The sequence below is a fragment of the Nuphar pumila genome, chromosome 1 (genome assembly GCF_984573655.1).
Source record: "Nuphar pumila chromosome 1, dmNupPumi1.hap1.1, whole genome shotgun sequence".
In the NCBI taxonomy this organism is placed as follows: domain Eukaryota; kingdom Viridiplantae; phylum Streptophyta; class Magnoliopsida; order Nymphaeales; family Nymphaeaceae; genus Nuphar; species Nuphar pumila.
In genome coordinates, this window is record NC_143249.1 from 14537383 (window position 1) to 14603468 (window position 66086).

A 66086-nucleotide genomic window follows, 5' to 3' on the forward strand; every position below is an offset into this window, starting at 1 on the left:
GTCAATAAAACCCAACGTTTAGGAAGGTAAACTAATACTGCTATAGTTTCTTACATTTTTTAATATATTAACTGTAGACATATTTTTTGTATAAAGAATAAAGAGAGGTATAAAAGAGAAGATGAAACAATATAGAAAAATGTTGAAATATGTAAGCTTAATGGTCTCGGTATTTTATAAACATTAAGAAAAAGGGTTATCAAAAAACTCATCTGAAATATTGTGCTTACCAGAAAAACTCATTGTTAAGAATGTGCTTACCAGAAAACCCACCATCTATGAATGTGAAAAACTCAACGATGAAGTGTCATTGATAAATCATAAAAAAAAAGTAGTCAAAAAACCCTAAAATATGCGAAAATAGCCTTGAGGTGCATACAATCACTTTTTATACTCTTAAAGAGTCGCATTTATTCTAATAGAAAAATCATAAACATGAAAGAACATTACACATTTAGATATGCAACATTAGCATAGTTAGTGACATATTTGTGTCTCTTCGCATAATTAGATATGTTATCTTATTATAAAATATATAATTTTACTGCATTATTTGCAAAGTTATGACTAAAGGAGATTCACATAAGTTATATTTACACACTTCATGAGGATCACAAAAAATAAGGTGCAAATATATATTTAAGTGATGGTTAAAGAAAGGAGAAAGGAGGTTTACAACGGATATATGTAATTTTATTAAGGTATTTGCAAAGTTACGATCATAAGGAGGTACAAAAAACTTATTTTTGTGCATTTTGTGAAGGCCACAAAAATAAGTGCAAACATACATTTAAGTGATAGTTAAAGAAATGAGAAAGAAGGTTCGTACAGTATCCAACGACTTTGATATAAAATATGCGATTTTACTAAGGTATTTGCGATTTTACGATTAAGAGAGAAGACCACATAAATAACATATTTTTTTGTGCGCTTCTTAAGAATTGCAAAAAATATGTTAAGCTCCTTTTAAGTTGGAGTTTGCGATACTCGATGAGAGGAGCGATATATCACACGAACTTCATGAGTTTTGCACATACGAAAGGTAAAAGGGTCCTAATAAATTTAGCTATTTGTGATTTTGATCATTGGGCAATTTTTGTTAAATTGTGAGGTTTTCAAAGAAACACTTCATTTTTACCATACAATATAGTAATTTTTCGTTTGTTTTATACCTTTTCTCATGAAAGAGGCACTCTTTGGAATAGGAGGTGAAACAAATTTCCCATGAGAAATGTGTGGCTGGACCCGCATGATAAAAAACAAAGCATCTCTTATAAAAATGAGATCACACCTACCCCATGTGCATCCCTTTTGCGGGAAAGTAACTTCCTATGGATGAGTGTGCAACAATGTTACAGGGTTATCCCACTTTGGCTGCATGTCCTTGGTGACATGCCCGGAACATGCCAAGTGACAAATATCGCGAGATTTATGAAAATCTCATGATAATATCATGAGAAATTGCCTAAAAGTTTAAAATGATAATTTCTCTCGAGATTTTCAAAACATCACAAGATTTATGAAAAAACATAAATACCGCGATTTAAGCATGCTATTTATTTTTATTTTTATTTACAATTTAAACACAATAACAGAAATTGCCTGTGTTTTTATTTTAAATCATTTTTGTTAATATTTTCTTATAAAATTTATTTTTTATAATTTTAATTTATTTTTATTGCTGAGATTTTGCTGAAAAAGTGTGAGATTTATGAAAATTTTCAAATTCTCGCAAGTTAAAAAAACGATATTTTGCAGTTTTTTTTTAACTTTTGTCACGATGGCCATAACACGGTGATATGAATTGGACATGCTAATATTCCTTAATAATTTAAACCCATTTTGATCTTAAAAGGGTTACTGTAGTTGGAGCGGGCCTTAGGTGTCATATGGGCAATCGGGGTTCATTCCCGCGGGCCCACAAGCAGAAGCAAGCATAGCTGGGGATGAAAGGTACTTAGCCAGGATAATGACCAAGTCTCTAGTCCCGGCCGCGGTTTTCCCAGGATAAAAATTCAAACACGTTTTAGTAATATTTCAATAAAAATATATTTTATAAATAAAAATAAAAAATAGTTTTGTTATTAATTAAAAAATAAAAAAATCTATGTCCTTGTGTTCTATTTTCTTGGTAAATTTTCCAACTCATGCGCCAGGTCACGCCCCTGTATGTGTCATATAGGTGTATAACAAATGCATCTGAAACGCCAACTTAGGACATGAATGGAAGAGCCGCGATGGACACTTGTGAAAAACTGTGAAACTCTGAACTGAGTAAGTTTGACATATTTTCTCATTTGAGAAAGTGTTACAGTTTTGCAAACGTCTGATTCATTTTTTCACGACGAAATGACCCAAATGGACGTGATTTTCACGTGAGAAAATTTGCCAGTACAAGGTTTCTCCATTCACCCCGAGTAGAGCAACTGCATGTAAGATATGAGGTTCCCTTTGGCCACATGAGAGTATACCTAGCTACGGCCATGTGGCAAGCAGTGTTGTGAGAGGAGTACGCCTCAGTACCTGAAGCGTACGCCTCAGAGGCGAGGCGCACGCTCAAGGTACTGCGAGGACATGGCCATGAAATCTGAAGCTTACGCTTCAACGCCTCGCTTCATAACATGTTCAACGCCTCGCGCATTTAACAACCTTGGTGGCAAGAGACCCTTCATGGGTTTCGAACTTGTGACATCCCGTCAACTTAGCAACGTTCATAAGTCACCCTTTTTACGCGAATTCATTTCCATATCAAATTCATCAAGCTCATAGCCTCCTTGAGCATAACTTGTTACTAGAGGAAAATTACTTTTTTAAGAACGAACTCGAGCATCCAAACAACGTAAACAAGTCGAGCTAAGAATCAAAAGTTTTTTCTTTAAAAATTCAACACAGCATCAAATTTATGTATTATTTCTCTCTTTTGCCGTTTCTTATGCATATCTTGCATCTCTCAACGTCCTACAAATACATTCAAAACCTACTTTCCGCACTAGCACCGAGAAGAAAAGGGGTCTAATCCTTCCATGGATCGCTTTCAGCTCTCACCTCAGACGGCTCCACGACTTCTGCTTCTGAAGTTTCCGAAGGACCATCTTCAGTCTCAGCTTCAATGCTGGCTTCGGTTTCTTCCGAGTCTGATCTTCCCCATCTACCACCTAGCGCAATCGCCATCATCGCATATATCTTGTTACCTAATTCAGCAGGACTGTCAGGCTGCACAAGCATATTTACGATTAGAACCCACTAACATGATTTGAATCTTTAATGACCAACAATACAGAATGGTAAGATACGCTACCGTGAATCCACTTGAGATCAGAGCTGTATCGTACAAAAGACCAACAGCTCTCTTAGCTTCAGTGCTATCTGGGGCGTTCTTGCATGCAGCCTATCAATTCAACACAGATCAATAAACAAACTGCATTCTGAAGACATATGATGAAAGTATGACAAACTGCATTCTGTAAACAGAGGATGCTTTTTTGGTGTGCCAACAGGCATCCCAAACCAATAGATAGAAAATTCATCAATGTGATGAGCAGGAGGTCCTAAGCAGGTTTGCATATGCACCCACAACCAGAAATCTGGAACAAGATGATGCATTGCACTTTATCCCTTAGATTGGATATTGTGCATCAATACACGAACAAAGAAAGAGAGGCGCATTCTTCGATATTCACGCGTCAATATACAAACAAACATGTATATATATATAGATAGATAGATAGATAGATAGATAGAGAGAGAGAGAGAGAGAGAGAGAGAGAGAGAGAGAGAGAGAGAGAGCTCACATTCAAGTCCTTGATAATGGGATGGTCTGGATTAATTTCTAGTATTCTTCTTCCTCTCATGAACTCCAAGCTTGAGGTGTCTCCAAGGGTCTGTGCTCTCATGAGTCTTTAAAAGGGAAAAACAATTACACCTTATTGTGTCAATCACAAGGAGGAGCATTTCATGCAAAATAGTCAGCAGGTCTGATAATATACCTCTCCATGTTAGCAGACCATCCGAATTTCCCTGACACAAGAACACAAGGGGAAGAGCTCAGACGCTTTGAGATCTGAACCTTGGCCACATTATCTCCCAACTGTTGCTTAATCCAATCACACAAAAGGTTGAATTCTTGCTCAGTTTCCCTTTCCTTAACCTCATCCTCATCACCTGAGGAACAAGTTTATGTGAGTAATGACATAGTTGCCAGAACCTTACAATAAGCATAAATATCAGATAAATTTCATAGTTTAAGGAGAAAAAAATAGCTGAGGTTCTTTACCAAGCTCTAGATCTTCCTTGCTAATATCAACAAATTTCTTCTCCTTGTAGGTCTGTAGGTTCTGGATGGCAACCTCATCAATAGGCTCCACCAGATACAACACCTCAATATTTTTCTGTACAAGTTTCTCCAAGAAAGGAGCAGTTTTTGCACTTTTCAAGCTATCTGTTGCAATATAATAGATAGCGTTCTGATTCTCTATCATATTATCAATGTAATCATCCAAACTGATCAAATCCTCTTCGCTCTTTGAAGAGTAAAATCGCAGAAGTGGTGTGATGCGCTTATGGTTCCCGGAGTCCTCAATGCAACCGAGCTTAAGAAACTTTCCAAAATTCTCCCAGAATTTTTTGTAATCCTGCAAGGTAACAAGACTCTCAGAAGGCAAGTCATATTAGGTAGGCAATTCAAGGTTCCGTTGTGAACAAAATATACCTCCTTATTTTCACTCTCAGTTATATCCTGTATCATGTCAAAAGTCTTCCTGACTAATCGTTTTCGCATGATTCTGACCTATTAACAATAAAACAAGCAAAGATAAATAAAGCTCATCAAGAACTTATAAAAGAAACAACTATAGAAAAGGAGAAGCTTGATCATACAATTCGGCTTTCTTGAAGGATTTCACGGGAAACATTAAGAGGAAGGTCATTGGAATCCACCACACCCTTCACGAAGCTTAAATAGCGTGGAAACTGCAATTGGTAACAGTGAGGAGACTTGAGAGGATAATCATTATGCAAATAAATTTGGAAAACTGGTAATTACTCTTAAACGATAAGATAGACAAATGTAGAATGTGTTTTACTTAATCACACTAAATGACATCGCTAAAACATTCACATGCAATACCTACCAGCTCGCCATCAAAATCATCGGAAATGAATACACGCTTCACATACAGTCGTATGTTTTTCGTCTTAGGGTTCATCACATCCTCATTATTAAGAGGGGCCATACCAGGAATGTAGAGCACACTTCTGAACTCAACCTCACCCTGTTCAAATCGGCATCTTTAAATTATTATGCCACTCAAGTGAAGGTTCTACACTTGGAAGTGACTTCCAATGAGAAGTCACAAAACAGATGCAGCAAGCACGAAAGATACCTCTGTTGTGAAGTGGGTATACCCAAGGGGATCCAAAAATTCATTGAAAGTCTTCTTATAGAATTCATGATATTCATCTTTCTCAACTTCTTTTGGGCTGCGCATCTGGAAATGGTCAAACCAATAAGCTAATTAAAATATCAGAAGTGAGACATGAACTTACATAAAATCTCACAAGGCAGATGACCTTGCTTCCTAACATTCTTGAAGAAAATAAAAAGAAAGGACCAATCATTTAATATTCCAGAGAAGGCCACAAAAGATACCCATATCGGCTTTGTTTCATTTGCCAATTCCCAGTCCCAGTATTTCTCAGTTACAGTCTTCTTCTTTTTCTTCTTCTCTTCCTGAGATTCCAAAAATTGAATATTAAATCAATGTTTGACTCTATAAAAGTTAACTTACTATGATTGTACTCAGGTTATTACCTCAGGCTTTGGTTCCTCACCCTCTTTGGGCTGTTCCTCCTCTTCTACCTATACAAAGCATTTGCCCCAATAAGAAGATGCCCATAAGCAGTAAATAGACAATCTGGGAGAAAGTAAGCATCCTTATCTAGAAATTGACAACAAAAAGGAAAAAAATTTCACCAGTTAAGGATTTGTCCAGTGGCATTATAGCCTATTTGATCAACTGAAAAGTAGCGTCTATCTTATTTGGATACCCCATTCTATTCCTATCCCCTTATATACAAGTCATAATGGAGAACCATAAAGATGACCCGTATCTACAACTTTCTCAACATGACATGCAGTAACAGTCAACAAAGCTGCTACAATTTTGAATACTACATATCTACTGATCTACTGACAAACCGTTATCACATGGCAAATGCTATTTTCAACCAATAAGTCGTTATTGTCCTATTCAACCAATATATGAAATCCACAAAATTTGACACACGTAAGGTCATGAAACTACTTGCCTCTACAGTCCTTGATTTCTCTTGCCATGTATAAATCGGAAAGGAAACAAACTGCGAGTAATTCTTCACTAATCCCTGAATCCTAGTGGGTTCTGCGAACTCATATTTGTCATCTGCCTGCAAGATGAAACAAAAATGAAAAAAGAAACATTCAAATGAGTACCATACAGAGGCAGTAAAACAGCCATGAGATATATGGGACTTTTACCCTTAGATAGAGTGTGATTTCTGTCCCACGTTGTAGGAGCTTCTCAGGGTCCCTTTCCTCTCTTATGACATAGGAGTTGCTGTCAGCAACTGATTCCCACAGATATTGCTTATCTGAGTTAGGGCTTTTTGTTGACACAACCACCTAAAGAATTCAATTTAGATACAGTTAGACATCAAACAAAGCTGAATCCATTCTTCTGATTAGACACCAAGATACTAATTTCTAGCAGTCCAATTGTCAATCTGTAACTCAGGTTGCTGAACCCAGTAAGTTCGTAAGTACTAAAGAGCCTAAGGCAGCCAATCATATAAAATGACTGTTTACGTACTCATGGTCGTACTCATGGTACTTGATATAAGGTACCCTCAAAATTGGCATGCCAAGGTGACCTGAGTCACACCTGGTCCATTCATGTCCAAGGTTTTTAGACGTTCAATTACACACATAACAAGTATACATCAATCAGCATTTCTTGAATTTGTTCCTAGAAACCAAAACTTCATGCAGAAAAGGATCATAAGAAATGGATAAGTACCTTCTCTGCAACTAAGAAGGCTGAATAAAATCCAACACCAAATTGACCAATCAATCCATTGTCTGCCCCAAAATCCTTATTTTCCTTTATAACAAAAAGTTTTGCAATCAAATTTCATGAGATTTCCACCACCAGCATAAAAAGATTCCAACATAAACTGATGAAAATAATATAATATCAGCAAGAATAGCCATAAATATCAATGATTCAATACCTTAAGCGCTTTTAAGAATTTTGAAGTCCCACTTTGAGCAATGGTTCCAAGACAATCAATCAACTCTTCTCGAGTCATCCCAATGCCTGTATCTCTACATGTTCAAGAACCAAACATAATCTACCACTCTTCTTGCTTAAATATACAAGCTGAAGGCAAGAGAGTGTATTACCTGATAGTAATGGTTCCCTTCTCAGGGTCAGGCCTTATACGTATCTCCAGTTCCCCAGCATCTCCCAGAAGAGATGGTTCAGTTACGCTCAAAAACCTTAATTTGTCCAGTGCGTCACTGGCATTACTGAACCAAGGGGAAAAAAATGCAAATGTGTCAAAATATGCACTCAATTTATTGTAAACAAAGGCATGTATTAACAAGTTCTGAAGAGCTTGTGAGTATCCGTAATGAAGTTCATGCAGGGATAGAACAACAGGTACTCTAAGAAATTAAGGAAAATAAAATACAACATTCTGTTTAAAACGAACCAAAGAAGCTCACCAAATAAGTTACTGCACCTACCTCACGAGCTCTCGAAGAAATACTTCTTTATGACTGTACAGACTGTGGACTATCAAATCCAGCAAGCGACTGACCTGCAAATAACATGACACATAAGACATTAAAGAGCGTAATCAAGCAATTGAATCCATTATTGTATGGAATCAAAAGAAGAACGCTACCACTATCAGCTATCTGTGAAACCTATGAGACATCCAACAATGCAAAACAATGCAAAACAAGATGGAGATCCTCGAGTAAATAGCTAACCATGCACGATTGTGTAAGTGAAAATGCGCATGCACAAACACACGACAGAAAAAGACAATAAGCAAATAAAATTTATTATTTGAAATGAAATTAGTAAATGCACCATATTTCAAAAAACCAACAGGATATGTTGCGTGAACACCTCTCATCGCACTTGTGAGAAAGGATGACATGGTCCAAGTAGAAGGACCTAGGAAAAGAGGAAGACCACTGAAGACTTGGACGGAGGCAGTTAGATGTGACATGAAAGACTGTAAAGTGACAGAAGGTTTAGCTCTAGATAGTCAGGAATGGAGAAATAGGACTCGTAAAGCCGATACCATGCAGTTGGGATAAGGCTTGATGATGATGATAATGATGACTTGAAAAAACCAACGGAAATATTAACTACAGATTTCCAGAGAAACAATAAAGAAGAGAGCGTTGGGTTGAAAAAGGAATACCAGATGAATAGACAACCAGATGTGTAATTGTTATCATTTCAACAAGAGTGGAGAAAGAAGGCAGTAGATTAACCAAAACCATACGATACCAACCTTTTTTTTAAGAAATCTAAAAGCAACCAACAGCTAAGAGCACCAAGAAAATCGAAACAGAGTTTTTACATAAAACCCCAATAAAGACATAGCTCTATATCTGCCTCGAAAGCACAAAGGTAGAATGGGAAAAACAAAAAACACCGCCTAAAGCTTGCACACACAAAAAAACAAGTAAATCCCTCCTCCTATCAGAAATGAACATATTTAATAGCACCCACTTCAAAAGAACACATCCCCACTACTTCCAGACACCAACAGAGAATCAACCAAAGCAAATATGAGCCAAAAAATGATAATAAACAAAACCCACAAAAGAGAATTCCGTGACAAAAGAGATACCTCAGCTTGGTATTCAAAATTCTCCCCAGACGTCTCAGCCTCTTCCTTCTCCGCCACCGCTGCTTCACATCTGATGGGTCTCAGACCAAACCCAGTTTTTTTAATTCCCCATTGGAGACCAGAATTGCTAAGCCGGAAAACGCTGTTTGGGGGGCAAAAACTAGTCAAGTTGAGGAATCTCCTGCTCTTGGTTGATGAAAGAGAGGAAGAGAAGGGAGCAAAGGCTGCCGTAGGGGCACCCAAACTCCTGCTTAGAACAGGGGCCATAGACTCTTTGGAGGTCTGCCTTGGCAAGAGATAATAGCCGAGAAGAGATAGAGAGAAGGAAGAACGGAGGGTGGATTCCTCTGGCGATGGGTTTAAGGGAGGGTTTGGAGATGGGAGGATGGTTCTAGAAGATGGGGGGGGGGGTTGGATTGTGTTCGTTTGGTATGTTTTCTAAGGCTGAGATTGAGCCATCTCAGCAACAACCAATCCAAGTTTTTCTTTTTCCTTTCTTTTCTTAAAAATTATAAAAATCGGATTGGGTGAGAAATGCTCTTGCAATCTTGCCTTCTTCACTGATCTTTGATTTTCTTTTTTTTTGCTTTTTCTATTTTCTCTTAATTTAATAATTTTTTTTGCTTTTTCTATTTTCTCTTAGTTGCAGTCAAGTTTTCACAAAAACTACCCAAATTTCTTTTGAATTTCCCATTTGCCACTCACACTGCACTGTGTCTGACTGGTGAGTTCTGGATATTTGTCAATTGTTCATAGCAATTTGGGCGGTCCCTCACTTTGTAATTATCTAATTCTGATGGGATGTCTGTATCTTGGACTCTAGGGTTTTCTATTTTGTTCTTCTGTATTTCTCTATCAAGTCTGGTTCAACACGATGGGGGAAGCAATAGCCAAAGATGCACGGGCGACATGAACAATATCAAGGTAATGATATCATGATGCTTGTGACACAAGGGAACCAAATATTATTTTCTCAAAAAAAAAAAAAAACAGAACCATCGATTAGACCTCAGTCCGACGGCATATCATAGAAAATGGATCCTTCCAGGTATGCACAATGAGCCGGCTAGCTTGGGCTTAATCTGTTTATGCTCGTCTTGAACTCGTTTGAAACAAAATAAATGAGCCGAGTTTGAACAGGCAGTCCAGCTTGGTAAACACGATAAAGCTCAGTTCATATAGTTATATAAAAAAATAGATTTTTATATATGTAAATATTTTGTTAATAATATGGTTAAAAAAAGAGGTCTTACCTTAACAGGTAAGTCATGGTCATCTTCCAAAGTAGCATGAGTTCAAATCTCATTGTTATACTCTCTTTCAAGAAAGCAGTTTCCATAAATTTCACAAAGTTTAAAAGTGCATTTAAATTAAAGGTGTTCAGCCTGAGCCGATCTCTGGCAAAGATTGTTCAAACTAGGCTTGAGTTGAGCTTAAACAACCAGATTTTCTTCACGAGCCAAGCTGAGCCAACCCAAGCTTGGCTCGAACCCAGCTCGTGTTCCCCTAGTTGTTTAGATGAGAGAGGGCAAAGCCTAGTTTAGAGAAAACTAGGTTTTGCCATAAAACTTGGCTTGGTTTTTGGCATACCAGCAGGTTTTTAACTCGCTTAATTGCCTTTTTTTTTTTGGAGTCTGTAGCATAAAACTCCATCGATACCGTCCTGCCCATCAGACATAGCCTACAATGGCCGCACATTTAGAGGAGGACAAATTAAGTGATTTGACAAAACACCATTTTTTTTTTAGCAGTGTCCACCAGTATGAGTAGGGTGGCTATATCGGCTTCAAATTTTCTGTATAGGCACCTAACCTATAAAAGAAATTACGGATGTCCACCTGAGTGGTCAAATTTTTAATATGCCCACCTGACCTTTTGAAGAATTCCTCAAATAACCGCTTCCGTCAGTGACAAACGTTTTAAACGGCAATTTCTCGTTTTTCAAAAACTCGCGAGAAATTGAATTTTTTTCATAAATCTCTCATTCTTTTCGGCAAAATCTCGGAAATAAAAAATTAAATTAAAAAATATAAAATTGTTTTTTATAAGACATTATTAATAAAAAATATTTAAAAATAAAAGTACACATTTTTTTCATGATAAATATCCGTTTAAAACATAAATATAGCGTTTAAATCATGATATTTATGTTTTTTCATAAATCTCACGATATTTTGAAAATCTTGAGGGAAATTACCGTTTTAAACTTTCAGGCAATTTCTCACAATATTATTGCCAGATTTCCATAAATCTCGCGATATTTGTCACTATGGTCTTCAACCACGGGACTATTCTTAGCTCTTAACTCTTCTTGATTAAATATAAAAACTGACATGTTTGCAGTTTGTCTTTCTAGGTGTTATTAAATACCCCATGACTCTTTTTACTGATTCCAAGCACCCCCGTTCTAATAACGTTCACAAATCCATGCCCAATGGGCATCACCAAGTGACCAACATCGGGTACGTAAAGGTCCGATCCATCATTGGGTTTAAATTAGATCTTACCTACATTACAAAATCCAGATTATATATCTGAATCATGTTGAGTTCAGATCAAACGTAGTTATATTTGATGAATCTAAACAGGAGCCAGTCAAATAAAAGCTTGCCCCCAGACTTTATTTGTCTTAGCATTTCTAGCAAGAACAGATAATTATGACCTGATTTGGACCTAATAGAATAGCTTATTACCTAGTTTAAGCTTGATGAGACCTACACCACCCCATTTTACTTATTTCCATAAAAAATCAATATACGTGACTAGTTTTTAGTGGTTTTGGTATTATATCCGCATCACACACTCTACTATGCAATTTGAGTTAGAGCTGGCATCAAAACCGTACCCCATTTTTGAAATTTAACACAGATTAGATCACTAATGACACAAATGGGTTCAGCCTCGACTCAATTTAACATAGAGCGACCTGATTTGCTAGCAATACCATTAAGATGGAATGACACAACTTTACACAAACACAACCAATAACACAATTGGGTCCAAAATAATAATATGAATTTTGTTAGATGATGTCAAAAGGTCACAAACATCAAAAGCTAACTCAAAATGTACATGAAGAGTTTTTAGATCCATGTCAGGGTAAATACTAAAAAGTTAGAAGACCAATCAAGTACCGAAACAATAAACACCATGATTGTGGATCGGACCAACTGCTCCTCGCCCAAAACAACGGCCTCTTGAAAATCAGCAAGGAAACAGTCCATCGCCAGAACACTGGACTAATCATTAAGGCACCAATTTTGCTAAGTTTTGAGTAAACTCTGGCAATTGTTTTTCGACAGAGAAAGCCGGGGTTAGGGAGACCCCTGACTGGTCCTTAATAAAAGGATAAGGACAAAGCGACAAACACAAAAATTACAGGGAGGGGGGAGTCCAATCAGGACTTGTATCCGTCCAATGAGGATCCGAATTTGATACAGCAAGTCTTGCAAGGTATTAGGCTAGCCCATTCATAACCTTATTGGCATGCTTGACCAATACCCGAGGAAGCGACAGCAAGAGATCAATAACACAATCAATACCAGGAGGGTCGGGAGCGCCTCGTCCTTCCAGTTTCTTGTTTATCAGACTAACCTGATCCTTCCTAGAAGACTCTATCATTAAACCATGTTCTACTGTCATGCCTTGCAGCAGGAGAAGCCACACTGTCTAGTCCCTGTCATGAAGAGAAAACTAAGCTAAAAACCAGCCTGCCTTCAGAAATCTACCAGTATGGTCCCTTAAGCATATCCGACCCTCCATCGATCCCTGTACAGGCTGAAGATATTAAGTTTTAACCAATTCAGGGGTGGGGGTTGCCATACTCCAACATTGAGGAATTTCATTTTTCTCATGTATTCAATATGGGAGACCTTTTCGGTTGTTTTTGCTGCATGAAACAAAAGATCCTTCATATCCACGCCCGAAAATTCACCTTGGAAATTCCTATAAATATGTTGAACACAGTATCTGCATGCAAGAAAAATAAGTTAGAATAAATTATCAAGCATGTACAAAAATATACAAATACATGTGAATATGAAATAAAATCTTCAAAAAGCCTTATACCTTTGCAAGTAATTTGGAAGGACATGTGGAATGGCTTGTTGTAAGCTTTTCTGTCGATCACTCATAATAATCGTCTCATCAACAAGTTGGAGAGCTAATTTCAAAAGCAATGAAAACCACTCCCAATTTAGTCGAGTTTCAGAATCAACCACTGCATATGCTAGGGGAAATGATCCATGATTACCATCACAATCAACAGTAGCGAGTAACCAACCTTTGTATTTGCCTTTTAAGTGGCACCCATATATATATATATATATTTTCAAGCCATTCTTATATCCTTCAATGCATGCATTAAAACAAATAAAGATCTGCAGAAATTGCTCGGTTCAAAGATTTTCTGACCATGTTACTTATAACATTAATAGGATTAGCTTCACAAAGAGCACGACAATAACTTGGAACCATTTCAAATGACTTGTCATAATCTCCAAAAATCCGAGTTATGATCTTTAGTTTTGTTATCCATGCTTTCATATACTTGACTTTCACACCATAATGCTTTCTAGGTTCAAATACCATATGTTTGATCTTCAATCCATCATTAATCCTAAATTTTCTTCAAAATATTCAGCCATGAAATCTTCAGTTACCATACGATTATCCAGAACAGGATAACAATAGTGGGGTTTACAGAGCTTCTTTACTACACAATCATGTGTACCTGGAACTACTGATGCATGAACGCGCCATTTGCGTGTATAAGGTCTACCATCAATTTTACTACAAATGGCACTAACCCTTTTACGATCATTGTTAGCAAAGTCTAGGTTGCATCCTTTTTCGATAGCATACTGACACAATCGCTTTCTGAATTCCTCATTTAATGTGAACCTATATCCCACTACAAATTCTTTCACATTTCGATTCAAAATACTTACACATTTATCAATTTCATCATCAACATTTTTATGACCATCACACGAGTTAAATGATGAAGATGAGAATGAATGTAATGCAATTTCATCTCAATGCTCTGCCCCATTGTTTGTATAATTAGCAAAGAACCCTTCTGTAATTCTATCCATTTTTACAAAATATAAGATTCAGAAATTAATCAATTACATGGCACGAAACTTGTTAAAAATTTGAGTTATACAAAGCATTTAAAAGACCTTATAAATAATTACTGAAAGCATTTAAAATGGCGTGGTTAACCAACATCAAAATCCCTAATTTATTGACACGGGTTTCTGGCACGAACGTAAACCAAGACTAGTACCACCATCTACACAAAAAGGCATTTGCTTTGTTTGCAAGTGAAGCACAGCCAAACATAAGAGGGCCCACCAGCTCCACGCCCATTGAATAAGAGGGCAAGGTACCCTTGATGGGTATGGTAACCTCGATCAAGAGGGCAGTTTGTAATAACTCTGTACAAGGGCAAAGGTACCCTTGATGGCATTACCTTCAGGGTCCCCTTTAGGTTCTGTTCATCAGTGCAATGAACAGCACCTGCTAGCCATTAACCTTCGATTTGATAGGAAAACAGAGGACCCACATACATCATGGTCAATCCGACCATGGTGGACGTGTGTGTGTGTGCGCGAGAGAGAGAGAGAGAGAGAGAGAGAGAGAGAGAGAGAGAGAATCAAAACTTACATCTGCAACAGGTCATCACCTTTGTTCCATCCATAGGCCCGTCCCCAACGATGGAAGAACTTCACCAGCGGAGGAGCATCCCTGCCTTAGCAGATGCCCTAAACTAGGGGTGGCAATCGGGTCGTGTCGGCGGGTTGGCGGGTCAGCATACCTCAACACGAACCCGACCCGTTTATTAAACGGATGTGGCAAACACGAACCCGAACCATTTATTAAACGGGTAACCCGACACGACAAGGTTAGGGTAACCCGACACGACAAGGTTAACCCGTTTAATAAATGGGTTGGGTCAACACGACTCAATTACACGGGTTTCGGGTTGCGCCATTTATTAAACGGGTTGCGGGCTGACTTTCACATAGAAATCATCTCATTTCTTCTACTAAAAACCCCTCTAACGCCCATGACAAATCTAAGTGGCAGCATTATGCGAACCACTTGATCTTTCTGTGATCACATTGTCACCAGATCATTACTCGCAACAAAATTTATGAAATAAATTAGGAAAACAAAAGGAGAGAGAGAGAAACCCTAACTCATCATTTTCGTCACCATCGGTGCTCTGTCAAAGTTCAGGACTCGATGGTGGATGGGCCGAGGGTCCCGAGCGACGTTCTCTCTCTCCATTAGGTCCCAAACCCTCTTCCTTATCCTCCACTTCCATGCCTTTAGATCCTCGCCATCTACTGTTGTCTCCTCCGTCTCACGAGAAGAAACTTTCGCCATTGACCCCCGTGCCTTGATCGGAGTCGAGGCGCTCCGCCTCGAAGGAGGCCCCATCGAACTGTTCGACCCCGTCTTCGGTCGCCCCGCAGAGATGGATCAACCCCACCGGGCAGAGCCTCATCGAAAAATGATGCCCTCTGACCGGCTGATTCTTGCACGCCGCGGGGGTTCTCGCACTCGTTGGGATAACGCACGCGAGTCTTGCTCGATGCACATCCATCCCGCTTGGATTTCGATATATATATATATATATATATATATATATATATATATATATGGGTTGGCAGGTTGGCATACCCTTGACACGAACCCGACCCGTATAATAAACAGGTTAGGCAGGTTTACCCGTTTACAACATGAAACCGTTTAAGCCAAACTCGAACCCGGCTAAGAAGTGGGTTGGCGGGTCGTGTCAGGTTTTGCCACCCCTACCCTAAACCCTAAAACAAAAAGTTGGAAAAAATGAAATAAGAGGGTAATTACAAGGACTAGGGTAAATAGGTAATTTTATCCCAAAATTGATGTTTTCCATCTTTAATGCAAACTGAGAGCAACTGAAGCGTCAATCTGAGCAATTTTTTAAAAGGTGAGGCGGTCATATTAAAAGTTTGACCACTCAGGCAGTTATCCGAAATTTGCACACACGTAAATTCCCCAAATTTTATGGTCTCAATATATGTTGTGTTTCATCTAGAGTGGATAAATATTTGCTACTAATAAAGTAGCACAGTATTAAGTGGAAGTCACATTTTTTCATCTTTTTTTGATGCTTCTGCAGAAGGGATCCTACAAGATCACCATGGTCTGAATCATGTGATTGTGACCAAAAAGCAGGTTTCTCAAATGATTAAAAAAAATAAACAGCCTTATAATGTGCCAAAACCTGATAACTCAAAAAGTCTACTGTACGTCTGAGATATAAGATTTGAGGTCCGGTCTTAAACAAACTTTGGCTTCACTATTTCCACCTGCGGCGGTTCGGATGCTGCATCAGTCAAGAAAAAAACAAGGATAAGACCTCTGGCTGCACACATATAACTCTCAAATACGTGGTTAGATTGAGTTAATATAGCTTGCATCTATGACTTCTTGTCCTATAGTTCTATTAGATAAAAAACTCACTACTATCATTGCTCCAGAGCTTCTTTTTTTTTTTTCAGTAATAGATCAGACGGAAGGCAAAGATTTTTTTTTCTCAACTACTAATGACACGAGGAGGGGTTGCTAGCTACCATTGAATGGCGCAAGGACAAGAAAACATGCTGTACCAACATACTAACACCGGCAAGGTTGGACATGTGAGAAAAACACAAAGGAATGTGCATCTTTCACTTATGATCAGTCTGACCTAATGATCATCAAACTCAATTTGTTGTTCGTGGCTCAACTTGATAGTACTAGACTACGATTTGTTTTTGAAGTTCATATCAGTTAGGTCAGCTATAACCCAAAAGTCGCTTCAATTAGACCATAATGCGCCCTTTCTAACAAATACTAATAGTTTCCAAGGTTCTATGCAGTTGGATTTTCAGGTACAAGAGAAAACAATTATGCATAGAAAAATCCATTATGCTAGAAAAAAATAATTTGAAACTAATGCTAACATTTTTGTACACATTCAAATGAGATAATTGTGATAAGGATGGAGATCCTGCCAGCAGTGAAATCCTCAATCATAGGAGATCTCTTGAGCAAAAATCAAGAACAAGATATGAGAAAGAAATTGTATTACCTGTTCCAGAAAACTCTCTCTGCTATTGTATAAAGACCCATGTACCATTAAGCAGATGATACACCCATATCTTAAGCCCACCCAATACGGGTTCCGATATGATAATTATAAAATTGGTTGAAAGCATCTATCACCAACAAGTAAGCAAGATAGCTAGATTTCTCATCCTTAGAAGCCCTATCGGCATAAACAATTTGGTTCACATTGGGAGGCCACCAAGGGCATGTTTGGTTAGGTGCCATGCGATTTGGACTCTCATGAAAATGAGAGAATGATCTCATTGGGATAAGGTAATCTAAGAGTGGTGAGAAATGGACTCAAATTTGCCTTCACAAATGAGAGTTGCTTTCTCGTTTAAATGAGAATCAGAATCACACAAAGCCTCATGTGATGCTGATTCATATGATTCCAAATCATATTTGATATGGAATCTGATGCAGCGATGCCCAAGGAGGCAAGATAGATGCCCACCGAAAATCGGTGTGGCTTGTTTTTATTTTCAATAAGCTTTCAATAACAAATGGAAAGAACAATGAACAGTAAGTGGAAAAACAATGACAATAACTGGAAAGGGGAAAAGGAGTAAGCAATAACAAAAGGAATAAAGGTTGCTGTATTCTCAATCTTCTCTGTCTTTCACGCAACCCTAGAAGAGGGTTTTTAAAGCGGTCAATTGGATCTAGGTCTCGGGTTCAATACTAGACCCGAGATATCTTTCTGCTGCTATTGGGCTTGTGTCTTCTGTGCCTGCGCTTTTCTGAAATAGGTACGCAGGGGTGCCTGGGCCGAGTTTGAGTCACGTGGTACCAACCCAGTCGGGTCCTGCTCTGCATCATTCTCCCTTGGTTGGGAATAAGTTGGCTCTGACGACTTGTTGCCTCCACAGTAAGCATATAGATCAGACACGTTGAAAATAAGTGAAATGTATCAATCGTCGGGCAACTCAAAGAGGTAGACATTCATACCCAATTGTTGAAGAATCTTAAAAGGACCATACTTCTTAGGACTCAACTTGCTATAGGTACCTACAGAAAAATGCTCGGGAAGCAAGTAAACCCAAACTAACTGACAGACTTGAAATTGGACATCATGACGACTTTGATCTACGAAAGCTTTGTAGGCCTCATAACTTTCAACAAGTTTAGCTCGGACCTGTCTGTGCACATCACGCATATATTTGATGACATCAAATGCATTTGGGACTGGGTTTGGAATAACGAACACAGGGGCTAGGTCAACAACATGGGTAGGTGATCGACCACAAACCACTTGGAACAGAGATTTGCGTGTAGACCGGTTGATGAAGCTGTTATATGCGAACTCGGCTTGAGGCAATACGAGGTCCCAGGTTTTGATATTTTCCCACATGAGACTCCGTAACAGGTTTCCCAAGGTGCGGTTGACAACTTCTGTTTGGCTATATGTTTGAGGGTGATATGCACTGCTAAACTGGAGCTTGGTTTTCAGTAAGGCCCATAAACGATTTCCAAAAATGACTCATAAAATGGGTGTCACGATCTGAGGTGATCGTGTGAGGCAATCCATGAAAATGGGCAACGTCCTTGAAATAGTATGAGGCTACTAACGAGGCATCAGTGGTCCATTTACACGGGACAAAGAAAATCTGTCAACTACCACTAAGATGGAATCAAAACGGTGAAAGGTTCTGGGAAGACCCACAATAAAATCCATGGACACATGCTCTCAAGGTCGCTCAGGAATCGACAATGGAGTATACAAACCACTATTTTGATGATGACCCTTGGACACTTGACACACTCAACAACTCTGTACAAACTTGACAACATCTTTACGCATTTTGGGTCAAAAGTACTCTTCATCCAACAATGCGAACATCTTATCGTGTCCAAAATGCCCAGCTAGTCTCCCTTCATGCAACTCGGAAATCAATTATAGTCTAAGAGAGAAAGCAGGCGCACATAACTTATTACCCTGAAAAAGGTAACCGTTATGAATAGCAAATGTTGAGTCAGTTGTGCTATAAGGGGAGAGGCACCTTTCCCAGACCTGCTGAAAATCTAGGTCTGTCGGGTACAGCTTGAACCCAATGACCCGCACTGACATAGTCATCAGAAGGCTATTCTTCCTACTAAGGGCGTCAACCAAGTAGGTCAAAAGAAGTTAAGTGCTCGTCATGCCAAGTAGGTCAGCTTCTTGCAAGAGTACACCTTTATGATTCGCCATCAGTCTGGTACTCTAAAAAAGGTGGTTGAGAAGTGTGAAGCAGAGGCATCGAAGTCATTTTGTCAATGCACCCTCAAATGTTTTTTTCCAAAATGACTTCGATGCCTCTGTGTCTTTAGCTTTGGATCCTAATACGAGAAGTGTGAAGCAGGATTAAAAAGGTAGTACGAAGCGGGAAGTGGGATACTGTTGTGAAGTGATTATGCAAACACATGAAAAATAGAAAGGTAACACATCAAAGGCAATATGCGGGCTAAAACAAATAAAAAATGACATGAATGTACAAGTACAAAATCATATAAAACCAATATGTATGCTTGTTATAAAAAAATATTACTCTTAATATGAATAACATAAAGTTGAAAGAAGTGACAAAAAATGCAACAAAAATGTTAAGGAAACGAAAGAGAATGGATTTGAGAAACGAGCAGTAAGTGAACTTCTTACTAAAGAAAATCAACAAGACTACTTGAAATAAAAAACTATGTCAGTGTGTACATGGTGATATGTTAAAAAAGAACAATTGTGAAAGTGTGAATGATAATATATTATGTTTAACAAGTACGTTGGTGATGGCTATTAATAGAAATTGACCTTACAAAATAAAAAAATATAAGAGTTACACGATGGTAGAGTAAAAAGATAAACTGACCCGTGAGAAAAGAGACATTCATCATGCCATCTTCAACATGATGAAATGTAAAATTGTGAGTGACAAGATACAATGTTCAATTACGTATAATATCTACAACTCTAATAATAACACATGTGGCTATTGACCATACCTGAATTTTGTTGAGTGGTAATATATGAGGTTCATTTACCTATAGTTGTTCAATCTTTTAATAATATAATGCATGTGGGTTTTGAGGATGCCTGAATTTTGATGAGTGATCATCTCTAAAAAGACTAAATTGCCCCTATAAGACAAAACAATATAAATGCCTGCGTAATATCTTTGGCAATAATACGTATGGAAGTATGGGTGGCATGATATAATTTTTATTAACCAATTCCTTGATTGTGGCTAGCTTTAGAAAATAACTCGATGAAAAGGGAGAAATGACAAGTCTAAAAAAATGGTAAGGTTATTTTCTACTTACTGAAAATGACAAGATATAGGGGTAGTATCTGACCCCCCCCCCCAAAAAAAAAATAAAAAAATAAAAAAATAGATAAATAGCATTACATATTGGTGGAGTAAAAATACAAAACTACCCTTAAAATAAAAAAATATGTTGATGAATAATACATGGTCTTGTGTTCAATGTTTGAAAGCGTGAATGACAAGACATGATGGTCAACTAGTATTTTTGGTGATGGTTAGTGCAAGACAAAACCCTATGAAACGAGATAAATATCATGACCATACAATGGTATGGTAAAAAGATAGAAATGACCCTGTAGAAGAAAACAATATCAAGGTATATATTATGTTATATTGAGCATCAATAAGTGTGAGTGAATGACCAATAAGATACAATATTTATTTATCTATAGTGGTGCAACCTATAAAATACAATGCTTATGGGTTTCAAGGAAGTCTACATTTTATAGAGAGAACCCAGCATGCATTTGACATTAAACAAGTATTTTGACAATGGTGGGTATTAAAAGATAAGCTTAAAAAAATGGTAAGAAGCATAGCTCCACAATATTGGGATAAAAAAGAGAAAACAAAATCAAAGTTTACATGACGTCATCTTCTATAAGTATAAAACTATGAATGACAAGATGTGACGAGTATTTTGATAATGGCCAATGTTACAAAATAGCCATATGAAAAGAGAGAGAGAAAAGAATTACAAAATGGTGATTGCCCATGCTTGAATATTGATGTATGAAAAAAATAGTAGTATCTGACAATGGTGTGATAAAATCTTGAAACCACATTGTTAGATAAAGAAATGATGTGAAAAAGTATGAAAGAGAAATACTTGTTATTTTTTCAACATGATGTGATAATGGTGTGACAAGATATGATATTTTTCAACAAGTTACTTTGTTGATGGCTAGTATGAGAAAATAATTCTATAAAAAGAGAAATAACAAGTTTACATAATATTAAGTAAAAAGAGAAAATTATCATTATAAGACAACAATATCGAGGTATATGGAATGCCATCTTCAACAAGAACAAGTAAAAGTGTGAGTGTGAGTGGTAAAATATAATGTTCATTTACTTATAATGGTTCAACCTTTATCAATATTAAATGCATGTGGGATTTAACCATGCCTAAATTTTGACAATCAAATTAGGCATGTCTTTGACTGCCATTATCTCAACAAAATGAACAAATAAGCGTCATTTGATGCTCGTTCGATGAGATGGTCGTCAAGCATTACTGGGGGATGTTCGCCAACAGGTTTTGGGGACATTACCTCCATTGATAGACAACAACTGAATGCAGTCTGATTTAAAAGCAATTGCGACGGGCGAAATCTTCGTTCTCCACAGTAGAAAAGGTATATGAGCTTCTTCTTCTTGGCATTCATGATCTCCATCCCTCTCCTACAACCAAAAATCTCACTACCGGATTCTGTGCCACTCTTCCTTCTTTAGAGCTAAAGATTAAGACTTTGGGTAACACAAAATAACAAATGGGCATAGAGACAACGCCTGATGCTCACTTCTTAGGTGCTTTAAAGGGTTTTATAGGGAGAAAAATGATGACCCACCTGCGGTGCCTCGCTAAGAAAAGGAAGAATATGAAGTTTTCTATAGAGGCTTTGTGCTGCAAAACACAAATGTGATGATTCTGAATGACGTTCTTGTCCTCTTGGTGGTGTTAGGAAACAACTCAACACAATATCGATAGATCAAAGAAACAAAAATAGAAAGAAGAGGAAAAAAATCAACCGAGAACAAGGATTTTACGTGGTTTGGCAATAGTTGCCCTCGTCCACAGCTGCACTGAGATCCAATATTAAGATTGAGATACTCACCTTACAAAAGATGGACTTTACATACAAAGAGTCTAGGGCAACCTATATTTGGATAAAATTACAAAACTATCGCACGAAAATTAGGGATTTATATCAACGTAGAAATTAGGCTTCACACTCCTCCATCATGTGACATCTTCGCCACCAATTCCATTAAAAATGCAGCTTTTTTATGAAACTGTATAAATTTAAAAAACAAATGAAACTTCATATTTTGTTTTCTCAATATATCGCCCTAAAAACTCATTTTTTGAAGACGCTTAGAGAAATAAAAAGTATATATCTGAAGATATTTTTTATAAAGCCCAAGTATGGATCCAAAGTCGGCATGATATTATTTTAAATCCGCATGATCATATTAAAAACCAGCTTTTATGTAGCAGCCGCCTCCTAATCTTTTAAGAACAATACGCAAGTGATGATGCAATTGTTAGTCAAGGTAATATAAAAAAATGTCCTTTTGGTTAGGTTTCTAGCTAAAATAATCCCCCAGTTCCTGCTAAAACAATCCCAGGTTAAAGATTGCTTGCTTGTGCTTATAGCCACTAAATAAAGAGGCAGATTCAAACCTGATTTAGCTAGAATATCAGCACTATTTTGAAAAAAATCTTTTTTTTTAATGACGAGGAAGCCTCACCTAAGCAAGGAAAACCCCGGGTGGAGCCCCACGACCACCCTGCCTTAGGTGGCCCACCTATAAAGGCTACCTGTGCACCCACAGGGTTTGATCTAGGTGCCTTCATCTCAACACTCTCATAACCACCCTGCTGGCCACGAGGGTGACTCCCCCACGGTGGTACTATTTTGAAAGTATCATAATTCATCATTCAAACGCTGATATAATCTCAAAAAGGTGATACTTCTAAATATTTGAAAATATCATGCATTTATCATGGCACTAAATGTGATTTAGAACACCTTACTTAAAAAACACAATTTCTCAAATATTCTGAGAATTACCCTCGGCAAGTTTTTTACTGAGAACGGGATAATCCGTTTACTTTAATTCTAAGGTGGCAGTAAAAAGTGTATACTTTTCCAGCCGCTAGGTCTGGACTTTTCAATTTTGGGAACTTGGTAGACAATTCCGGATTTTATTCAGCACCAAAAACACTATACACCATTTCGTGTGAATTTAAAGCCCATTCGATGGGAGTTGACAATTTGTTTTGTTACTTGAACGTAGAAACTTCCTACATAAACCTGGAGCAATAAATGAATTTTTCCCAATCTTTGAACTCTTCTTATTTCACAAGCCAAACATGCAATTAAGGAAGTAATTAGTAAAAGCAAGTTTTCAAAATAACAGCAAACTCTTTGGCATCTGAATTAGTTTGGTTTGATATATATCTTCTTCCCTCAAATTTTGATTTTGATTGGTATTTAAAATATATCGATCTTTAGATCGGTACGTAGAAAATGTGATTAATAAATCTTCAAATATAATGTTTGAGATTTTGTTGTAAATTCCATCTTGAAACTGTCCATGGGTTTTTGGACTAATATAACATGGCCCAGTTGCATTTTTAAAAGTTTTCAAAACATAGGAGAACTTTGAATTATGTTAAAAAATTAGGTGTCAATTGCCATTCATGAGGCCCAACTAAGTTGCGTCCACGCATGAGGTTGGTTCATATATATATATATATATATATATTGCGGGGGTAAGCTGCGTACATCATTCCACATGTATGGTGACGAAAGAGGACTTCACCTCCTCCTTGCTCTATATAAGGGAAAGCCTGATGTTGCAGGATTGCAGAGAGATAAGTTGAGCTTGTGGGGAGAGAGAGAAAGACAAGGAAAGGAAAAATCTAGAGAGAGAAAATGTCTGGCTGCGGAGGAAACTGTGGGTGTGGCTCCAACTGCAACTGCGGTGGAGGGTAAAACTCTCTCTTCCTCCTTGGCATGGATCCCATCGTCTGACATATGCTGGGATCCATCCTATACTCGATCCTAGCCATTCAACCAATGTCTAAGATTAGTCCACATTCTCACCTGCATGTGGACTGATCCTAGCTTGCAGGTGCATCAGTTGGACAGCTAGGATCAACAGAGGATCCTCCATATCATATGTTAAAAAATAGGATCCTTTTTGCTCTCTTTTGGTTGATCCTGGTTTCCTTTTCCTCTTGCCGTTGGCTTTGGCTAGCACTTACGTGCTCGTCCCTTTTGCATGTAGTCTTAATTAAGTCCATATGAATCGAATTTACCTACCCAAACAAACCCTACCTCAGGGTTTTGTACGTCTTCTTGGTGCAACCTGGTGTCCATATTCCATTGCCTAGTAAAAGATGCCGCCAATTTTTTGAAAAATATCGTAATAAAGCCACAATATCTTCAAAGGGTGATATTATATAGAGAAAAATGCGATATTTTCAAAATATTGTTTGCTTTGAAATTTTTGTTTTATTGTGCAAAAAAATTGTTGACTGATTCTTGTTTTTTCATTAGAGTAGATTTATGAATTTAGTAAATAAATATAGAAATCAAATTAATTACGAGGTCTTATCAGCACTATCTGTAGTTATCTATTGGCAAGGAAAGATCTTGCAATAAATTGTTTTTGTTTTGGCAACTATACAGAGAAATCATTGTATATTTATGGTTAAGAAATATTATATAGATAAAATAGACTCGATATTTGAAAAATAAAAGTATAAGCAATAAGATAATATCTAAATATAATATAAATATGGAGATTTTTTGATTTGGTGTTATGATTTGCACACAAAAAAAAGTATATATATAAATTTTTGTTTAAGTTTTATTAGAATTTTATGAATGATTATATTTGAGATAAGATAACTAATTATATTTGAGATAAAGATAACTTGATTGGAACAATATTTGCTGGTTACAGATGCAAGATGTTTCCTGATATCACTTTCTCAGGAGAAAAGACTATTGAAATCACGGTTGCTGGAGTTGCTCCTCGAGTTGGGTATGCCTTCCTCTTCTACTGTTTTCAATTCAGGGAATACTGAATGCTGATTTTTCATGCTATTTTTTGATGTGATATAATTGGGAGTGCAGGCTCTTGGAAGGTGTTGAGATGAAAGGAGGGTATGGGACTGAAGGATGCAATTGTGGTGGCAACTGCAGCTGTGACCCTTGCACCTGCAAATGATACCACCGTGCAATCAAAGGGCAATGATATATATATATATATATATATATATATATATATATATATATATATGTGTGTGTGTGTGTGTGTGTGTGTGTGTGTGTGTGTGTGTGTGTGTGTGTGTTGTGTGTGTGTGTGACTACAAATGATGATGTGCCTTTTGGGACAATAATGGGCCATATATATGGTGCTTAATGCTATGGCCTAGTTTGCTTTTTTGTGCCTTGTTTGAAAGTTGGTGTGTTTGGATTGCCCTATGTATCATGTGAAGGTGCTCCCTCTATCTTCTATAGAGGTGGTCACTAATGTATCTTTAAATGACTTGGTTTGCTCTGCTGTTGTTACAAATCTTGAGAGTGGAATTAATTTTGTCAGAAACGTATCGAACTGTGAATCGATTGATCAGGAAATCTGCCGATTCCAATTCTGAACTGAATGAAGCTGAATCAGCTAATTTTTAACCAAAAGTTGACATGAATCAGGAAAATATTAAAATATTAAAAACCATTTTAAATTTTATTTAAAAATAAAACGAACCAGCTCAGCTCAGATGAAAAACTCTGTTAAAAATACTTTAATCTATGAAAGATATAAAGAAAAGTCCCTAATTAAGTTTCTTGTACTCTTTAGGAAAGCAAGTAAATGTAATATATATGTACAACTCGAGACAACTCAAAATTCATTTAAAGCCCCAAGCCGCATAAAGCAACTCGTATTTGTACTTAAATCTGCATGTAAATTAAAAAAAAAAGAACCCTCCACTCATTGTAACTTCATTTAAAACGACAATTTGAACCTCAAATTAAGTGCCAAAAATGTTGGAATAAAGATGCAATTGATTTTTTCGATCTTTAACGCCTGAACTAGAAGGAAGTTGGTAAAAGCAAGTTTTCAAAATAACATCAAACTCTTTGGCATCTGAATTAGTTTGGTTTGATATATATCTTCTTCCCTCAAATTTTGATTTTGATTGGTATTTAAAATATATTGATCTTTAGATTGTTACGTAGAAAATATGATTAATAAATATTCAAATATCATGTTTGAGATTTTGTTGTAAATTCTATCTTGAAACTGTACATGGGCTTTTGGACTAATATAACAAGGCCCAGGTGCATTTTTAAAAGTTTTCAAAACATAGGAGAACTTTGAATTACGTTAAAAAATGAGGTGTCAATTAAAAAATTGCCATTAAATAAAATCAAATCCCCCAACTAAGTTGCGTCCATACGTGACGTTGGTTCCTATATATATAACTGAACATATTAGGCCCTATTTCTCATTCTGCCCCATTCTGATAGATCTGAACCGTTAGATGTGTTTAGCATTATCGATTTAGTAAGGACTATTAAATCATATTTTTTTGATGAAAAATATGTTTTTATGAGCCAGAAAAAACTGGTGCCTTCATAGCCAATGATTTTGGATCACCGAAAAAACTTGTATACAGGTCAGATTCTGGTGATCCAAATGCTGGTTCCCACTAAACAAAACCTATAAATCACATCTACACTGTTAGACGTTCAAAAAAATAAACTATGATTTTTGAAGGGTCCTAACAATACCTAACGAATTAGAAGGGGACTAAGGAACACATTACTCAAATATATATATATATATATATATATATATATGTGTGTGTGTGTGTGTGTGTGTGTGTCCTTATTCATCATGTTCTAAGTTGTCTTACGATACATCATCTATTTATTTTTCATTTGCACAAGGAGTTTGAGTAATGATTAAATATGATTTTCTCAAACTCTTTTTGTATAAGTGGACGCGCAAAAGAATAAACTCTGATTTTTGAAGGGTCCTAACAAGACCTAATGAATAAGGGGACTAAGAGAAATATATATATATATATATATATATATATATATATATATATATATATATATATATATATATATATATATATATGTGTGTGTGTGTGTGTGTGTGTGTGTGTGTGTGTGTGTGTGTCCTTATTCGTCATGTTTTAAGTTGTCTTAGGATACATCATCTATCTATTTTTCATTTGCACAAAGAGTTTGAGTCAAGATTGAATATGATTTTCTCAAACTGTTTTTTTTGTTTGTAGTTTTGCCTTGATGATTTCTCTTCGTCATTTCTTAATCTTGTTAATAATATTTTTTCTATTCTCTCTCAAAAAATATATTTGTAAAATAATATAGGTTTTTAGATGAACTCTTATTAGAAAATGTAGGGATTTGAGTCATATATGTGAGAACTTCTCAATCTTGATCTTGATATCTTGAGGTCCTAAAATAAACACTTTTTCTACTTTGCTGGGTCATGCTAGATTCTGCGAGTTTACAATGGATTCTGCTGAATTGTCCTTGAGAAGTGCATGAGCTTTGGCTGGACCTCATGAGATTTGTTAAATCAACAAGATAAAAACCTCAATTCTTGAAAGTGGATTCATGATCACTAGATCATGTTCGAAATAATTGACAGTTCCCAACTTTCAAAATAAAAAGTTGAGGAGGTTTTAATTGCTACAGTTCAATTTTCTTTAGAAAGTGAATCGTGTGGTCTGGGAATGGTGAGAAAATAGTTTTCCACATTTCTACTCCATATTTTTTCATACGGAAATCACTTGTCTCATGTTTACGAGCACGATGAGAAGGCAAGAAGCTTCATTTTTTTTCCATTTCAAAGTGGTAAAATGTTGAGAATGTCAAATCAGCTGAAATGAGTTAAGGAGGGAGGGGCCTTAATCGCCCAGGCTTATTATGGAAAAAGTCAGCTGAATACGCTTCTATTATTATTTGTATAGATGCACTTTCCTCTATGCAAATGGAGTCAAGATAATATTTGAAAACATAAAAAAGATTATAAGTAGATTTTGTTGGTTAGATCCACCTTAAGAAAAGAGTGTACACTATATAGTATTCTGAAATAAATAAATAACTAAATAAGTAGACAAAGAAATAGATAAACAAATATTGCAAAATACAGAGTAAAATACATATTAGAATCCATTAATTTTCATAATTTGTGACATATTTTATCAACCAAACTCTGCAAATATGATCTACATACATTTTTTAGTAAAAAAAAAAGTGTTTTAATAATGTGATTGTGATGTGCATGTAGATTTTTTAAGATCTTCAAAGGTCACCCGCATCCAATGCACCAAAATATCTTGAAAGGAAAAAACATTTTTTATGTGAAGGAAACATTATTCAATGCATGACCCTTTTCAAATAAACTATTTTGAATGCATCTTTGAGATACGATTGAGAAGATGCAGCCTACACCAATGGTTTCATATATATATATATATATATATGATAACTAAAATATGTAAACCAGCAAAATATGTAAACAGGCATGCACCAAAGATTTTTAGAGTTTTTTTTATCTAAAATTTCATCATAAGGATGTGATCTAGATGCATGGTTTTATAAAAACAGATTCTTAGATCATCCAATAACAATGTATAAGAAGAATTCTTTTAAGGCTGATCTGATTACGATGATCCAATAGTCCAATAGTCGATTCCAAGCAAATGGACCACACCCAAAGCATCTCCAAAGCAAGTTAGATTTTCAAAAAACCTATAAAAATCTGGATTCATACTAGTTTGTGTGTTTTACTGGTTTATACATTTCAGTTTTCCTATATATATATATATATATATATATATATATATATATATATATATATATATATATATATATATATATATAGAGAGAGAGAGAGAGAGAGAGAGAGAGAGAGAGAGAGAGAGAGAGAGAGAGAGAGAGAGAGTGTGGCACATATTAAGCCCCATTTTTTGTTCAGCCCCATTCTGCCCTATAGATTTTAGGTGTTTTATGATAGATCTGAACCGTTAGATGTGTTAATCATGATCAATTTAGTGAGAATCGACTCTTTGATCATGCTTTTTCGACGAAAAAACATGATTCTATGAGCGGGAAAAAACTGGTACCTTCGTAGCCATTGATTTTGGATCACCGATAAAACGTGTATACTGGTCAGATTTCGGCGATCTAAAAGCTGGTTCCTACTAAACTAAACCTATTGATCACGGTGTTAGACAGGAGAAACAATACTTAAAACTTGATTTTTGAAAGGACCTAACGAAAAAGGGCTTAGAGGAGATGCGTGTGAGGGTGTGCATGTCAAATTACATGTAAATGCCTTGAAATTGTCTATACACCAATAATGACGGCATAACATTATTAAAAGAACAGCATGCCATTATTAAAAAATAAAACTGCATATATTGGTTGTTGCCCACAACGACTCATAATCTTTTAACAACACGCAGGTGATGATGCAATCGTTAGCCCGTTGCAAACTCTTAAGGTATGGATCTGACTTTGAAGTTGGGAAGTAGTTTTTTTTTTGAATGACGAGTAACCCTTGCCAAGAACCTCGCTGGCCACTTAACAAACCCACCCTTCAGCGAGGCAAACCCGTCTGGGTCCCACGACTACTCTGCCTTTCGTTCGGAAGCAAATATATGGTCACCAAAATAGCAATTTGTAAAATTTATGACAATAAAAATGCTGAAGTGAAAGAAATTTAAAGCAAATATATGGTCAGTCTTATTATAAAAAAATGGTTATTTTTTACTTGAACCTAGAGACTTCTTACGTAAGCCTGTCCTAGTAAATGCATTTTCCCCACCATTGTTGAGTGTTTGACTTCATTTTATCCAATAAGCCAAACATACAATGAAGGAAAATTAATAAATAAAATAGCTTTTTCAAAATAACGCCTAATCTTTTGGAATAAGAGCTATTGGGCTTTGATCTTATATCGTCTTCACTCGATTTTTTTATTTCAGATACCAACATGAGTCCCAAATAAGTTGTCCACCCACGAAGTTTTATATATATATATATATATATATATATATATATATATATATATATATATATATATAGGAAAATGGGTCGGTTTTAAACAGTGCTAAACCACATGCTAAATGGGTTTTTTGGGCTTCTCTAGTGTTTTTTATGGGGTTCCAGCCCCATAAATGCATTGGGCATGATCGATTTACTAAGAATCCACACAAGAATCATGCATTTTTGATGAAAAAAAAAATGATATTTAGAGCCTAAAAAATTTACAAAGATTTTGGACCATTGATTTTTCCAACTTTATAAAAACCCACCCACGTGTTGGAATCAAACACTTCAAGAACTGATCTCTCTAAAATCAATTACATGTATGGTAGAATTTAAAAATAAAATAAAAAAGCCCAAAGAACCCATTTAGCAAGCTGTTTAGCACCAAATGGGTTTAATACGGACCGAACTCTCTCTCTCTCTCTCTCTCTCTATATATATATATATATATATATATATATATATATATATATATATATTCATTTCAAAGTCAGAAGAGCCCCGATCGCTCTTCTGACTTTGGAATGAATTATATATATAGAGGACAGTAAGGTGGTGGAAAGATAAATAGTGACATGATACGGATCCTTCTAAGTCGTAGATGATGCCACGTGTGTGGTGGCGAATGACGACTTCACCTCCTCATCTCTCTGTATAAGGGAAAGCTTGATGGCGTACTAGGATGTAAGGGAGATAAGTGGAGCTTGTGGGAAGAGAAAGAAAGAGAAGGAAAAGAAAAATCCAGAAAGCGGGAAAAAAAAATGTCTTGCTGCGGAGGAAACTGTGGATGTGGCTCCGGCTGTAGCTGCGGTGGAAGGTAAATTAAACTCCCTCTCACTTTTGGTTGATACTGCTTTCCTTTTACTCTTGCCTTTGGCTTTGCCTAAAGTAGTGCTTGTTCCTTCTGTGTAACTTGTAGTGCTTGCTCCTTGTGTGTGTAACTTAAGTCCATAGGAACCGAATTGGGCCACCAAACAAACAAAACCGTGCCTCAACGTTTGACCTTCTTTGTTGGTGCAACTTTTGGTCCATATCATACTGGACATAGAGCTATGTTCCATTTTTATTGCAATCTTGCAGTGTTTTGAATTTTGATTGCTCAATATATATAATTCTATACATGTCAAAAAATGAGGAATACGGCCAATAGGCTGGTCTTAAGCCTGGTTTTGCCAAGCCTAATGGACTTCCCCTGGTCCGATATTCCAAACATAGACCTCTCATCTTGACATGCAGGGTTGCATGGTCATACATATATGAACATAGAGGCAAACAATAGGATGTGTTTGATTTCATGTTCAAAATTGGATGAACATGACAAAATACATGTTTTATATGTTTTGTAACAACTATATTATGTCCACCGTTTGTTTCAACTGGACAAGAAGTTGTGTTCCTTGTATCCGATGTTTGATTTGTGGGCAACTCGAACACATGGATAGTGGGTCAAATAACTATGAGATTGTACGACTCGATCCGCCCCACCGTATAAGTGTTTTAACATGTTTATTATGGATTTTAGCTTCAGATATGGATCTAAAAACTAAAAAAAGTTAAATTTTTTGGGTAATTTAAGAAAAAAAAATAATTGATATTTCATATATATAAATATTTTAATCGGTGTCATATTGGATCTACTTATGAAATTTTATCACACAATTATGAATTTTAGCCTAGAAAATGGATCTCAAACTCAATCCAAGTATGAAAAAATGATTAAATTTGGTATAATTTGAGAAAAAAATAAAAAATTTATATATTTTAAATACGAATGCAAGAACTATAAATAAATCATAAAACTCTAAAATGCAAAAAAAAATAAATCATAAATAAACTAAAAAACCTTAAACTAAAAGAAAAATAAACCATAAAATCAATGAAACCATAAATAAACTATACAAATAAATAAAAAAAGTCTGAATAAAAAAATCAAAGAAAAAAAACCCTAATCAAATACAAGAAAAGTCCTAATCAAATTAATTATAGGGAGCCATAATGAAAGATAATTTGTTCAAAATTTTAATTAAAGAAAATCAAAGAAAAACAATCCTAATCAAATACAAGAAAAAACCTAATCAAATTAACTATACGAAGCTCTAATTACGAAATTTGATTCAAAGCCCTAAACAAAGAAAAACAACCCTAATCAAATAAAAGAAAAGCTCTAATCAAATTAGATATCAAAAGCCCTAATTAAATATATTTGATTCAACACCCTAATCAAATAAAAGAAAAGCCATATTCAATTCAAAGCCCTAATCAAAGAAAATCAAAGAAAAATAATCCTAATCAAAGAAAAAAAAATCCTAATCAAATCAACCAAAAACCTTAATCAAACTAAATATAAGACCCTAATTAAAGAAATTTGATTCAAAGCTCTAAACAAAGAAAACCAAAGAAAAAGAACCCTAATCAAATTAGATATCAAAAGCACTAATTACATATATTTGATTCAAAGCCCTAATCAAATAAAAGAAAAGTCCTATTCAATTCAAATCCCTAATCAAAGAAAAATAATCCTAATCAAAGAAAATCAAAGAAAAAAATCCTCAACAAATCAACGAAAACCCCTAATTAAAGAAATTTGATTCAAAGCCTTAGTAAAAGAAATTTCTTATTAGCCCTCATCAAAGCCTTAATTAGAGGAGGAGGAGGAGGAGAAGAAGAAGAGAGAGAAGAAAGAAGAAAAGGGAGAGAGAGGAACAAAGAAGAAGAAGAAAGACAAAAAGGGAGAGAGAGAGAGAACCCACACTAGTTTTATTTTTAGCATTCCAGCTATTCAGTTCTCGTTATAACAGGGTGGTGGAACAGTGGTGGTGGTCCAAAGTTTGATTGCCGCAGCGTCCCGCGCGATGGGCGATCAAACACCCCCTAAAACATTCAAGGCCAGGATGGGCTTGTACCATATTCATCATCTATGCTATCATGGAGTTCCAAGTCAAACCCACCATAGCACAAATCAACCACTGCCCCATCCTATTTTCATGGAATGGGATTTCTCTGCTCTAAAATCATTCTTGTTGTAAGAAAAATTTGTCTCTTAATACTGTATAATAATGGTAGATCGGTTTCCAGTTTTCACCATTTCATGCAAAAGATTTTCTGTCTAATCTGATCTCCTCATTAAAGTATCTGTATGAATGTGATAAATAAAAATGAAAATCAGATTACGTGGTCTTACTACTTTGTACTTGATTGTACAGTACTATCTGTAGTTAGTACTCTTTTTCTATGTATTTATTGGCAAGGAAAAATCTTGCAATAAATTGTTTTTTGTTTTTTGGCAAACATAGAGAGAATCATTTTTCATCTACAGTTAAAAAACTATTAGAAAAAAATAATCAGTTTCAAATTTAAAATATAAATAACAAAAAAACATTTCAATACATTGTAAATGTGGGCATGATATTATAAGGATATATTGTCACGACTTGTGACTTTCGGGATAATATTACGAGATTTTCAAAGTGCATATCGAGGATATTTGTAACTATGATATTATCATCACTGTAAAACCTACAGACAGACAGATATATAATTAAGACCAATATTATATGATTTTGTTCAAGTTTTCCTGGAATTTATGATTGGTTTTGTAGGAGCTTTAAATAACTTGATTGGAACAACATTTCCCCGTTACAGACGCAAGATGTTTCCTGATTTCCCTTTCTCAGGAGAAAAGACTGTTGAGATCATGATTGCTGGAGTTGCTGCTGGAGTTGATTATGTCTTCCTCTCTTCTGTTCTTTCAATAATTTAAGGAATATTGAAGGATCATGTCTCTTTCTTCTTCCTCCTTTGTCATTTATCATGGATTATGTCAATTTGTTGATGTGATATAATTGGGAGTGCAGGCACTTGGAAGGTGTTGAGATGAAAGGAGGGTATGAGCAGTGTTGTGAGAGGCTTACGCCTCAGAGGCGAGGCGCACACTCAAGGTACTGAGGCGCACCCTCAATACCTGAAGCGTAAGGTTAGTTCAGAGTGTGGCTTAATGAAGTTTTTTTTTTGTAGTTGGGTCACGTGCGATGTTTTAATGAGTGCACCCGCCTGCACCATGACAGTTTAATGAAGGTTATTTCACTGGAAGTGTCTACTATCCTGCGAGTTGCTGATGCATTTATCACAATGTTTGTTTATAAATATTTTTCATATTCTGCATTAAATAGGATTGTACTTTCCAATATCTTTTTCTTGTGAAACAGATTTCGAACACAAACTTGTTTCGGTGTTGTTCATGTGCCTCAATCTATTTATTTCAGAAATTGTAGAATCTGATTTGCATTTACATGAGAATCATAAATTTAATCAGAATCAGTTCCATCATTTAGTTTCTGAATATTAAATATGAATTTGTGAAGTCTTTGTGTGTGCTTATCCAAAAATTAAATTTACAGAAGTGGGAGAATTTCAAAATTGCAAACGGAGCCGATTAGATAAACGGTTTGGCTTCATAAGCTCAAAATTTAAAACATTACTTTAATATTTAATATGATTTTGATGCCTTTTAATAGTGTTTCACTAAAAATGTAAGTTTATCTATCAAATATCAAAAATAAGTTTTATTAATTAAAAATGAAAAATCCGTGTCCTCTTTAATATTATATATTTTATTATTTTGATCATGAAGCTTACGCTTCAACGCCTCGAGGCTTACGCCTCGCTTCATAACATGCTCAACGCCTCGCTTCGCCTCATCGCATTTAACAACCTTGGGTATGAGACTGAAGGATGCAATTGTGGAGGCAACTGCAGCTGTGACCCTTGCACCTGCAAATAATATGATATGTGTGTTAAGTGAATAAAAATGGCAGTCATGTGTCTTTTCTGAAACTTAGTGTGGTTTGATTGTTATGTGTGTATAAATGTGCTCCTTCTGTCTTCCGTAGAGGTGGCACAAATGTTTGAATTATATATAATAAGTTTGTTCTGCTTTTGTTATCGTCTTCTATCTTGGGGGATAGAGTAGATATCTCAGTACATAGTGAGCAAATTACCAATTTGACATTTGGATTATTATTGATAACACGTGTTTATACTGAAAACAAAGTACAATTATAATGAGAAGCCACCAACAGTGTACGAGCAAATCTTCCACTGACTGTCGTCCACCGCTGATCGTGCGCGGGTCAGCTGCAGATGTCTCTTTTTGTTTATTTAAAAAAGAGTTTTTAGCGGGCCAGCACAATTAGCGGCGATCTCGACCTCCGCTAATGATCCTAATCTGGACGACGCTCGCTAGAATCGTTCGACGTTACGGTGTATAGGGAAAATTTCAAAAGCGCACCTAAAGTTAGGGGATTAATAAAAAACGCTACTAAGTTTTGATTTTTTTTTAAAATGCACCTAAACTTTTACACCGTTGATCAAAACACAAAGTTCCGTCTGTTTAACCAGGGTTAATTATTACTAACCTAAAATGAATTAAAAGGATCAATTTACTAAACAACCCTTCAAAGCTTCCTACTCGCAACGTTTTCCTGTTTCTTGGCTTTTCAAAATACACACATTCCCACCCACCCAAGGATCTTACAAAGTTGTGTAGCTTCTGTCCATCGTCGAGGGCTCTCAGCAACGCAGCAACATCTCTAGGGATGGCAGTGGACCGGGGAAACGAGGCCCTTAGGCAGGGATAGACTTAAGCTTTTCCCCACCCCACCCCATCCCCGCCCCACCTCGTTCCCAATCCTTATAAGGGATGGCAATGGACCGAGGGGAAATGGGGCCCCGTCCCGTCTTGCCCCCGTTTGATCCGGGATGGAGGACATGAAACGGGGATGGAGGCGAGGATGAAGGTTAAATTCAAAACCCATGCGGGGATTGAGTTACGCTTTTCCTTGCCCTGCCCCTGTCCCAACCCCGTCCTCGATCCTTCTAAGGGATGCCAATGGAACGAGGGAAAACAAAGCCCCACCTCGTCTCGCCCCTTTTGGACCGGGGATGGAGGACATGAAACGGGAATGAAGGTGGGGGTGGAGGTTAAAATCCAAATCCGTGCAGGAATGGAGGTCCAGATTTTGAGACGGGGGCGGGAGTGGAGACCTTGTCCCCCACCCCCGCCCATTGCCATCCCTAAACATCTCTCTCTCTCCATCATATAAAGAATAACTCTTCCCATCTAGAGCAAGAGGAGCCTTAAACAAAATGATCAATTTCCCAAAAAATTTTAACCTTCTTCGATTACGCTGTATATTGTTCATTACTTATTTCTGCAAATGGGCACAAGAAAACTACTATGAAACGCACTAGAAGTAAAGCTTGTGCAGGGTATTCTTAACGTCCCATCTTATGTTATATATATATATATATATATATATATATATATATATATATATATATATATATATATATATATATATATATATATAACGAGGAGATGAATTTCGTAGTGCATACATGGCTCACCTTTGCTACAATATTGTTGTTCTTGGAGCCTTATCACATTGGTCCTATTCCGAAAGAGACCCGTGAGGCTGATCCTTCTCATGTTGAGGCTAAAATTGTAATTCTGCTTCACATTTAACAGCAAACTTGACGGAAGTGAATTCCTGGGCCTTTTTAATTAACCAGGACATTAATTTCTTAGGTGCCTTTTTGAAAAAAAAAATCCAAAACTTGTGCCTTTTTTATTAATGCCTAAATTTTGATATATTTTTTAAAATTTCCTATTATAATAAAATAAATGTAAGTTTAACCTTGTTGAGGCAAATAATATGGAGTAGAGTCAAATTTGTCGGTTAAAAGTCAAGGGCCTCAAGTTAAAAAATGTAATGAAAACTCTGTTAAAATAATTTTAATTCTATGAAAAACATATCATAAAAAATGTATAATTATGTTACTTATGCTCATGGATGAAAAAGCAAAAAAGTAATAAGAAAAACTCTAGTCGATATGATTTAGAAAGTTTGGGGATTCGAACGTGGGACTTGAGCTTGGCACAGGACCCCGCTTACCACATGCGATACCACCTCGGTGGTACGGTTAGAATATACATATGTTAAGGTGTGTTTTATCTACAGGACACGGCACGGGATGTGGTCATGCTATTTATATATATATATATAACCATGTTATTTTTTCTTAAATAATATTTTTAATAACAAATTATATTTTTATATGTTAAAACATTTAAATTAAGTAGAACAATCTACAGTGCAAGTGCCAACCCAGTAAGTCCAAATGGCACTTAACTTCTTCCGGTGGCCCCCACTGGACGGCAGGATGGCATTCCACTTGACCTAATAAAACATTTTGTACATATATTTATTAATTCCACGTGGAAGGATAACGGGTGTCAGCTAGCCCTTTCTGACCACAAACCGGTGCTCAGGCCTCATACCTCCATCTTAAATCTGAACGGCACTCAATGCACATTGGCCGGTTAGGACATCTCGACCTCTCATCATGAAGTGTAAATGAGAAGACTGATTCAGCTTTGCCTGCCTTCCGCAACAAAAGACTCAATTTGCCAAAGTGCAAAGTAAACGAAAACACTGATCTCAGATATGCACATTGGTCTTGCCCAATATTTGTGAAACTCTTCGGCAAGACTTAGAGGCATCCGGAAGTGTTTGTTAAGGAGGAGTCTTTTGCGCGCTAGATCTGATCTTGGAGCCAGTTTGTATTAGGCGGAACAAGGGGTGAAGGTTCATCGGGCGGACGTGGTTGCTTACTTCTTGGTGGTTTATTTGGATGGCGCAAAACGATGTTCATTTTCGTCAAATTCCAGTTAACATTCAAAACCTAGTGCATAAAATCTTGGTAGATGTTTATGCGATCTTGCGTATGCATCTTAGTGATCTTCCGCTCCCTCTTGCTGACGCTACCTCTCCTTTGCCGCAATCTGGGCAAGCGGCTCCGGTGTGAACCAGTTTTATCTGTCTGATGTTCTTTTCTCTTGTGCTTTCTTTTTGTTTTGGCTTTTGCTCTTGTTCAGTTCATGGGTTCAACATTTTGTTGATCTTCATGAGTGGTAATGTTGAATTACTTTAGTCTCTCTCTCTCTTATATATAAGGAGTTTCAGTAGTAACAAGCATAGATTGGTTTGTTTGTTGTGAATTCTGACAGGATACCTGGAGGAGGCATGATCACCATCTACAGAGGAACTTCATATCTTAACAGCTTGCTTTCCAAACTCCACCGTATCTAGGCCAACCATGCATGCACTCACGGCAGCCGGTGAGTTTTAGTTTTCCTCTCTGTTATATATAATCATCATGTCTTTTCCTATCGTTTCTAAGAATTTTGAATCTCTCTCTCTCTCTCTCTCTCTAAAAAGGGCTGCATGGGGTCGATGCACTCCTCTTCCCTCAAAATTGGAGAATCATATTTTCACGTTCGCAATCACATGCGATTTTGGTTTCCTGAAAATCGTTCCCTCCTAAGCGGACACTGATCAGATCATTCGTTGAACGACCCCTAAGGTCATTCGACGCTATCGACCGTCGATCTGTGTCCTCTAATGCTCGCCATGTGGTGAGTATCTTTTCGGGTTAACTGTGTAAATTATGCTGTTAATTATATTTGGTGTAAAAAAACAAAGTGATCGCCGATCCCTTCTGGCCATCGGCAATGATCCTCCCTACGTAATCCCTCGCTCCTGCCTTGGCACCTTGCCATGGCCGCCTCGCAATTCCATACCCTAGAGCTCTTTTAGAGAGAGAGAGAGAGAGGGAGAGAGGGAGAGAGAGAGAGAGAGAGAGAGAGATGCCTTGACCCACTAGTTGCGAAGGACCTTAATGATGAAAAACTACCTCTAGACCGCAGCAGAACGCGTTTCTTTGCCATTACCTCACAGACACCTTCTTGACCAACGGCATCCAAGAGTGCCCCTGGCGATAACCTGTCAAGGATGCCTCTCCTGCACGTTCAGATAAGAGACAAGATCAGAAGGACGCGACCTTGGCTCTAGGAGAAAACAATTTCCCAGGTTCCATTATTTCTATCATCATCACCACGAACAGTATCCATACAGGAACTGGAAGTAAGAAATCAACCAAGACATTGCTTTTCTGTAGGTGAGACTCTCACTGCCCCTTTGGGGTAAAAGATTTACTTTCCGAGCTACTTACTGCATGCAGTAAGTTTTAGGTTTTACTTTAAAAAATTCATAGTTGTTTTCCTTGATTTAGACTTCTGTATATAAAATTACCATCTGCTCGTTAGCATTCATAAAAATTACCATTTTCTCTCTTCCAAATATTGCCGACTCGGGAAATTATTGCAGAGTGGTCACACAATATGTACTTCATTACCGCACTACTTGTCTGAAAAGAAAAAACTTCCAGCTTCATTTGGTGTAAGTCTACTGGAATTTTCACCACAGATTATAGTTCACCAAATGTCTTGACGTCCTCTTGCTCACTTCCAATCATGGCCAATCAATTATGACGTGGGCCCAAATGGGCCGTGGAACTCACATGCATATAGATGAAAATTCTATGATTCCTCATTGAATATGGGCCAAGAATCCAATTTAGCCAGCAATTGTACGAAGTAGTGAGGCCCTTAAAGACACTAATTAATAAAACCATGTGCTGAAGGAACGAGCAATAAATTATGCACTAGTGCATATTATTTACTTCCATAACTACTATATATATATATATATATATATATATATATATATATATATATATATATATATTAAACCTTTGGACAATAAATATATGCATTCATGGGTAGTTTCGTTAGGTGCTTTTTCTATTCCTTAAATCATGTTTCACATCTTAGTCTTGAATCTTCTAGCTTTTGGTGCCTATATTTATATATATACTCGAAGAAAAACAGTCTACAAAGTCAAAACTCGATTTTTATTTGCTTATGAGAAGATTAGTTCCGCCCCTTTAATTAAGACCATGGCATGCGAGCAAAAAAGGCACGAATAAGAGTAAAAGAGGCAGGAACAATTTGTTGCTTAGGCCACGTTTGGATGACACCTAAAATATGGTTCAGAACCTAGTTTTGGGTGTTAAACTTGGTTAAAAACGTGGTCTAAACGAGATTTTGAAAAAACTGCTCTTTCCCATTTTTTTCACAAAGGAGTGAGGGGGTTAACTTAGTTTATCGGTTTACCCCCATCAATTGCTGGCCATTTTCTGTCCAGCTATCAAGCCGACCATTTTCTAGCCCATCACCTGTTGGATTTTTTTAGTTCAGCTTGTCCATTTTCGGGCCATCTACTGTAAGGCTGAAACTAAAATTGTTGGAACAAACGAGCGCAAAAGTATAAAAAGAGAGAAAAACTTGAGAATCAAAAAATATGATAATCCAAAAAGACCAAAATGAAGGGTTCATATAGATTTAGTAAGACCAACATGTTTTGAGGCGATAAATAAGACTAAATGTCCTTCAAGGACCTCCAAAACCGCCCAATGGTCACAAAGCCCCACTAACACCTTTTAAATGATTTTTAAAAGCTCTCAAACAAGCTAAATTAAAGCGAGAATGAAAAGCCAAAGTTGGCTCGGTCAAAAGTCAAGGTGAGCTTAGAATGGACAAAAGGGACCTAGGCACCTCAGTTGCACGTTGTGCCGCTGTGAGCATGCACCATCAAAGTGTGCCTCAAGCGCCCAAACACCCTTATACACACACCCATGTGTACGATCTGTGTGTCCATTCCTATGCATTGCGCAACAACATCCGTAAGCCACTTTAAGTTATAAGTGTTTTCAAAGTATAAGATATAGATGAAAGACTATTTAAACCATTTTAGATATGAGAATAAACACTTTCCAAGGCATTTTGGTGGGAAGCAATAAATGCACCATACTTTATAAAAGATATATACTTCTTCATCATATAAAATAGAATATTTTAAAATATTTTCTAACAATCTCTCATTAGTTTCAAAATATGTTTGGCTTGTATAGAAAACCTATGCATTAGCGAGTTTCAAATTTGAAATTTCACTTACTAAAATAAAACCTAAATTAACTAAGGTGCTAAGTGGACTTACCCTGACCTTAGATTCTGATATTGTTAATCATATAGGTTTTCAAAAGTTTGATTGTATGGGGCACATTTAGAGTCTTGTGCTTATCTGAATTCATGAGTGCTTTAAAGAATTTTCATAAGAAGTGACTTATACTTTTACACTTACATAGGTGGGTTTGTCTAGATACACTGTAACAGACAACATAGCCTTAAGGGCTATAAACTCATTAAGAACTATTATCTCAACCCTCATATTTGTTATAGCTCATGAGCACACATAAAGAACATTGACTTCATCAGCAAGTATGATACAAAATCATGTACATATTAGAAAAAAAATATTAAAATCATATTTGCAAAAAAAGGAAGAAAACATAAATCTATGACCAACATATCCAAAGCGAAATTGAGTGGTAGACTAAGTTAAAAAACAATAAATCATAAGATGCAACTTTTGCTTATCTGTTTTGTGATGCCTTTGCTCTTTAGTGTTGGGTCAACATTGAGGGCATAAAACCATTTAGTAGTTGTTGATTTTATATTTGTTTATGTATATGCATGTGGTGTTTTTTTTTTCAACACGGAAACATAATTTTGGTGTTTTTTTTTTCAACATAATGGTCTTAAAAGGTGATCCTTTTTTCCCATATCACATCAACTGAAGTAAAATAGAAAAAATAAGGGAAAATGATTAAGCTCAATCTTTCCATTTTTTCCATATGATGGGAAACATTTCTTCCCCTACGATCATTTTCTCTATTTTCTCCTATACGAGGGAAACAAAGTGGCTCACTGAAAGAGACGCCATCTTTGTTTCCAAAAATGCAATCATTTAAGCTCGATCCTTCTTCTTCATATTTTGAGAAGAAGAAGAAGATGCAACGAGAAGATTAAAAAAAAAATTGATGTTGCGAGAAAGGGAAAAGCCCTAGGGAGATAGAGCAAAAAAACCATGGTTAAATCAAAGAAAGCCTCTGGTGTCCCATGTCTGGCATTCAACACCTTGCGATCTTGAACAACAAGGGTTGTGGAGGCCTCCCGCATCTGGCAATGGTGAAGATCTCAAAAAAGTGAAAAGGGAGGGAGAAAACAATGGCCCCTCTCATAAAAATATTTCAACTCATTCACAAAAGCAAGAGACCGGAACATAAAAAAGTAGCAATTTTCACTAGCGTCTTTTTACTTTGGGCATGTAAAATCCAACAATCTTTGGTGCATCAGTGGTTTGCACTAGTGAGCCAGGAAATTCGCACTATGTTTGGCGACAAACTGCTAATTCACCAGTAAAACCTCATTTTCTTATAATGAGGCCAATATTTGCATCTCATGAATTTGAGCAAGTATAGGTTTATCATCAATAATAAAAAAATTAACTTACTGATCTACATGGATCCTTTTATTTTTAGTATCTTCTGTGTTGTACTTGATCTCCAGAGCATTTCACAACTCTTTAGTCGACTTCAAAGTTGAGTACATGTCAAACAATGAATTGACTATGGTGTTTAGGATATGCTCTTTCAATCATTAGTTGTCTGTGTGTCACTTTTTTTTCTTTCTTTTGTTCTTCTGTCTAGACTTTTCTAGGATACAACTAGGCTTGGACCTCAAGAGTGTCACTTCTTTGCAAGACCAATTGACTGATCTTACATACAAACTTGAAAGTTAAACAAGATAAAAATAATAGAAAAAGATAAAAAAAGTTTGAGAATGAAAAATTTGATATTCCAAAAGGACCAAAATGAAGGGTTTATATAGATTTAGGAGAGCCAATACATTTTTGGGTGATAAATAAGATTAAATGACTATAAATTAAATGTTTAAAAAATTGGGTAAAAATGACCCTGAACATCTTATAAATGCTTTTTAAAATCTAGCAAGAACAAAAAGTTGAAGTTGACTCAATCAAGAGTCTAGGTGAGCTCGAAGCGGTCAAACAGACCTTGTCGCCTTAAGAGTGCCCTGCACCACTGTGAGTGTGCGAAGTGCAAAGTACACCATCAAAGTGCACCTTAAGCGTCTTTGCACCCAAATGCTTTTAAGTGTGCGCAATCGGCGATGTTGGCAAACCACCTAAGACACTAGGGTTTCCAAAGTATAAGATAGAGATGAAAGACTCCATTTAAGCCACTAGAATTTTTTGGTCACTTAGATACGAGACTAAACATTTTTCAAGGCATTTTGGTAGGAAGTAATAAATGCATTCATACTTTATAAAGAAAATATACTTTTTCATCATATAGAACACAATATTTTGAAACTTTTTCCAATAAAAACTTCCTTCAATGGTGAGCCATCAGTGTTCAAATCAAGGCAATTCCACCGTCGGTTGCCTGCTTGGTGCAGAGTTGAAGGGCCAAGAGGTTGTTACCATGACTGCACAGAGGTGGTTGTTTGTCACCCCACAAATGTCAAACCCTCCTTGGGGAACCTGTGACCCACTGCTCGAGGAACAAGGGCAACTCGTAGGCATGGGCCCCACTGACGATCACAAGCTAAGCCACTGGAAGCCAAGATGGATCTTTTAGTTCAGTGTTAAAGCTTGATCCCAAGAGGCCTTGGCCAAGAGATGGGGTGACCCTGTAGCTATATGAGTGTAGGGTGAGGAGAGAAAATAAGGTTCAGAGATGGCCAGCAAGGAGGTGGATTCTCACTTCGATTGCAATTAGTTTGGAAGGGGGGTGGTTCTATGGGGGTTAGGGTGGGGGATAAGGAGTCAGAGTGGTGAGCATGGTGGCGCGAGCTAGCAGGAAGATGGAGGGCTTAGGAATTGCCTAGGGATCCAAAGAGTCTGAGCTTCAAGTCAAGAATCCCTTACCAAGCTCAAAGTATGGCAAGGTATATATCTCATACCTAACTGAGGCATATAGCATCTGATCAGGATCACACTATGGTCAAACCATCCTTAAACCTTAGACCCACAACTAGATTAGGAGACGAGGCTTAATAGTTGCTATAAAGGGGAAGGGCCAATTTTTCTCAAGGAGGGCCACAGATCCAAAGGGCGTAGCTAGTGTTGGCGAGGTGGGGTAAAGACGGAGGGCCACGGAGGATATAACGAGCAAAGGATCGGGGGCGAATAATGAGGTTAATTTGGCATGATCCATGACCAGCCAAACATTGTTTAGAAGAATTGGCACTACCAGAATAGATGGATTGAGGATTCCTCAACTTATCCATCAACAACCAACCAAAAACCTTGTTCCTCGGTGAGGGGCCCTGGCCCCAGAGACATCGAGTGGGGAAACAAGACACCCCCCAACTTGATGAATGAAAAATAACAAGAAACAGAAAGTTTGGTCAATTTATCACACTTCCAGATAACAGTGCCCAAGGGTGGGACCAAGAGTTGTGTCATGAAATGCTATGAATGGCTTTATTGAACATTACCACACACTCTTGAATGTGGGGGCCAAGGATGAAGGCACATTGAGACCGGTTAAGAATCTTAGCAGTACACCTGAAACTGACGTCAATTGTTTGAATCTTCCATTAAAGGTTCGTACATTCCGCTCAAGCCAAAAAAAACCCTCCAAGCAAGTAGCAGCCAACGCCTTAAAAAAAAAAAAAACCATCGTGAACCTTTCCCAAGGAATCCTTTTTTTTTGTAATCAAATTCCTAAAGGAAGTTTCAGGGGCATTATGTAGGACTGTTTCACCCCCACATGAGAAAATGTAAATCTGATATGAATTTACATTCTAAAAAGAGACGTTTGATCGTTTCTTCATTCTTACCACACATCCTACATTTGCTAGCTAGATGTAAACCCTTTGACTTCAAATACAAATATGTTTTAACCTTGTCCTGCAAAATTAAACAGGGGAAGGTAGAACCACGCTCTGAAAGACCATCACCCCAAATAGGGATGGCAGTGGGGCGGGGCGGGGCGGGGCGGGGGACAAGGTTTCCACCACCACCCCGCCTCAAAATTTTATCCTCCACCCCCGCCCCGCCTCCGCGGCGGGGATGGATTTTATCCTCCACCCCCGCCTCCATCCCCGTTTCATACCCTTTATCCCCGGTCCAAACGGGGATGAGGCGGGGCGGGGCGGGGCGGGGATATTGCAGGGAAAAGTGGTTGGGGCGGGGATTAGGCGGGGATCATGGCGGGGACGGGGCGGGGCGGGGAAAAGTGCACGTCCACCCCCGCCCCGCCTCCGCGGCGGGGATGGATTTTATCCTCCACCCCCGCCTCCATCCCCGTTTCATACCCTTCATCCCCGGTCCAAACGGGGCAAGGCGGGGCGGGGCCCCGCTTTCCCCCGGTCCACTGCCATCCCTAACCCCAAAGGGCCCCCTTAGGTAAAAGAAAAACATAGAGCAGCTATAACATGACTTCTATCATCTCGATCCCCAAAGTGAAATTGGAAAGAGAGAGAAAGAAAGGCTTGATGTTCACCAAAGGCCTCAGTAGTAGGTGATCTACGAAAGTCAAAAGACAGACCCTCATGTTCTGACCACATAGTAGCAACTAAATTATACGTCCAGCCACTATCCAAAATAGGTTGGGAAAACAAACCTTCAAAGCTTGATCCCCGCCCCAAATATCCCATCAAAAACTTGTATCACATTCATTTCCCACTCGCACTTTATTGAATTCAAGAAAAATTGGCAAAACAGTTAAGATGCTCTTCCACAAACCCGATACTTTCCTCTGTCTTGTGTCTTGAATCCATTGCCAAGGCCACCCCTTTAGAGCATATTTTTCCTTAAGGCATTCAACCACCGTACATTTTTCTGTTCTGATAACCCACCACCATTTAACCATAAAGGCCATATTGTTCTGATAGAATTCTCAAATGCCCAAGCCACCAATTTATGTGGGCATTGCCTCTCATCCAAGTTATGAGTGGTACCTCCCATCCTACCTTCCCACAAGAATTTTTTCTTCTTATGCATCACAAAAACAATCATAGCAATTGTGGCTTCACCAAAGTGATCCTTCCTGTTAGATAGAAAAGTTTTGCTGACCACATGTCCAATCTACCATTAACACCTTCCTATCCTCCACCTCTGCCCAATATGAGTACCCAGAAACACCTTTGTGCATAGGAATGCCCAAGTATTTAATAAGTCTTTCAGACACCCACGAATCCAAATTGCCGAGAGTCCCACTATTATCATTGAAAGAAATGACCTTGCACTTTGCCCCCCATATATTTTCAATCCAGCCAATTCTGAAAAACATCTTAAGACCAACCAAAGAACTTTAAGATTTTCCCCCGACGCTTTCTAAAAAATAAGAATATCGAGATGCAAAAATTTTTGTGGGTTAAAAAGCTTAAGGCACTTAAACAAGCCTTGTTGGCATGCATTATTCATTAGACAAGAAAATCCTTGCATAGCCAAAATAAATAAATGAGGAGGCCACCTTGCCTTAGACTTCTTGTTGGGTGAATTTTTTTTCATTGCTCACTGTTGATGTTTACGGCAATAAAAGTGAAAAAAGAATGGTTCTATTGGGAAAGAAGCGCACAAATTGAATGCACCTACTTTACAAATAAAGACGATGATGACAAAGAGCCTAAAAAAGAATATGAATTGCACATTTCACATAGAACAACTCCTTTTACCCAAGCTCCAAAATAAAACCCTTATCATCCAAGAAATACTACAAAATATATATTTTGATGCATACGAGCAAAGAATAATAAAGAAAATAAAGAATACAATAAAAGAGAGGCATACATCGATTTTTATGTGAAAAACCTTTTCAAAAAAAAGGTAAAAACTACGAGATTGAGAACAACCCAACAAAAACTCCACTATGTGATATAAAAAATTATTACAAATAAGCATGCACAATGCCTACACTCCACTAAACCCACAAATCATCACAATAGAGAAATAACAATACAAACAAAGAGTTTGAAGTGAAAGAATATCACCTAATAAGAAGTGATGACCTTCCCACAATAAAAGTCTTCATTTTCTTGCCCTAATTTTTACAAAAACAAGAAGAGAATTTGGAGAAGACGAAGAACACAACAAACACAAGCTTCTATTCCTCTCCCACATTTTTTTTTCCTCATAATCTTGTGGAAGCCCCTCATTTTTACTCTCTCTTTCTTCTAAGAACAACCAAGAAAGAAAAACCACCAGGGCCATCGTGCCCTCCTTCACTTTTAACTTACTTTTTTATCATTTTGCTTTAAGCCCACAATATTTATGTTATTTATATCTTTTTAAACTCTAAAACAAAAAAAGGCACCATTCAAACCATACGCCGGGTCCTCCACATGGAGGTGACTCAATCCAACAGGTTCTAACCCATCCTATCCATTTGTCCCCGAGTCCTGACAACTCTAAGCATCTAAAGATAAAAGATCATTTGATAGAGTCAATTGCCTTACACAAGTCAATCTTCAGAAGAAAATCTTTTTGTTTGGGGGTGTAGATAGAATGAATAGCCTCATTTATCAATACCACACAATCATGTAATCTTCTGCCCTGTAGGAAAGAACTTTGTGTTGAAAAAATAATCGATGGAAGAACCCTTTGGAGTCCATTGATAAGAGCTCTAGTGAGCAATTTTTGAGTAGTATTTAATAAAGAGATGGGTCTGAAGTTTATGATATCAATGCTGGCTTTTTCCAAAACTTTCAATTTTTTTTTTGTAATTTTTATATTTACTTCTGTGTATGGCCCCGCCAATCGTACCATGAAAAAATATTTCTGGCGGGAATTGGAGGAGCTGGGATATAGAAAAGTAGCCCATTGGTGAGTGGGAGGGGATTTTAATTGCATTTTGCATTTAGGAAATCAAATCAACCACAATCACTTACTAAGAGCATGGGCGACTTTGCAAAATTCATTCATGATTGAGATCTTACGGAGGTGCACACACAAGGTGAAAATTTCTCCTGGACCAATAAAAGAAAGTCTCCCATCCTTGGCAAACTGGAAAAATTCTTGGTGTCTTGGTTTCCGAAACTGCAACAACGTCAAAATTTGCTTGGTTGATTTAATTTGGCAAGGAACAAGCCGGTTCGCAAATGGCTCAACGCTTCATTCAATGTTGTTCCGTCCGGAACAATGGTGGGTTTAGTTGTACCGACTGACTAGTACCATTTTGGACCAAGACCGGTCCCAGGTCCACCTAAATTTCTTATATCAGAATGGTAATCACACCCGTCCCGTCTCACGTGGTGCTAGTAATAGCGTTGAAACTGCCGGATGACTAGAGCTCATATGTGTTTCTGGATCCGTAGCTGAGTCCCGATCCACTAACCAATTAAAGTTCAGTTTTGACTGAACTTTACGGCTCCAAGTTTTGTTGAATAAGAAGAATGGTAATTTTTAAATTATCATTTATGGAACCGACGGACTTGGGGTGTCAACGGGTTGGGTTTACTCGGACCCGACCCAAACCAAACCCTATAGAATCCTGACATGGTGATAAATAATAAGACCAGATTATGACCTGCGTCTGTACCTGAAGGTCCGATCAATACATGAACTCGGGTATAGTTTGTGAAATTTTATACCAGACTCAGACTCAGACTCAGACTCTCCAAAGAAGCCTATCTCGTTGCGTGCAAGAGAAGCAAGCTCTTCACACAACTGCAGAAAGTAACCCTACGAAAGAAGCACCGGCCGTCAACTAGCCGGAAAACGAGAAGTTCGTCCTGGATCTGTCAGTTAAAGAGGACACGTACACACACGCACACTGTCACTCCCTCTTTACCGATGATACATTCTGTTAGGCGGGGAAGAAGAAGAGGAAGAGAATGGAGGAACGACGAGATTAGGATAACGAGGAATGGCTCCGGAGGCCTCGATCAGCTTAAATAGGTCGGACACCCTCGATCTAAACCGCGTCATCGGGCTCCACGTGGCGCCCCCATCGTACCATGGCTCCCGTCTCCCCCGGCTAACCCGAGCGGGGTTTTCAATCCTAGGGTTGGGTTAAAAGAGTTAAAAAAGAGGAAGATGGTGGCAACAGTCAGCGGACGACGCTGACCCCCAAGACGCGTTAGCGTCAAAGCCCCCCCTTCCCTGTGGGATTTTCTGAGCTTAGCGAGGGTATTGTTTGGAAAGCATGTGGGGGAGCCTCTCATGCGGCGGGGTTTATCCTATTGACGAAAATGTCCTCATGATTCCTTCGAAATCCATTTTTCCAGGACAAGGGTAGTTTACACTATTCGAGTCTGTCTGTGTCGAGTCTCGACTCGGTTCAGTTAATAAAGCTGCTCTGAGTCAATTGGGCTCGCCACAGTCAAGGGATAGTCAATGACTGCTGGGCTGAGCTTGGGCTTGTCCTTTTAAGCCTAATTTGGAAAATTTGGAACATGGCATGGTCCACCGAGAGGGCTGCAGTAGATAGATGTCTAAGAGTGGAAGTTTTTGATCCCTTCTGAACTTTTCAAAAAATTGAAAGGTCTTAGTCAGCCTAGCTCGGTCAAGAGTGCACTGAATCTCGTGGGGTTCTTTGTCTCAGCCCCTACCTGATGCCTCACAATCACCAATCCTCAACGTTGAGCAAATACCCTAAGGACCATTTTTTGGATGACTAGTTTATGGAACCGATCCGAGTTGGTCCGAGCCTTGAAACGAGTCGGTTACTAGTTTTAAGTGCTGAATGTTGAGTAAGGGTATTCTGGTGATTAACTATGCTTTGCACGTTTTCGGGTAAATACCATCCGTACGTTGGAAAATTAGCCCCAGAGAACTCGGCTGCAAAGTTTCTTAAGAGGAAGAGAGAACTCTTCCCTTCAGCTTGTAACTCTCTCTCTCTCTCTCTCTCTCTCTGAATCACCACCACTCTCCTTCTCTTTCCACATTCTCTTTAAGCTACAATGGCGATGAGAATCCGGAGAGTTCACCTTCGCCCGATTGCTGTTGATCGCCGCCGTGTCGTTCAGATATTGAATTATTTGTATCAAGTCGTGCTCTCTTACTTCTCCAGGAGAGTATACCGTCTCCCTCTCTATGCTGCACACCTTACTGAAGAGGAGAATCCATACGCCATGGCTGCGCTGGCCATCATCGCCATGAGCTTGGCTGTTGGTCTGGCCCTCTTAAGCTCCTCCCTTGATCCGAGGACCAACCTTCCCATCCTTTTTTCGTCGATACCCAGATTCTCGTTCAACTTCTACATGATGTCTGTGATCTCATCTTCGCTCATCTCCCTTTTCACGCTCTGGGGATGCGGTTGCCCAAGACGCTTTCGATGGGTTCTTCTGCGCGTTGCCGTCTCTATGCTGGTAATAGGCTTTGTGTTGGTCATGGGGCTGTACTGGTACCTCACCTCACATCAAAGAATTCATGCAGGTAAAGTAGGAACATCCTTTTCTGAAATTAAATTGTTTAGTCATCGTAAATGAACTTAGTATGGTGTGAAATTGTAGAGTGGATTTTATACATGATTTGTATAATTCTATATGCGTGCATGGTTTGCGGTTAATTTTGTATAGCAGTAAATGATCTTTTAATGTATTGATGATATGAATGATCATGTCTCTTTCTTCTTCTTCCTTTGTCATATTAACGACGACATTTCGTAGATGCGTTTTTTGAAAAAAAATAATCCAAAACTTGTGCCTTTTTTATTAATGCCTAAACTTTGGTGCATTTTTTTTTAAATATCCTATTATAATAAAATAAATGTAAGTTTAACCTTTGGCGCATCATTATGAGTTCGGCTCATTTGGATCCAGTAAGACACTTGAACTCATCAACCTAACTGGATCAGGGTATATAATTGGATATCATCATGGGTAATTGAAAGGGTGTAAGTGGGTCAGGTATATCCGAGCTGAGCCGATGTAATGGACCAACTAGACATGACTCAACCGGATGCTTTTAGACCGTTGGTTCCGCCAGCTCCAAGATTTACACAAGTTTTAAAAATGGGTTGCTTCTTGAGTAAGAAAATTATAAACTTGAACCTATTTGTATCAAACTTTTTTTATACCCGACCCAATTGGTTTTATGCTATATGTACCCAAAACGATCAAAACCTGAGCTCATCTTCTACCTTAACCTAGGGCTGACAATAGGTCAGGTTTATATTGGCAAGTACCTATCCTGACCTGAACCCAGTTTCCTGGTATGGGCATAAAAAAAATGCTGACCTGACTATTATTTGGGTCAACCCAAACCTGACCAAGTAATATGCAGGTCAGGTCTGGTTATAAATTTTTTTTCAGATATCTGACCTGACCCGGTTTAACCCCAGTGTTTTATAAGTACTTTTAGTAAAAGTAAGCTCCTTAAATTATATGGATCCAGATTTGGGATTTTTTCTTGTTCCAACAAAACCCAAAGCAGAACCTGAACCCCAATCCGATAATTATTTATTTTGGTGGGTTAGGGTGAGAAAAAAAAAAAGCCGAGTATGGAGAAGAAAAAAAAAAACACAAGAGGAAAACACTCTTTACGTGGTTCAGTCTTTTTTACAAGAACCTACATCCACGAAGGTAATGAGCACTCTCTGGCTCTCTCTCTCTTTTATTTTTCTGTGTATCTTTTTGCTATGGCAATACAACCATATATATACAAGAGGGGTCTCTCACGATAAGGCAATAGATTCCCTATGATCATGGGAGACGATACAGCAGAGATCTTAATTTATCAATTATCCTACTTCCTTCCTTTTTGATATTCTCTGACTTGTGATCATGCGTATCTCCGAAAGTATCTTCAGAATTATCACCATGCATATCTTGACCTCCTTGATTATTGTTAACATTCCCCCTCAAACATGGCCGTCCATGAAAACCAAGTTTGGTGAGCAAGAGAGAAAATCTATCACGGTTGAGACTCTTAGTAAAAATATCTGCAAGTTGATGATGTGAAGGAGTATATTGAGTTTGGAGAGTTCCTTGAGCCACTTTCTCTCGAACATAATGGAAATCGATTTGAATATGTTTCGACTTCTGGTGCAACACATGATTAACATTCATATATAAATCACTGATATTGTCACATAAAATTGTTGGAGGCTAGAATTGAGGAAGTTGAATATCTCGCAAAATAAAGGAAATCCAAGTTAACTCAGCAGCCATAGAAGCCATGGCCCGATATTCTAGCTACAGTATGTTGTTTCTTGACACTCTAGGAGATGCAATTGGCGCCAAGAAAAGTGCAGAAACCAAAAGTAGAGTGGCGTGTGGTAGGACATCCTGCCCAGTCACCATAAAAAAAGGCATAAAGATCAAGACTGCTATAAGAATGAAGTTGAATTCCATAATTTAGACTGCCTTTGACATATCGAAGGATTCTTTTGACCATCTGCCAACGGAGGGGTTATTCATAAACTGGTTGACATAGTTGACACAAAAAGATAGTTCTGGTTGAGTAAGCGTAAGATAATGAAACACCCCGACTAAGCTGTGATACTGAGTAACATTGGAAAATATAAAAGTATTTTGCTCTGCAGGAGATAGCTTTGGTGCCATGGGAGTTGGCATGGGCTTTGCATCAAGCATGTTAGCTTTGGTGAGCAAATCTAGAGCATATTTTTGTTGGCATAGAAAAATCCCATGAGAGTTGGATTGAACTTCAATTCCCAAAAATAGTGAAGTGGGCCTAGATCTTTCATAGCAAAAGTTTTTCCAAGGTTAGCAATAACCTTATGAAGAAGAGGTGAACTGCTGCTTATAATGATAATGTCGTCGACATATATAAGAAGGATGATAATATAGTGATCAATATGTTGAACAAACATGAAGGGATCAACAATACTACAAAAGAAGCCTTGTGAAATAAGATAAGAGCGCAGGCTCGGGGCACTTGTTTTAGGCCATATAAAGCCTTTTTGAGTTTACATACTCGCTCAAGATGAGATGATTCCTCATATCCAGGTGGTTGAGTCACGAACACGGTTTCTTTTAAAATACCATGCAAAAAGGTATTTTTGACATCAAGTTGTCAAATAGCCCAATGTTTGACTGTAGCTATTGTTAGAATGATTCGAATGGTAGCAGGTTGAATAACACGAGCAAAAGTGTATGAGAAATCAATCTCTTCAACCTGATTAAAACCGCAGGCTACAAGACGTGCCTTGAGAGGTTGTAAAGTGCCATCAACATTAAGCTTTGTTTTAAAAACCCATTTGGATCCAACAAGGTTCATGTTTAGTTGCTTGTTGATAAGGTCCCATGTTTGGTTGGCCTTCAAAGCTTTTATTTCTTCCTTCAAGGCACCTTTTTCACGTAACCCAACCCACAGCAAAACAGGAGGTTCAGAAAACTAACCCGGTCCATTTTAAAAAATGTTTCGCCTCCATGCAACATAGTCGCAAGCAGCAGTCTTCAGGAATCTGCAAGAGGAACGATTGGTCATAATTGTTTACACTGATTTGTCGAGGGTTCGAATGGGCGCCACGTATCAGGGTGGGTGTGTAAAAGGATGGGCGGGCGTCACGTATGGTGGCAATCGGGTCGGGTTGGAGGGTCAGCATACCTCAACACGAACCCGACCCGTTTATTAAAAGGAAGGGTGCCACTCTCGCGCATATAAAAGGAAGGGCGCTCTCTTCTCTTTTCACATTCTCTCTAAGTAAAGTCGTGCAACGATGGCGATCAGAATCCGGAGAGTGCACCTTCGCCCGATTGCTGTCGCTCGCCGTGTCATTCAGTTCATCAATTTGTATTACTTCTCCAGGAGATTTTCTCCGACACTAGTACCCCTTCTCCCTGTACATGCTGAACACGTTACTGATGATGAGGATCCATACGCTATGCCTGCGCTCGCCATCATCGGAATGTGCTTGGCTGTTGGTCTGGCCCTCTTGAGCTCCTCCCTCGATCCCAGGACCAGCATTCCCATCCTTTTTGCGTCGATACCCAGATTCTCGTTCAGCTTCTACATGATTTCGCTGATCTCCTTTTCTCTCATCTCCCTTTTCACGCTCTGGGGATGCGGTTGCCCAAGACGCTTTCGATGGGTTCTTCTGCGTCTTGCCGTCTCTGTGCTCGTATTGGGGTTTGTATTTGTGATGGGACTGTGGTATCTCACCTCACAGCAAAGAATTCATGCAGGTAAGGTAAAGTAGGAGCATCTTCTGTATCTCATGCATATCAACATAGGCGGGGCTGGGGGGGGGGGGGGGGGGGGCAGTACTGGAAGAAATTTTTTTACCTCATGACAGCAAAGATTTTTTTTTTAGGGAAGGTTGCTATTTTTTTTTTTTTGAAGAAAGGACGCTGGGAGGTCAACCCTATTTTTTTTTTTAAGAAAGGACATTTGGGGTTACCCTTAATTTGTTTTGAAGAAAGGACTCTAGGGGTTTACTCCTAATTTTTTTTTGAAGGAAGGATGCTGGGGTTACCCTTAATTCCATTTTTTTTTAAAGGAAGGTTTGTCGCTATCATTGAGTACTTGTACAAGCTAGGGGACATGATCCATGCTTAGAACGAGTTTCCTACTCATCCTACAATTGAATAATGATCCAGATCTAAGTAGGATCTAAGATCAAGTGTGATCAACTATGTTTTCATGTTTTTAAAATCCAAAGTAGGCTTTTGAAAGATCGATTTTGGAAAACCTTTTGTCATTTACGATTTCATGTTTTTAAAATCCAGAGATGAACCTCGACTGAAATTAAATTGTTTAGTCACCGTAAATGAACTTAGTATGGTGTGAAATTGTAGTGGGTTTTATACATGATTTGTACGCTTCTATGCGTGCATGGTTTGTGGTTAATTTTGTATAGCATGTATATTACCTGTGCATGATCTTTTAATGTATTGATGGTATGAATGATCATGTCTCTTTCTTCTTCTTCCTCCTTTGTAATATATCATGGATTATGTCAATTTGTTGATGTGATATAATTGGGAGTGCAGGCATTGGAAGGTGTTGAGATGAAAGTAGGGTATGAGACTGAAGGATGCAATTGTGGAACCAACTTCAGAGATGAACCTCGACTGAAATTAAATTGTTTAGTCACCGTAAATGAACTTAGTATGGTGTGAAATTGTAGAGTGGGTTTTATACATGATTTGTACGCTTCTATGCGTGCATGGTTTGTGGTTAATTTTGTATAGCATGTATATTACCTGTGCATGATCTTTTAATGTATTGATGGTATGAATGATCATGTCTCTTTCTTCTTCTTCCTCCTTTGTAATATATCATGGATTATGTCAATTTGTTGATGTGATATAATTGGGAGTGCAGGCATTGGAAGGTGTTGAGATGAAAGTAGGGTATGAGACTGAAGGATGCAATTGTGGAACCAACTTCAGAGATGAACCTCGACTGAAATTAAATTGTTTAGTCACCGTAAATGAACTTAGTATGGTGTGAAATTGTAGAGTGGGTTTTATACATTATTTGTACGCTTCTATGCGTGCATGGTTTGTGGTTAATTTTGTATAGCATGTATATTACCTGTGCATGATCTTTTAATGTATTGATGGTATGAATGATCATGTCTCTTTCTTCTTCTTCCTCCTTTGTAATATATCATGGATTATGTCAATTTGTTGATGTGATATAATTGGGAGTGCAGGCATTGGAAGGTGTTGAGATGAAAGTAGGGTATGAGACTGAAGGATGCAATTGTGGAACCAACTTCAGAGATGAACCTCGACTGAAATTAAATTGTTTAGTCACCGTAAATGAACTTAGTATGGTGTGAAATTGTAGAGTGGGTTTTATACATTATTTGTACGCTTCTATGCGTGCATGGTTTGTGGTTAATTTTGTATAGCATGTATATTACCTGTGCATGATCTTTTAATGTATTGATGGTATGAATGATCATGTCTCTTTCTTCTTCTTCCTCCTTTGTAATATATCATGGATTATGTCAATTTGTTGATGTGATATAATTGGGAGTGCAGGCATTGGAAGGTGTTGAGATGAAATTAGGGTATGAGACTGAAGGATGAAATTGTGGAACCAACTTCAGAGATGAACCTCGACTGAAATTAAATTGTTTAGTCACCGTAAATGAACTTAGTATGGTGTGAAATTGTAGAGTGGGTTTTATACATTATTTGTACGCTTCTATGCGTGCATGGTTTGTGGTTAATTTTGTATAGCATGTATATTACCTGTGCATGATCTTTTAATGTATTGATGGTATGAATGATCATGTCTCTTTCTTCTTCTTCCTCCTTTGTAATATATCATGGATTATGTCAATTTGTTGATGTGATATAATTGGGAGTGCAGGCATTGGAAGGTGTTGAGATGAAATTAGGGTATGAGACTGAAGGATGAAATTGTGGAACCAACTTCAGAGATGAACCTCGACTGAAATTAAATTGTTTAGTCACCGTAAATGAACTTAGTATGGTGTGAAATTGTAGAGTGGGTTTTATACATTATTTGTACGCTTCTATGCGTGCATGGTTTGTGGTTAATTTTGTATAGCATGTATATTACCTGTGCATGATCTTTTAATGTATTGATGGTATGAATGATCATGTCTCTTTCTTCTTCTTCCTCCTTTGTAATATATCATGGATTATGTCAATTTGTTGATGTGATATAATTGGGAGTGCAGGCATTGGAAGGTGTTGAGATGAAAGTAGGGTATGAGACTGAAGGATGCAATTGTGGAACCAACTTCAGAGATGAACCTCGACTGAAATTAAATTGTTTAGTCACCGTAAATGAACTTAGTATGGTGTGAAATTGTAGAGTGGGTTTTATACATGATTTGTACGCTTCTATGCGTGCATGGTTTGTGGTTAATTTTGTATAGCATGTATATTACCTGTGCATGATCTTTTAATGTATTGATGGTATGAATGATCATGTCTCTTTCTTCTTCTTCCTCCTTTGTAATATATCATGGATTATGTCAATTTGTTGATGTGATATAATTGGGAGTGTAGGCATTGGAAGGTGTTGAGATGAAAGTAGGGTATGAGACTGAAGGATGCAATTGTGGAACCAACTTCAGAGATGAACCTCGACTGAAATTAAATTGTTTAGTCACCGTAAATGAACTTAGTATGGTGTGAAATTGTAGAGTGGGTTTTATACATTATTTGTACGCTTCTATGCGTGCATGGTTTGTGGTTAATTTTGTATAGCATGTATATTACCTGTGCATGATCTTTTAATGTATTGATGGTATGAATGATCATGTCTCTTTCTTCTTCTTCCTCCTTTGTAATATATCATGGATTATGTCAATTTGTTGATGTGATATAATTGGGAGTGCAGGCATTGGAAGGTGTTGAGATGAAAGTAGGGTATGAGACTGAAGGATGCAATTGTGGAACCAACTTCAGAGATGAACCTCGACTGAAATTAAATTGTTTAGTCACCGTAAATGAACTTAGTATGGTGTGAAATTGTAGAGTGGGTTTTATACATGATTTGTACGCTTCTATGCGTGCATGGTTTGTGGTTAATTTTGTATAGCATGTATATTACCTGTGCATGATCTTTTAATGTATTGATGGTATGAATGATCATGTCTCTTTCTTCTTCTTCCTCCTTTGTAATATATCATGGATTATGTCAATTTGTTGATGTGATATAATTGGGAGTGTAGGCATTGGAAGGTGTTGAGATGAAAGTAGGGTATGAGACTGAAGGATGCAATTGTGGAACCAACTTCAGAGATGAACCTCGACTGAAATTAAATTGTTTAGTCACCGTAAATGAACTTAGTATGGTGTGAAATTGTAGAGTGGGTTTTATACATTATTTGTACGCTTCTATGCGTGCATGGTTTGTTGTTAATTTTGTATAGCATGTATATTACCTGTGCATGATCTTTTAATGTATTGATGGTATGAATGATCATGTCTCTTTCTTCTTCTTCCTCCTTTGTAATATATCATGGATTATGTCAATTTGTTGATGTGATATAATTGGGAGTGCAGGCATTGGAAGTTGTTGAGATGAAAGTAGGGTATGAGACTGGAGGATGCAATTGTGGAACCAACTTCAGCTGTGACTATCAAAACTTAGTGTGGTTTCTTGTGTCTTTTCCGAAACTTAGTGTGGTTTGATCGTCTTAAGAGTGCATAAATGAGATCCCTCTGCCTTGGCACAAATGTTTGAGTGAAATAGTAGGTTTGTTCTGCTTTTGTTAACGTCTTGCCTCTCAGTACATAGTGAGCAAATTACCAATTTGACATTTGGGTTATTATTGATAACACGTGTTTATACTGAAAACAAAGTACAATTATAATGAGAATTGCCTGCAACAGTGGACGAGCAAATCGTCCACTCTTATTGGACTGCCGTCCACCGCTGATCGTGCGCGGATCAGCTGCGGATGTCTCTTTTTTTTTTTTCGAAAAAAGAGTTTTTAGCGGGCCAGCACATTTAGCAGGGATCGCGACCTCCACTAATCATCCTAATCTAACGCTGGACGACGCTCGGGGTTCGACGTTATGGTGTATTGGGAAAATTTCAAAAGCACACCTAAGGTTTGGGGATTAATAAAAAATGCTACTAAGTTTTGTTTTTTTTTTATTTTTAAATGCACCTAAACTTTTACACCCTTGGTAAAAAAACAAAGTTCCGTTTGTTTAACCTGGGTTATTACTAACCTAAAATGAATTAAAAGGATCAATTTACTAATTAACCCTTCAAAGCTTCCTTCTCATTTTGTTTTCCTGTTTCTTGGTTTTTCAAATTACATACATTCCCATCCACCCAAGGATCTTACAAAGTTATGTAGCTTCCGTCCATCCTCGAGGGCTCTCCTCAAGGCAGCAACATCTCTCTCTCTCTCTCTCAATAGATCCATAGTAATTTAAAGAAGTGGGGCATTCAGCTTCCGAGTTGGTGCGTGCTTTGTCAAGCTGCAGAAGAATTTACGTTTCATTTGTTCTGGTCTTGCCCAATATTTGTGGAACTCTTTAGACCTGGAGGCATCCAGAAGTGTTTGTTAAAGAGGAGTCCTTTGCGCTAGATCTGATCTTGGGCCCAGTTTGTATTAAGCGTAGCACGAGGTAGAGGTTCATCTGGCGGACGTGGTTGCTTATTTGTTAGTGGTTTGTTTGGATGGCGCGAAACAATGCTCATTTTTGTCAAATTCCGGTTAACATTCAAAACCTGGTGCATAAAATCTTGGTAGATGTTTATGCGATCTTGCGTATGCATCTTAGTGATCTTCCGCTCCCTCCTACTGATGCTACTTCTCTTTTGCCGCAATCTGGGCAAGCGGCTCCGGCGTGAGCTCGTTTTATCTGTCTGATGTTCTTTTTCTCTTCTGCTTTCTTTATTTGTTTTGGCTTTAATTTGCTCTTGTTCAATTCATGGGTTCAACATTTTGTTGATCTTCATGAGTGGTAATGTTGAATTTCTCTCTCTCTCTCAAAACAACATAAAAAGAGTAACTCTTCCCATCTAGAGAAAGAAGAGCCTTAAACAAATGATCATTTTCCTCAAATTTTTTAACCTTCTTCGGTTACGCTGTATATGTTCATCACTTATTTCTGCAAATGGGCATAAGAAAACAACTATGAATTTGTTAACGTCCCATCTTATGTTATATCTTATTTCTGAATATACATGTATAATGAGGAGATGAATTTCGTAGTGCATAACATGGCTCACCTTTGCTACAATATTGGTTGTTCTTGGAGCCTTATCACATTGGTCCTATGCAGGAAGAGACTACAATCTTACCCGTGAGGCTGATCCTTAATTCCCATGTTGAGTCTAAAATTATAATTCTGATTCACATTTAACAGCAAACTTTACGGAAGTAAACTCTTGGGCCTTTTTAATTAACGAGGACATTTCTTAGGTGCGTTTTTGAAAAAAAATAATCCAAAACTTGTGCCTTTTTTATTAATGCCTAAAGTTTGGTGCATTATTTTTAAAATATCCTATTATAATAAAATAAATGTAAGTTTAACCTTGTTGAGGCAAATAATATGGATAAAAGTCAAGGGCCTCAAGTCAAAAAATGTAATGAAAACTCTGTTAAAATAATTTCATTTCTATGAAAAACATATCATAAAAATGCATAATTATGTTACTTATGCTCATGGGAAAGCAAAAAAGTAATAAGAAAAACTCTAGTCGATTCAAAATTCATCTAAAGTGGCCAAATTACATAAAACAACCGTTAGAGACGAAGATCACTGAAAACTTAAAAGGAGGCTGTTAGAGGTGACATGAAAAATTATAAAATGACCAAAGTTGTAGAGTTGGAGATGGACAGGAATGAAGAAATATATAGGACTTGAAGAACCAACCTCATGTAGTTGGACTGAGGCTTAATGATGGCGACTTGAAGTTTAAGAAAATATAAAAAAAACTTAAATTAAAACTGATAACTATTGTTTTCCACATGTAGTTGGACTAAGGCTTACTGATGACGATTTTATTCATTTTTATTGCAATTGTAATCTTGCAGTGTTTTGAATTTTGATTGCTCTCTCTATATAATTCTATACATGGCAAAAAATGAGGAATAGGGCCAATAGGCTGGTCTTAAGCCTAATTTTGCCAAGCCTAATGGACTTTCCCTGGTCCAATATTCCAAACATAGACCTCTCAACTTGACATGCTTGCATGGCTTCTAGTGCAATATGCTTGAAATTTTCATACATATATGAACATAGATGCAAACAATAGGGTGTGTTTGATTGCTTGTTCAAAATTGGACAGAACAACATGACAAAGTACATGTTTTATCTGTTTTGTAACAACTATATTTTGTCCACCATTTGTTTCAACTGGACAAAAAGTTGTGTTCTTTGTGTCTGACATTTGATTTGCGGACAACTTGAACACACATGGATAATGGGTCAAATAACTTTATTTGAGATTGTACGACTCGATCCACCCCACCATATGAGTGTTTTAACATGTTTATTATGGATTTTAGCTCCGGATATGAATATGAAAACCCAAAAAAGTTTAAAAATTTGGGTAATTTAAGAAAAAATAAGAATTAATATTTTTTATATATAAATGTTTTAGTCGGTGTCATATTGGATCTAATTATGAAAGTTTATCACACAATTATGAGTTTTAGCCTGGAATATGGATCTCAAACTCGATCCAAGCATGAAAAAATGATTAAAATTTGTATAATTTGAGAAAAAATAAAAATTCATATTTTTTAAATACGAATGCAAAAACTATAAATAAATCATAAAACTCTAAAATACAAGGAAATAAATCATAAATAAACTAAAAAACCTTCAACTACAAGAAAAATAAACCATAAAATCAATGAAACCATAAAAAAACTATACAAATAAATATAAAAAGTTCTAATTCAAACCCTAATCAAAGAAAAAAAACCTAATCAAATTAATTATAGGGAGCCATAATTACAGATAATTTGTTCAAATTTTTAATTAAAGAAAATCAAAGAAAAAAATCCTAATCAAATACAAGAAAAAACCTAATCAAATTAATATAGGAAGCTCTAATTAAGAAATTTGATTCAAAGCCCTAAACAAAGAAAATCAAAGAAAAACAACCCAAATCAAATAAAAGAAAAGCTCTAATCAAACTAGATATCAAAAGCCCTAATTAAATATATTTGATTCAAAGCCCTAATCAAATAAAAGAAGAGTCCTATTCAATTCAAAGCCCTAATCAAAGAAAATCAAAGAAAAAAATACTAAATATAAGACCCTAATTAAATAAATTTGATGATTCAAAGTCCTAAACAAAGAAAACCAAAGAAAAGCAACCCTAACCAAATAAAAGAAAAGCTCTAATCAAATTAGATATCAAAAGCACTAATTAAATATATTTGATCCAAAGCCCTAATCAAATAAAAGAAAAACCCTATTCGATCCAAAGCCGTAATCATAGAAAATAAAAATAAGAAAATGTTAATCAAAGAAAATCAAAGAAAAAAATCCTCATCAAATCAACGAAAAACCCTAATTAAAGAAAGCCCTCATCAAAGCCCTAATTAGAGGAGGAGGAGAAGAAGAAGAAGAGAGAGAAGAAAGGAGAAAAGGGAGAGAGAGGAACAAAGAAAAGAAGAACGACAAAACTGGAGAGAGAGAGAACCCACACCAGTTTTATTTTTTGCATTCCAGCTGTTCAGTTCTCGTTATAACAGGGTGGTGGAACAGTGGCGGTGGTCCAAAGTTTGATTGCCGCAGCGTCCCGTGCGATGGGCGATCAAACACCCCCTAAAACATTCAAGGCCAGGATGGGCGTGTACCATATTCATCATCTATGCTATCATGGAGTTCCAAGCCAAACCCACCATAGCACAAATCAACCACTGCCCCCATCCGATTTTCATGGAATGAGATTTCTCTGCTCTAAAATCATCCTTGTTGTAAGAAAAATTTGTCTCTTAGTACTGTGTATAATAATGGTAGATCGGTTTCCAGTTTTCACCATTTCATGCAAAAGATTTTCTGTCTAATCTGATCTCCTCATTAAAGTATCTGTATGAATGTGATAAATAAAAATGAAAATCAGATTACGAGGTCTTATTACTTTGTACTTGATTGTACAGTACTATCTGTAGTTAGAACTCTTTTTCTATGTATTTATTGGCAAGGAAAAATCTTGCAATAAATTGTTTTTTGTTTTTTGGCAAACATAGAGAGAATCATCGCTCATTTAAAGTTAAAAAAACTATTAGAAAAAATAAACCTTTTAAAATTTGAAATTTGAAAATATAAATAACAAGAAAACATCTCAATACATTGGAAATGTGGGCATGATATTATAAGGATATTGTCACGGCTGGTCTCTCGGGATAATATTACGAGACTTTCAAAGTACATATCGAGGATATTTGTAACTATGGTATTATCATTACTGTAAAACATACAGACAGATGTATAATTAAGACCAATATTTTATGATTTTGTTCAAGTTTTCCTGAAATTTATGATTGGTTTTGTTGGAGATTTAAATAACTTGATTGGAACAACATTTGCTGGTTACAGATGCAAGATGTTTCCCGATCTCACTTTCTCAGGAGAAAAGACTGTTGAGATCATGATTACTGGAGTTGCTCCTCCAGTTGTGTATGTCTTTCTCTCTTCTGTTCTTTGAATAATTTAAGGAATATTGAATGATCATGTTTCTTTCTTCTTCTTCCTTTGTCGTATATCATGGATTATGTCAATTTGTTGATGTGATATAATTGGGAGTTCAGGCACTTGGAAGGTGTTGAGATGAATGGAGGGTATGAGACTGAAGGATGCAATTGTGGAGGCAACTGCAGCTGTGACCCTTGCACCTGCAAATGATATGATATGTGTGTTATGTGAATAAAAATGCCAGTCTTGTGTCTTTTCTGAAACGTAGTGTGGTTTGATTGTCTTTATGTGTGTATAAATGTGCTCCCTCTGTCTTCCATAGAGGTGGCACAAATGTTTAAATGAAATAATAAGTTTGATCTGCTTTTGTTAACGTCTTCTATCTTGGGGATAATTTAGATATCTCAGTACATAGTGAGCAAATTACCAATTTGACATTTGGGTTATTATTGATAACACGTGTTTATACTGAAAACAATGTACAATTATAATGAGAAGCCATGGACGAGCAAATCTTCCACTCTTATTGGACTGTCGTCCACCGCTGATCGTGCGCGGATCAGCTGCGGATGTCTTTTTTTTGAAGTAGTTTTTAGCGGGGCAGCACATTTAGCGGCGATCGCGACCTCCGCTAATTGTCCTAATCTAACGCTGGACAACGCTCGTTAGAGTCATTCGACGTTACGGTGTACGTATAGGGAAAATTTCAAAAGCACACCTAAAGTTTGGGAATTAATAAAATTGTCTACTAAGTTTTGATTTTTTTTTTAAATGCACCTAAACTTTTACACCGTTTATCAAAAAACAAAGTTCCATCTGTTTAACCTGGGTTATTAAAATGAATTAAAAGGATCAATTTTACTAATTAACCTTTCAAAGCTTCCTTGTCGCTCTGTTTTCCTGCTTCTTGGCTTTTCAAAATACATATATTCCCCACCCAATTACAAAGTTGTGCAGCTTCCGTGCATCCTCGAGGGCTCTCTGCAAGGCAGCAACATCTCTAGGGATGGCAGTGGAACGGGGGGAAATGAGGGCCTTCCCCTCCCCACCCCGTTTGGACTGGGGATGAAAGATATGAAACGGGGATGCAGGTTAAAATCAAAACCAGTGCGGGGATGAAGGCGGGGATGGACTTACGCTTCCCCCCACCCCGCCCCGTCCCGTCCCCAATCCTTCTAAGGGATGGCAATGAACCGAGGGAAGACGGGGCCGCCCTGTCTCGCCTCCGTTTGGACTGGGGATGGAGGTTAAAATTCAAATTTGTGCTGGGATGGAGCTCCAGATTTTGAGATGGGGCGGGGGATGGACTTATGCTTTCCTCGAGGGCTCTCTACAAGGCAGCAACAACTCTAGGGATGGCGGTGGACAGGGGAAAACAGGGCCCTTCCCGGCCCCGGCCCGTTTGGACCGGGGATAAAAGACATGAGGCAGGGATGAAGTTTAAAATCAAAACCAGTGCGGGGATGGACTCCCCCCCCCCCCCGGTCCATTGCCATCCCTAAAAATCTCTCTCTCTCTCTCTCTCTCTCAAAACAACATATAAAGAATAACTCTTCCCATCTAGAGAAACAGGAGCCCTAAACAAATGATCAATTTCCCAAAACTTTTTAACCTTCTTCGGTTACGCTGTATATGTTCATCACTTATTTCTGCAAATGGGCATAAGAAAATAACTATGAAACGCACTGGAAGTAAATCTTGTGCAGGGTATTGTTAACGTCCCATCTTATGTTATATCTTATTTCCGAATATATATATATATATATATATATATATATATATATATATATATATAATGAAGATATGAATTTCGTAGTGCATACATGGCTCACCTTTGCTACAATATTGGTTGTTCTTGAAGCCTTATCACATCGGTCCTATTCCGTAAGAGACTAGAATATTATCCGTGAGGCTGATCCTTCCCATGTTGAGGCTAAAATTGTAATTTTGCTTCACATTTAACAGCAAACTTGGCGGAAGTGAACTCCTGGGCCTTTTAATTAACCAGGACATTTCTTAGGTGCCTTTTTGAAAGAAAAATCCAAAACTTGCGCCTTTTTTATTAATGCCTAAACTTTGGTGCATTTTTTAAAATTTCCTATTATAATAAAATAAATGTAAGTTTAACCTTGTTGAGGCAAATATTACGGAGTAGAGTCAAATTTGTCGGTTAAAAGTCAAGGGCCTCAAGTTAAAAAATGTAATGAAAACTCTGTTAAAATAATTGTAATTTTATGCAAAACATATCATAAAAAATGTATAATTATGTTACTTGTGCTCATGGAAAAGCAAAAAAGTAATAAGAAAAACTCTAGTCGATATGATTTGGAAAGTTTGTGTTTGAATTAAATTAGTTTCATACAGAAATAAACCCAATCTGAAACCAATTTATACTTGAACATTTAATGCTATGATCCATCTCATACTAAAGATTGGACCTAGGGATGAGTTGTGGAGCCTGATTCAGAGTTTTGTCCTTACAGAAAGGGGGTTGGGGGGTCCCCCGACATGGTGCCCCTAGACGATTTTTTTTTTCTTGAGCTTATGTTTGAGACCCGATTTCTTATGGATCAGACCCGATTTGTTTAGGTTTAGGGTTGTCGCCCTTGCCTTGTATAAATCCTTTCTTTTCTTTCTCTCTTGTAACAGTCGAAAAGAGAAATAAAGTTCTTCTTTTAGGCGGCCGTAGTTTTTTACTCTCTCTCGGATTTGAGAGGAGTTTTTTTCAAGTAAATCTTTGTATTCTTGCTGTATTTTGTTTGATCGTTCTTGTTTATTGTTTTCTTTCGGTTGTTTCTTGCTCGCGATTTTCCTAACACCCAGCTCATCTGGAACCAAACTTTTTTTTTTAGCAACATATACAGATTTCAAACACATACAAATTTCATATACATACAAATTTCAGATAGAATATGTACAGAGTTTACGAGATCAATCTCATAAAAAAGGTGCCAGAAGGTGAGCCCCAATCCACTTTATGTGCTGATTTGGCCATGTTAGTGATGGCTGAGTGAAACAAATCCGAATGAATGGCCAAGAGAATGCAAGCCCAAACTT

General features: G+C 37.3%; 2 protein-coding genes and 1 long non-coding RNA gene across 3 annotated transcripts; 2 read left to right on the forward strand and 1 right to left on the reverse strand.

The window, feature by feature from the left end:
* Positions 1 to 2857: 2857 nt before the first annotated feature.
* On the reverse strand, positions 2858 to 9310 carry LOC149848063 (heat shock protein 90-5, chloroplastic-like). Its single transcript, XM_090017322.1, has 18 exons — positions 8911 to 9310; positions 7784 to 7857; positions 7439 to 7564; positions 7267 to 7360; positions 7053 to 7136; positions 6515 to 6658; positions 6307 to 6423; positions 5810 to 5857; positions 5648 to 5728; positions 5382 to 5486; positions 5130 to 5270; positions 4876 to 4968; positions 4709 to 4786; positions 4274 to 4631; positions 3987 to 4161; positions 3792 to 3897; positions 3299 to 3388; positions 2858 to 3213 (listed from the first exon to the last, which is right to left on the reverse strand). The coding sequence occupies exons 1-18, from the start codon at positions 9175 to 9177 to the stop codon at positions 3013 to 3015; spliced, it is 2382 nt and encodes a 793-aa protein (XP_089873448.1). The 5' UTR covers positions 9178 to 9310; the 3' UTR covers positions 2858 to 3012.
* Positions 9311 to 23947: 14637 nt separating this feature from the next.
* Positions 23948 to 25648, forward strand: LOC149848064 (metallothionein-like protein 2). Its single transcript, XM_090010349.1, has 3 exons — positions 23948 to 24072; positions 25053 to 25133; positions 25226 to 25648. Exons 1-3 carry the CDS (start codon positions 24017 to 24019, stop codon positions 25317 to 25319), a joined length of 231 nt encoding a protein of 76 aa, XP_089866475.1. The 5' UTR covers positions 23948 to 24016; the 3' UTR covers positions 25320 to 25648.
* An 11979-nt stretch (positions 25649 to 37627) lies between these two features.
* On the forward strand, positions 37628 to 57522 carry LOC149848065 (uncharacterized). Its single transcript, XR_016434274.1, has 3 exons — positions 37628 to 38044; positions 38253 to 38363; positions 54912 to 57522. It is a non-coding gene; the product is annotated as an uncharacterized LOC149848065 (long non-coding RNA).
* The last annotated feature ends 8564 nt before the right edge of the window (positions 57523 to 66086 follow it).

Excerpts from the sequence above, each read along its gene's own strand:
- LOC149848063 (XM_090017322.1), bottom strand. The coding sequence starts at position 9,177 with ATGGCCCCTGTTCTAAGCAGGAGTTTGGGTGCCCCTACGGCAGCCTTT. Across the intron at positions 3,898-3,986 it reads TGGTCTGCTAACATGGAGAG|ACTCATGAGAGCACAGACCC; the intron begins GTATATTATCAG and ends TCCCTTTTAAAG. Across the intron at positions 3,389-3,791 it reads CCATTATCAAGGACTTGAAT|GCTGCATGCAAGAACGCCCC; the intron begins GTGAGCTCTCTC and ends TTGAATTGATAG.
- LOC149848064 (XM_090010349.1), top strand. The coding sequence starts at position 24,017 with ATGTCTGGCTGCGGAGGAAACTGTGGGTGTGGCTCCAACTGCAACTGC. Across the intron at positions 24,073-25,052 it reads AACTGCAACTGCGGTGGAGG|ATGCAAGATGTTTCCTGATA; the intron begins GTAAAACTCTCT and ends TGCTGGTTACAG. Across the intron at positions 25,134-25,225 it reads GGAGTTGCTCCTCGAGTTGG|GCTCTTGGAAGGTGTTGAGA; the intron begins GTATGCCTTCCT and ends TTGGGAGTGCAG.